This window comes from Theropithecus gelada, chromosome 11, assembly GCF_003255815.1.
Source record: "Theropithecus gelada isolate Dixy chromosome 11, Tgel_1.0, whole genome shotgun sequence".
Taxonomy (NCBI): Eukaryota; Metazoa; Chordata; class Mammalia; order Primates; family Cercopithecidae; genus Theropithecus; species Theropithecus gelada.
This window is the reverse complement of record NC_037679.1, coordinates 13,056,333-13,117,280: the sequence shown is the minus strand read 5'-3', so window position 1 is coordinate 13,117,280 and position 60,948 is coordinate 13,056,333. Positions and strand designations below refer to the sequence as shown.

At 46.8% G+C, this 60,948-nt stretch overlaps 2 protein-coding genes and 1 long non-coding RNA gene across 3 annotated transcripts; 1 reads left to right on the top strand and 2 right to left on the bottom strand.

Moving 5' to 3' along the window:
- Window positions 1-6,951: 6,951 nt before the first annotated feature.
- Window positions 6,952-9,157, bottom strand: HOXC12 (homeobox C12). The gene is made up of 2 exons (XM_025403637.1): window positions 8,493-9,157; window positions 6,952-7,706 (listed from the first exon to the last, which is right to left on the bottom strand). Exons 1-2 carry the CDS (start codon window positions 9,094-9,096, stop codon window positions 7,468-7,470), a joined length of 843 nt encoding a protein of 280 aa, XP_025259422.1. The 5' UTR covers window positions 9,097-9,157; the 3' UTR covers window positions 6,952-7,467.
- Window positions 9,158-17,438: 8,281 nt separating this feature from the next.
- Window positions 17,439-25,267, bottom strand: HOXC13 (homeobox C13). Its single transcript, XM_025402780.1, has 2 exons — window positions 24,386-25,267; window positions 17,439-18,982 (listed from the first exon to the last, which is right to left on the bottom strand). Exons 1-2 carry the CDS (start codon window positions 25,116-25,118, stop codon window positions 18,726-18,728), a joined length of 990 nt encoding a protein of 329 aa, XP_025258565.1. The 5' UTR covers window positions 25,119-25,267; the 3' UTR covers window positions 17,439-18,725.
- On the top strand, window positions 24,385-28,641 carry LOC112634907. Its single transcript, XR_003121845.1, has 3 exons — window positions 24,385-24,557; window positions 26,617-26,809; window positions 27,605-28,641. It is a non-coding gene; the product is annotated as an uncharacterized LOC112634907 (long non-coding RNA).
- The last annotated feature ends 32,307 nt before the right edge of the window (window positions 28,642-60,948 follow it).

The window sequence follows — 60,948 nt, the reverse complement described above, 5'->3', positions numbered from 1 at the left end:
AGCTAGAGAGAGAGCCAGAGGAGGGAAGAGAGCACCAGACCAAGGTGAAAGCGAACCACGCAGAGAAATACAGGCAAGGGAGCAAGGCGGCAGTTCCCGGAACAAACGTGGCAGAGGGCAAGACAGGCACTCACAGACAGAGGTTTATGTATTTTTATTTTTTTAAAATCTGATTTGGCGTTCCATGAGGAAGAGGGAAAATCTGGGGAACAGGAGTACAGAGAGAATTATCCGGGTCCTAGCTCGCCACATGAACGCCCAGAAGGAGAGAACGCTGGAAAAACCTGAGCGGGTGCCCGGGCAGCACCCGGCTCCGGTCAGCCGCTGCCCCACACGGTGCCGGGATGGGCCCACCAACTCCCCCCTCGCGGCCACCCGGGCTTCCTTGCTCTTCTTATCATCTCCATCTTTATGACGAGGCTTGTTAACAAGACCAGCGAGCTGGCCACGCACATCTATCTCAACCGCGCCCGCTCAGCCGAGCAGCGGCCGGCGGGGGGACTGGGAGGCGCTAATTAATTGATTCCTTTGGACTGTAAAATATGGCGGCGTCTACACGGAATCTATGGACTCATAAACAATATCTCTGTTGGGCGTGAGTGCACTGTCTCTCAAAGAATTTTTCCATAGGCATGTGTCAGAGGGTTCTGGATTTTTAGTTGCTAAGGAAAAACCCAAATGGGACTAATTTTAGGAGGCCCAAACAGAGTTCGTTCAGTGCCAGAAAATGCTTCCCCAAAGGGGTTGGGGGTGTTTTGTTGGAAAAATCCTTGGGTTATAGGAAAGCCTTTCCATGCTACTTGTGTAGACCCAGCCCAGTTTAATAATTACAAGGAAGCGAAGGGGTTGTGTAGGCCGGAAGCCTTTCTGTCCCGGCTGGATGCAGGGGACTTGAGCTGCTCCGGGATTTGAGAGGAACATAGAAGCAGAGGTCCAGCCTTTGCTTCATGCTGCCTCCTAAAGATTCAAAAACAAATTTTTAAAAGTGAAACCAGCCCTAGCCTTGGAAGCTCTTGAAGTCTCAGCACCCACCCAGGAATCCACCTGCCTGTTACACGCCTCTCCAAGCCACAGTGGCACCGCTTTTCTAACTGGCAGCACAGAGCAACTCTATAATATGCTTATATTAGGTCTAGAAGAATGCATCTTGAGACACGTGGGTAACCTAATTATATAATGCTTATTCCATACAGGAGTGATTATGCAGTGGGACCCTGTTGCAAACGGGACTTTGCACTTTAAATATAGACCCCAGCTTGGGACAAAAGTTGCAACAGATAAATAGACATAAGGGAACACTTAAATAAGTAATGCATGTAGACATAGAAGGGGTATTTAAAAGACAGACATAATAGAAGCACAGAAGAACAGAAAAAAGACTCAGCAGATGGAGATTACCATTCCTAAAGCCTGAACTTCCTCCTGCTATTAAGATTGCTAGAGAATTGTGTCTCATGAACAGTTCATGAACCCAGAAGAATGCAATTTCAATGTATTTAGTCCACACACAGTATGTATATAAACACAACTCACAGAATATATTTTCCATACATTGGGTAGGTATGCACTTTGTGTATATATAATAATGTATTTTCCATGCAGTTTTAAAATGTAGATATATTAATATCTGGATGCATTTTCTATGCACTGGTTTTATATGCCTTATGGAGTATATACTCACATGTAGCTAAATAGACTCAGGACTGCACATTCCTTGTGTAGGATGTGTGTGTGTGGTGGTTATATGTGTAAATAAAGTTTTACATGTGGTGAATATACTTGCTGTATGTAATCTTTCCCCAGTAGGTTACTTTCACATACAGTAGATAAAAGTGCCTCTGTATGTATATTTTATTTTTCTATGCCAACAATGTACCCATAATAGAGATATCTGTGCATTTTAGACTGTGTTTCAATTTATTGGCAGCACTATGACCAGGTGTGTGTTTATGGAACATCTTTTCCATGCTCTGCATGTGGACGATGCACCTTTTGCAGAGAGCTTCCCAAACAAGGGCTGTTGGTGGGTTCAATCCTCACAGACCTGTCTTTGAAGGAAGTTCTCCACTCTGGGCCAGGTAAACTGACAAAGTGAAGACTTGCCTCCTAAGCGGCTCTGGCTGGAAGAGGAGAAATCACCTGCTGGCAACGGGCTGGTTTAGATTGGCTAAAGGTCCAGCTATGTTTGGTCTTGTCGAGGCCAGTTTCTTGGCTCCTATGCCAGTCTCCAGAGGGCGGCCCGGGTCTTAGGAACCTCCAGGGCAGAGCCTCTAGCGATGAGAAGCCGGGCAGGAGGGCGGGCAGCCGCTGTGGGGACACCGAGTCCCGGCAGAAGGAAGGAGCTTAGGATAAAGGTCTAGTTCCCGCAGCCCGGCCAGCGCCTCAGACTCCGGCCGCTCTTGGAGGTCTCTCATACTCACAGGGCGTCCCCCCTGGCCTAGGGTGCTCAGGGACGAGCGACTGGACAGGTCCGGGTCTCGGCGAGGCAGTCTCCACAGCTCTGGCCAGCAGGGGTCATCTCGTCCTTCGCGGGGGCACAGCAGCCCTCCAGAGGAGACCAGAGCTGCCGGCGCTGTCGGGCGCGGGAGCTGCTCGGGTCCGCCGGGGCTGTGGGCGCGCCGGGTTTCCTCTCCCTGGACCCTGGAGAGGACCGCAGCCGGGACCACGACGGTCGGGGAATTGGATCAAGGTCTCACAGCTTTCTCCACAGGGCCGGGATGCTGAGCACTCCAGGCGCGAGTCAGGGAGTGGCCCAGGCGCCCGCGTCGTCCACCAGTGGCCAGCCCGTCTTTGTTTCGGGGCCTCGGCTAGAGTGGTAACGGCGCGCACCGCGCAAGGCTGCAGCGCGGAGCAGAGAGCGAAGCTGGGGAGTCCAGCAGCAGCTGGCGCGGGCCACGGCCTCTCCGCGGAAAACCGGCAGCGCCTTGTCGACCGAGGCACACGCAGAAGGGCGGCGGTTCGGACCAAAGGCTGGGCATAGGCGCGCTGTGGAATCCGGGCCTGCCTTCCACCTCCAGCTGAATTACACCGGAACCTTCCGCGCCTCCAGGTGCAGTGCAGGGAGGACTGGCGGCTCCAGAGTGCGTTTCTCGCGTGGTCTGGGGCCGAAAAACCGCTACTGCTTTCCTGGATATAGCAGGGAGGGTGGGCAGGGGCTCTGGCCTGGCCGGAACCAAAAGTCCCCGGAGTTTGCCTCGTTCGCGGACCGGAGCCAGCGGTCCCTGCTCAGCTCTGGGTCTCAGCCATCGATCGCGCCGGATTTCCGGCTACATTAGCATCCACAGAACCCAGACTGCCAGACCCATCTCCTGCCGGCTCGATAGCGGCTTAGTGGCCTTAAATACTCAGTTTCGTCTGTGCACGTCAGAGTGGAGCAGAATGACTGCGACAATAACCAGGTCCAAATACAGAACTCACTCGGGCAATATAAGCTTATACGCGCGCAACAGCAGAATTATTATCTACCTAAATTATCTGGATATTTCTTCCCTTTTCTTGCTCCTCAAAACCCGGCGAGAGACACGGAGTGCTTTGTCTTAAAGTTAGTGGAGTAAATTGTAGTTTAGGGGCTTAAACTGGACAAACAGTTGTAACATAGAGCAAATCCTCACCCAGATGGAGAGCTCAGCTGCGCCCTAAGTGTTGGGATCGCGGTTCCAACCATGACCTCCTCTTTGGCCGGGAGACCCAAAGATTTGTTTTTCAGTCATAAGGAGGAGGCAACATCATTCTCTGGCAACATCCCCAGTGTTTGCCTTGAGTCTCTGGACCTGCAGAGATACCACCCAACTAGGTGCCTTCTCTCTCAAATTGGAGCGTCTCTGGGAATAAATTAAAGGCCCGTTATTTGCTGCCTTCCTAAATCCCTCTTTTTCTTTTGCCAGAGATGTCCTTATTGTTGATCCTTCCTGTGTAGACACATCATAAGAGTCAGATATTCTTTTGCCTGGATTTCCTGGGATTCAGACTCCTCCTACCCTCCTCTATCCAGACCCGGGCTCAACCACCAGGCCCCTCCCCCAGCTCATGGCTGCCCAAGCTACCCGTCTTCCGTGGATGCTGCACTCTGTGGGGCATTTTTATGAGCACCCTAAGGCTTTGGGTCTCCTTCCTGTCCATACCCCTCAGCTTTGCAAAACAACTGGGGATTAGGGGTAAAAAGAGAATGGTATTTGATCTACATTCACTAGTTTCTCTAATTATAGGAATAAAGAAAGGGAAGGAAAGAGAGAAAGAGAGATTTCAGGGCAGGAGGTGTGTCTCAGAGGCTGGACTTGGTGGGGGCTCCTAGGATTCCGGTACAGGCTCAGGAGGGTGAACGAGGCATTTGGAGGAGACTCCTTTGATAGGAGCCATACCGTTAGAAAAGGGGTGAGGGGAGGGAAGAGGCAAAAGGGTGAGAAAGAGAGAGGGCATTTCTTACCGAAGGCAGGGGTAGGTGGAGGTGCAGAGGGTTCGTGGGCACATCTGGACTCTACTACTGGCCTGGGCCTCTGGCATGGCCTGGAGAGAGTTGCTGGCTTCAAAAGGTGGAGCCTATTTTGCCAGTTCCAAGGGGTCTTTAGCCCCCTCTCAACATCTTGCAATACACAGTGTCATCTCAGAGTGAAGCCACAGGATTAAGATCATAGGGTTGAAGCTCTAGGCCCACCAACCCCACTCCATCTCAGCCCCTGGATTATGGGTTACTCTCACTGCCGCAGTATCCAGCTCAGATCACCAGTGCCCCTATCCCAGCTTCTATTTGTCAAGTTCCTGCAGCACAGACCTCCTTTTCTGAAGCTGGTTTCAACCTCCTTTAGGCTGTCCACATTATTTTTATGGCCCCATGACTCCTCAAAGCTCCCTCTCCTCCCCCAAGTCTACTACCGCCCAATTTTCTCTCTGCTATAACTGCTTGGGACTGGAGATGGTAGCTCATCAACAGATCTTGGTTGCTTATACATTTTTTGTTGCCCCTGCAACCACTCTTCCTGTATTATTATTATACATTTATTATTTTTATTATTCACCTGAGCTGGAGAAAATAGAGTCGAGAACAGCTAGAAGGCTGGGACTCCCATTATTTTGGGGTAGAACTTTTGTTTTGAAAAAAATCACATAATCATAATTCATGTTTTAATTATTATTATCAATATTAATGTGATGAAGCAACTCTGTACAAGGACTATATAAAGGGAAAACGTGCTAAAGACAGATGTTTGAATAGAAGAGTACACTACAGAGAGCTGGGGAGGCAGCTAGGGGAAGGGCAACTATCCACGAGGACTACACTAGGTACCAGCGACAGACACAGAGAACAAGACACAGATTGACAGAGAAGCTCACAGAAGTCAAGTTTAAAGCACATGGAAAGAGAATATTGCATATCTTTGTCCCCTCACTCCTTTTGGAGTGTTCTGGTCTCTCTTCTCTATTAGGTTGGGAATCAGGTTAGTTTGGAGTGGTAGAGCTCAAATCCAGCACCCTAGAGCCCAGAGGTCACAGGAAGGGCTGCATAAAGGGGGTACAGTGGGTGACCAGGAAAGGTAGGGAATGCTTCATGCCCAGGGGAAGCCCACAGGAGACTGCAGACAGCTGGAGTGGTGGTAATTTGGGGGAACTTGTACATGGGTGAAACAAGTATGTGTGGCTGGGAAATTGTCAGGTGTCAGATATCTAGTGGGGGATGAAGGCATGTGATTGTATCTCCACTCTGCTGGGCCATGTGGGGACTATGAGGCTGCCTGCTTGCAAGTGCACTAGGGAGGGTGGGGTGGGCCCAGTGCTGTGCTGGGCTCAGCTGTGTGTATATGTTTGCCTTTGCCTCTGCCTGTACAGAAGCTCTGTGCTGGTGGGAGAGTAAAAAGCTCGGTGGATTGCCCTTGGAGAGTTTGTTAGAGGAGATTCTCCCCATATGGGAAACCCTCCAAGTCAGCAGGCCAGTTTCACACTGTCCAGGCTGCAGTTAATTCCCATCAGTGCCCTGCTTCTCACCCCTCTTTCTCCTGGAAAGGGCGGGACAGCAGATGGGAGGCTGGGGGACACTTGGAGAGAAGGATAAAAATGAAGTGCAGAAAGGTTGATGGTTCTCTCACTGCTCCTTTCTCTGAAGCCAGCCCAGCATCTACTGGACTGGGGCTGGGGTCTGAAGGAGTCTGGATGAAAGGCCTTCCCACTCAGAGAAGCCATTCTCAGACCTCCAATGGGTTCTAGGGCTGTGCCCCTCCCTCTGCTCTGGTCCATGTGCTAGGCTGTGGAGGTTTGCGGGCCAGGAGGCAGAGGCAGCCAGTCTGAAGACAAAGGGCAATGTTGGGGGGGTGGGCGGGGAAGAGAAGGGAGTTGGGTGGGGGGCTGCAGCGCCCCCCTCCTTCATTGTCACCAGCCTGGGAAACTGGGGCTGAGTGGGGCCTCAATGACTGGTAGCCCCTTTAAGGGCGAATTCTCCTCCCGCCTCATAAATTACTCTGGTCCAGCCTCCAGCGGCCATGACCATGAACGCCAGCCGGAAAGGGAGAATCAGAGGCCTCCGCTGTGGCTGCCAGAAACTCGCCCGGCCAATCAGTGTGGTGCTCTGTAGCCCCATCTACAGCCTCTTGGACTTTCTTTCTGGAGAGCCAGGTGGGGACCTCTGGGGTGGCTACTGAACCTGAGGCTGTGTCCTCTGGGCTCTCAGGTCCCTGCTTGCTGCATCAGGCCCGCAGCTGCCACAGGCAACGAAAGAGTGGATGGCAGCACACCTGTGAACAGATGTTCACCCGGTGCGGGCAGGGGGCTCAGGAGAGGGCTGGGGACCAGGACACTGTTCTGGTCCTAGAGGGAACATGAGGCTGATAGTCCTTGTCCACAGCCCAGCCAGCCAAACGCCCAAGCTTCAGCCCACTGGATGTCCTGGGGAACCCAGACCCAAGCAGGCTCCGGGTCTTGCTGATCATTTTCTCACAAACCACACTTCCTCCAGCCCTGCCAGAGCCACCTGACCCCCTCAGCTCTCTCTGCTGACCCTCCACCCTCCTCTCTACTCCCAGCCTCTTCTAACCCCACCGGCTGTGAGGTCGGGGTGCCTTGGTTTCACTGGCCCTGCTGTCCGCTCCTGCAGGCAAAGAGAATTAAGACCACGGAAGGGAAGTAGAGGAAGGGGACATCTGGGCCGCGGCTTCTCCAGATCCCCAGCGGAGGTGCAGCGCCCCAGTCCCGCCTCAAATAAACCAGCCAGTAGCACCTCAGCCTTCCTGGCCCTGCCAACCGCGGGCAGCTGCGGGCTTCGGCTCTCCCTGGCTAGGTTTCTTCCCTTCTCTCTGGGAAACACCAAAAAAAACACGGTGTGTGTATGGGAGGGAACCACGAACAAAACAGACAAGAGGATGTCCAGGGAGGGCCTGCCAGAGAGCCTGGCGTTCTAAGCGGGGACTGTGTTCTAGGCGGCCCCCTCTTTTGCTCTTTGCCAAGGACAGGCTCAGTCTGGGGCTGGCGCCCGTGTCCTGCCCGCTAAAAGAAGGAGAGAGCTTGCTCCCTCAACAGAAGTCTTTTCTTTTTCATTCTCCGGTTCTGAAACCAGATCTTGACCTGCTGGTCACTAAGATTCAAGCGGTCTGAGAGTTCCCTCCGGCGCTGGCGTGTGATGAACTCGTTGACCAGAAACTCGCCCTCCAGCTCTGCCAGTTGCAACTTCGAATAGGGCTTGCGCTTCTTCCGAGAGCGGCTGTGGATCGGGTACCAGGGCGCGCCTGGGTGGAGATGAATGGCAGGGGTTGGCCAGAGGATCAAAGGGTGACCAGTCCAGTGCCCTCGGCCCTTCCCCAGACCCTTTCACCTTGGCCTCACGCCTGGACTCCAGGCCCTTTCTCTGCCTTCTGTTTGCCGCCAGTCATGTGAATCCCCTCTTCTACCCAGACCCCCATCCCCACCAAGTCCCCCACCTTCTTTACTCTTTTTTTCTTTCATTCCTTGCCCTTACCTCCTCAACCCTACCTCCTGCTGCAGTATTCATGACCCTTCTATGTCCCTGCCCCTTCTTTCTCCCCAAACCTCTCCCCAATTTTCTTCTTCCCTATTTCCTGGTCCATTCCTCTCACATCCTTCAGGATTGGATCCCAGATCAGTTAGAACAGACATGGGCGAGTGGCAGAGTAAATTTGTCCACTGGCATTTCTTTTGAAATGTAAGTAACGGGGGTCTGTGGGAAGGTGGAGGGAGAGGCGCCTGGGAGAACTAGAGCCAGGCTTTCTGTCCCTACCTCCTCACCCCCAGGCCTGGGGAGTCCCCGTCAGGATCCCCTAACTCCAGAATCCCTGCCGCCTCCAGCCGCGGGCGGACGAAAAAGGAACTCTCTCTAGTTATTTTATGGGGGTATTTACATGTTTATAGGCTCCCCCCACCCGCACTTCATTTTAAAAGAAGCTCTTCCTTGCCACACATTCTGTTACCCCAGGCGTCCCTAGCTCAGTCCTGCCCTGCCCGCCCTGGTAAGACGTCGGGTTTGAATCCGCCGAGTGAGTGGCCGGGGTCCTTACCGCTGGCCGAGAGCCCGCCGCCAGGGTTCAACGGCGATACCAAGCTGCCGGGGTCGCCTGCGCCGGCGCCCTTGTTGCCCTCGTTGAGCAGGGACGAACTGGAGTCGGATTCCAGCGACTGGCAGGAGGGCGGGTCGTGCGGGTGTCCTGCGCCGCCGTCGCCACCGCCACCGCCCGCCGCGTAGTCGTACTTGAAGCCGAGCGCAGGCGGCCCCGACGGCTCCAGCGGGAGCAGCGCTGCCCCGGGCCCGGCTCCCGGATCGCGCCCGCGCTCCTCACGCTTCAGGCCCCCGCCGCCACCCTCGGCGCACGGCTCACGGTAGTAACCCTTGCTGTCCTCCACGCGCGCCAGCTCGCACGTGCGGCCGAAGGGAGGGTTGAGAGACACTGGGCTGCCGAGGTAGGGCTGCGGGTAGCCATTGCACGGCTCCGCCGACGGCCAGGGCAGGGAGCATACGTTGTCGCGGCGTGGGTAGGACAGCGAAGGAAGCCCGGGAAGCTGCGCCCCGGACGCGCGGAAGTTGGGAAAGTAGAAGGTGTCTCCCGTGTGGATGTTTACCAGAGGCCCCACAAACCCGGGATTCAGGAGATTATGCTCGCCCATTTCCGCGGGGCCCGACCGGCAGCTTCTACTTTATTGCTATCTGACATTAAACATAGTTAAACCTGCACCGGCCACCCATTGGCCGCCCCGCTCACGTGGGCGCAGCCGCCAGGGGGAGGGGTGGGGACAACGGATCCCCCCCTACCATCCCGCACCAACTCCAACTTCCCCCTTCCCCAATCCTGGGGGTTAGTGGGGGAACAAAGGGCGGAGGCAGGTTTATTTGCTGAATTCTGATTTAAAAAAAAAAATATATATATATATATATAATCTAACGCGGAGAGTAAAGCAATTGCCCAACACGGAGCAAGAGAGAAAAAAAACATACACACACCAAAAAAATGCCCGCATATACACACCCCTATAACCTGCACCCCCTACCCCATGTATTATCTTATCACCAACAGCTGGCCAAGCACAGCCCGTCCCTCTTTAATTAGTTTCTTTATTAACTAAAACCGCTGGAATTTACAATATCTCCCCAATAAATTACTATTAGATATTGTGTCATATAAAGTTTACTGGCTGTTTAAGGAGACGGATGAGCCCTTTGGCTCGGGGTTTATTTACAGTAGAGGCGAAGTGGGGGTAAGGACAGGTTTCCCTGCCGTTATCTCTCCCAGCCCCAGCTGCTGCTGCACGCTTCTTTATCAGCTCTTTATCCCCAGGAATTTGTAGAGACATTTGGAGTCTTCTTCCCCAGTACTCAAGGATAACTGATAATGCCGGGTTTTCCGCTGGAACCGGGAGCCACCCAGCCTCACACCTCCACTCACCGCTAGAGGAAGGATGCGAAAGAGAGGCAGAGAATGCAGCAAAAGGAGGTGCCTAGCTCCGCATGGACCTGCCTGCCTGCTCCTGAAAATCTGGGGGCTAGAACTACTCTTCTGCTGTCATTTCCGGGGGACCGAGGAGCTTCTGGGGGCCTCCTGGAGTCTTTGCAGCGGAAATCTTTGGACCCCCTAATAGAGCTTAAGTGGCCTGACAGGGGCCTAATTCTCACTGCGGAGGAGACATCCGCACCCCAGACCCGGCCCAGCCTTCTCCTGGGACCATCAGATAGCAGTGCAGAGGCCCGCAATAGGTTGCCTCCTGAGGGGGCTGGGATAGAGGGGGAAAAACCTTGAAGAATTATCTTATTGGGGGGTGAAATTATATTTATGGTGAAAACTCAGAAGCTCCCTCCAGAGAAGGCCGAGAAGCAATGCTGGCTATTGGTGAGATAATCAACATCTGCAAAACCACAATCCGATCTCAACTAGGTCCACAGAACACAGCCAAGCGGATTAAAAAGAAAGACAAAATAAAACTCCCCCAAACCAGATGTATCCTTTTGGGGTCTAATAGAGAAAACACTCGAATTTCCATGTGATTTTTCGAGCTCCTAACCAATGCACGGCTTAAGTAATACAGGGTTGGATAAATAGTTCAGTAAACGTCTAAATACGAAAAAATACCAGAAGATTGAAAGAAAATTGGAGACAGAGAGTCGGAGAGAACGCAAAACAAACCCATTTAGGTGAAAGTTAAATATCAGAGAAAGCCTGAGAATAAGCCGAAGCTACAAAAGCAGATCCAAGCAGAGAAGATTCTCCCTTTTTTTTCCTCTCCCTCCCCTCTCTTCTCTGCAGGACGCGGCAGAGAGAAACGCAGATTCTTTGAATTCCACCGCTCCCCGGGCGATTTCATATCCCAAACCGTAGCTGCTCACTCCGACAGAAATGTGTCCCCGCGGGCGCCGCCCTGCCCGGAGCAGTTCGAAGCTCGCAGCTCGGTGCCTGCCCCTCGCCCTGCAGGGCCGGTTCCCCTTCCCCGCCCCTGCTGGCCTAGCTGCCCGGCCTGGCCTGGCCCCTCCCGCCCCCAGAAGCCGCCCCGCGTTAGGCCCACTTGTCGGAACTTAGGGCAAGCTATGGGCTGCAAACCCGAAGCGGTCACCTTCGGTTAGAGCCGGTGGCGCCAAGGAATGAGCAGGAGACTCAGCCTGGATTGGCCTTTTTGTGACTAATTGATAAGGGGCTTCGAGGCTGCGGAGAGGAACATCCCTCAGCTGCAAATTCCAGGTCACAGCATCTGTAACATCTTATTTCCCCTTCTCGAGCCGTATTGATGAGCGCCATTGAAATTTCAGTTTTTAAAAAACATTTTATTTGAGGGTTATTTTGGTCATAAAGGTAAACAGGGTGTGACTTTAATATTGCTGATGATTTCAATCAGAACATCGTGCGGGCAGCTAGGTCTCCGCCCAGGCTCTCCAGGCCTCTGCGCTCAGCCGCTATTGTTGGTGTAAGGGATGCCGAGCTGGACTTTGCCAAATAATCACTACCCTTTGTGGGGTGGAGTATTCTCCTCGTTCTCTTTTCCCTTTCTAGATAATTCCAATCTCCTAGAAAAGGGACCCCGAGAGGAAGATCTCAGCCTCTCCCCATTCCCTCCACCCCAGCAGGCAAATCCCAGGCCGGGAGCTCTGCTCGCTGCCCTCCCGAGCCAGGCCGCAGAGCGCGAGGAGCAGTGGCCACAGGGCGGCGGATGCAACACAGGAGAAATGAAGATTGGGTGAAGGCTTCCTTCTTCCAGACATGCGTTTCTTCTAGCCTGATTTAGCCCCATCAAAGGGGGCTATTTTCCCCAGGTTTTGGACTCTGCGGGCAAAGAAGCACGCACAAACCCCTCTTCCTTCTCTGTAGCTGACCCTGATTCCTCTCAAGGAGAGCTGCCGACAACCACTAGCAAAATTCGCATCCCTAGTGTCCTGCTCCCTGAGACCCACTGGGAACCTAGGGGTTTTCAGGACCCTGGCAAGGACCCAGGTAATCTAAGCGTCCAGCCTTCCGGTGCACCACCGAGGCTCTGTTTGCGGTTAAGGAAACCCGCGACACACGCAGCTCAGGCACCCGTTTTTTAAATCGGGCTCAGACAAAAATGCCGCTCCCAACCTGGGTCCCCGGGACCGGCGGGAGGCTCGGGTGAGATCCTTCAAATCTAAATCCAGCCTCGGCGAGAGCTGCTCGCGGGAAGCAGGCTGGGACTGGGTGAGGAGACTGGGAGGGACTCCAGCCGGGCTTCACCCGCCGACATTTCGCTGACCACGCGCAAAACTATAGATGGTCGGGCCGAGGCACCCGAACCGCGGAGCGACTGGTGCGAACTCTCCCTCACATTTATCAAATCACAAGGCCAGAGCGGTGGCCTGCCTGCTGGCCCCTGGGCCACTGGCTCCCGCCGCAGCTGGCCAGGCTCGACTAAGCCTCGCTCATTAACTCAGGGTTAATTAAAGCTGAAGGCAAGGATGCGGTCCAAGGTTTTCCTTAAAGACCAAAGCAGCCTGCGTCCCTCAGCTCTTCCTCCAGCTGGATGCAACGCCGCCTCACTCACACCTTCTCTGTGCCTCCATCCCTCCTGCATCCTAGCAGCCTCCACTGCGGCTGAGCCCGGCGAAAGGAGTTAATTATAAAATCTACGCTGATTCTGGTGGCAGAGGCAACGCGGCTGCTGGAGGTTTAGGCCGCGGGGAATCGGCTGTGAGCGACTGCGTTCTGGCTCCCCCGCAGACCCATGGTCGGGAGTGATTCCGCGCAGTACTGCCTTACCCATGGTCTGTCCAGAGGCCGCAGGGGCCCAGTTCAAGGTCACTGTCTAGTTTGCAGAAAGCGGTTCTGCCTTGTATGCAAATTAGGCCGGGCCTCAGCCCCAGAAGGGGTGTGAGCAGGGGTTTGGCCCGCGGAGAGAAGGGAAGATGAAAGGGGGGCTGAGTGGGAGGGCCTGCCCCCCCAACCCTGTAGCCCTCTCTGTCTTGCCTCTTTGGGGCAACTTGGGTTTGGGACCTGACTTTTGTCGGGTTCAAACAAGGGTAGGGGGTAGAATAGGGAGCTCAGTTTCCTATTTCGTGGTTTCCAAGCTCCTTCAGGGATTGGAGCCCACCTGGCTCCCAGCCCTCCCTGCGGGTGCCTGGGAAGTAAGGAGCAGATTGGGAAATCCCTTCCCCAGGTGCTGCTTTCTAGGGATTTGCAGCCTGGAGGACAGAGCCCAGTCAGGCTTTTAGGCTCCGGCAAGTAGCCTGGGGCCAAAGGAGCCCCTACCTCCTCCAGTTTTCCCGCGGCTTCTCTAGTCCTATGTCTCCAAAAGATCCCAGCCCGATTGCCTCTCAGAAAATGCGGAGGAGGTGAGAGCCCCCAAGCAAGGACATCTGGGAGGCCATCTCTCCACCCCAATATGAGCATCCCGAAATGGACCACCTTCCCCCGTTTTGTCTTTTCCTTCGGTGGCGCACTAACAGTTAAATAAGGCTGCAGCTCTGACATTTTCCCCCTCCACCAGCAGAGGATCTCCTCCACCTAGTGAATTACTGAGTGTCAGGCAAGGTGTGGGAACCAAGTTAAAAAAAAAAAAATCGCATCAAATGCCACACCCACAGACGCCTGCAATGCAACAGTGAGACGTCTCCACCGACCTCTAAACTGGGTCAAGGGGTGAGGACTACCCGGTGTGCCCTCGCTCCTCGGCGTCCTTTTCTGGCTTTGACCCTGTCCACTGGCCAGGCCCAGCTCTGGGGAGGAGCTGAGATCTGCTTAGGGTCTGCTCAGCACCGCTATACAACTGCTTTCCAAGCCCGGGGCCCCAGTTCCGGGCAGAGGAGGGGGGCTCGGGCAGATTGGGGTGGGAGCAAAGGGCCCTGGAGGCGGTTGGGGGTGGGGAATGGACTACCAACTCGGGGCTCGCTAGGCTGGGAGAGCGCGGACAGGAACGAGGGTCCACTTACCTTTGGAAACAGAAGAGGTTCATAAGGGTGAGGGATAGGAGTTCTCAACCTCTAGAAGCCTTCTGGATTCCCCCTCTCCAAGGCCGTGCGCCGGCCTCGCCAAGGTATCAGAGGAGGGCGGGGCGGGGGGAGGTGGATAAAGCGGCCAGCGGCAGGCGCGCGGGAGCGGAGTTGCCAGAGCATCTCTGGAGAGGCCGCCTTTTATGGGCGTTATTAGCGCCCTTGTCTAGACTGGAAACGACACCTCCTCTGTGTGTAAACAGAGGCGGCGAGCTCCGGCGGGAAGGGGGATGGCGCATCAAGGGGGCAAGCAGCCCTCCCCTTCGCTGGCCACCGGAAGATCAAGGCCTTTTCCACCCTCCCCCCCTTCCGTGTGCTCCCTGTGATGTCAAGGTCAGAAAGACCTAGTCACGGTCAAGGCTAAAAGAGGAAGAGCCTGGTTGGTTGTGAAAAGACTCTGGCCCCCTCCTCCTCCTCCCAGAAGCCCCTGGCTCCCCAGGGCCCCTCAATTCTCCACCAGTGCAGGTCTAGATACACATCTGCCTGAACCACTCTTGGAGTTTTCTTGGGGGTGGGCTCCAGTACCACCCAGGACAGATCCAGGCAGATCCTAGGGTGGGGAGTTCTCTTTTGAACAGATGGAGCCACTGAAGGGGCTGCCTGCCACAAGGACCCCACCTCCAATGGGTGGGCTGTTCGGAGAGATAGCGGCTGCCCCAAGGGCCTGTCCCTGCCTTGCACCCACACTGGCCTGCTGTCCCCACACTGCTGACCCAGCCGCCTGTGGATCAACCCCAGGAGCAGATGGTCTCAGGAGCAGACAGTCATGGAGGCATCTGCGGAAAGAACTGCTGTCCTTGTTCTCTCAGGTGGGTTCGGGCTGTGGGACTGCTAGCTGAAAGGCCCATTCTGCTGGGCCTCTGTCTGGAGACTTAGATGTAAGTGGGGAAGGGTTTTCCCCCCAAGCTCAGCAAAGGATCTCTTGAAGCCCTCTCTGGCAGCCCCAGGGAGTGACCACCAGATGGAGAGTCCTGTGAGGCCCTAGGCTGCCTGAGCCTCCCAGCTCTGGCCTAGGGAGATAGGGGGAGTGGGGAGTGCTATCAGATTACGAGAAAGATAGCAGGAGTCTCAGTCCCTCTGTGTGTCTGTGTTTCCACACAGTGGTTTCACCAGCTCTTCAGATCACCCTGTACCCCCTGGTACCTTCATATTTTCCTTCACACCTAGTTTTACTTTTAACACAAACACTAGGAGACTGCCCTTGGAGAGAAAGACATATTAGAGACGTGACTAAGAGATGAACTATCTCATTGAGTCCTCAAAGACAATGCCAATTCTTGGGAGAAGGAAAGGTGAGAGATCAGCACAATCAGAGTTGTGTTGAAGAAAAAAATCCTTATTCAGGGAAAGAATAGTACATTTCACAACTGTGCCTCCCCAAAACACATACTCACACACACGCACACAATGTTTGCTTACTCTTATGGGAAAGTCATCTCCAAATAAATCCAGGCATGATACTCCTCCAAAATAAATCTGGGTATATTTAATGCACCGCACGAGGGCTCACAGGCACTCAGGAACTGTAGTCCTTGTTAGACTTACCAGTGTCCCAATGCACCAGTAGTGTGCCTGCACAGGCTTTCCTCTTTTTTTATTTCTCCTCCTCCTCTTCCTCCTCTCTTCTTCCTCTTCTCCTCCTCCTCCTCTCTTCTTCCTCCTCTTCTTCCTCCTTCTCCTTCTCCTTCTTCTTCTTCGGAGACAGAGTCTCACTCTGTCACCCAGGCTGGCGTGCAATGGTGAGATCTCAGCTCACTGCAACCTCCACCCTCCCGCCCCCCACCAGGGTTCAAAAGATCCTCCCACCTCAGACTTCACAGACATGCACCACCACGCCAGGCAAAGTTTTTCTGTTTTTGGTAGAGACAGGGTTTCACCATGTTTTCCATGCTAGTCTCAAACTCCTGAGCTCAAGCAATCCACCCGCCTCAGCCTCCCAAAGTGTTGGGATTACAGGCATGAGCCATTGTGCCTGGCTCCTCTTCTTTTTTTACATTATTCCCTTCTAGAGCCTTAGGGTGGTTCCCTCAGTATGGGATGACTACCTCATATGATTATAAATGGGTTTGTGTGGAGAAGCAGAGGGATTCCTCGGAGAACTCTAGACTTCTCTTTAATCAGAATCCCCAATTTCCAGTTTGCCTACAGCTGTGCTTGGGACTACCCAAAGCAGTCAGGAAGGGTGGGGTCATAGTAAGAGAGCCCCAGGCCTCTTGTCTACTCAGTTTCTTTTTCTGACCAAACACACACACTCAGTCTCCAATTCCTTTCATCTCAGGGGAAACCCAGGGATTTTGGGAGAGAGGTTGGGATGGTGGGTGGGGAGATAAAGGAGAGATGGAATTAAGAATGAACCTTATTCCTGGAAATTCTCCCTCAAATCTCCACTGCCCAGCGTGTGGCTCTCTAGTAGTTAACCCAGAGTTGAGACCCAGAAGCACTGGCAGCCACGTCAATAGCAGAACCTCCACAGAGGGCAAATTCTTCAGGTTCTTTGTCTCTCAGCCTCCGTGTGCGTGTGTGTGTGCGCGCGCAAAATGTGCATGTGTTTAACCCCCAGGAATATTTATTTAAATGAAATTGTTAAAGCTTCAGCCCCATCAGACAAAGGGAGAATGGAGAACTCTGATTTCCAACCTGACATCTCCAGTGTTTCTGCGTATCAGGAGAGGAAAAATATTATATATAAATAAAAATTGCTGCAGTAAAGATTTAATCTGAGATAACATTGTTTTAGGCTATATTGCTTTTAAAAAGTCTCTTAACCTGACAACTTAATGATCTCATTAACTCTGCCAGATAGGGAGATAGGCACTGACGCGACCAGGAAAACAAATTAGTGGCAGCATCTACATAGGCTCCTCATTGCCTCGAAGACTGGGGTTCCCAGGAATGTGGAGAGTAAAAGTGGGATTGGTTTGGCAAACTGGGGGCCAAAGGGGTCCTAGCAGCTCAGCCTCTCTGCATAGGTTAAGTGGGGGGAAGAAAATAGTGCAGCCAGGAAAAGCTGAGCTTGAAGGTGCCCTGCCAGGCTGTGCTGACCCCAACCCAGCCCCAACTCCAGTCCTGAACTGGCTGAATGTATCTGGGGCCCTCTGGGGGCCATAGGGCACCAGGAGCCTAAGGTTAGTTCCCTGCTGCCGCCGGCCACCACCATGTTTACCTCACACACTTCCCAGCTGGGATGCCACTACCCAGAAACAGATCTGAGCCCCAATTATTAAAGTGACCATCAATGTATTTTTGTTACTCACCTGCTTCCAGGCCTTTCAGTCACCAATTACATCTTTCCTTCCTCAGCATACACTCAACTAAGTTGGGCATCAGGATGGGAAGTTTTCTCCTATATAGACGGTATAGATAACTCAAAAACTTAAGTGGAGCAAAACAAGGGTTTGGAATCTACCCAGCTGGGAGTGATGTCTATACTCCGCCCCCTGATCATTCTGGCAGAATCAGGGCATAGTAGACTGTCCTGAAGAGGCAGTGAACAGAAGAGACTTCAGAAAGAATCTAAGCAATAAAATCAAGGCAAAAAAAGATATTTTATTTTAAAAACATGTTTGTGGGGTTTTTTTTCCTTTTTGCATTCAGTACATCGTCATTCAGACATCACAATACTATATACAGATACACAACATTAAAAAAAAAAAAAAGCCTATTTCTGATGAACATTTCAAAAGAACACTGTTTTGTAATGCACCAGTGGGAAGGGAAGAGGCAAGGGACCCTCACAGCACCAAGGTGGTCTTTGAGGAGGGAACTGTTAGGCAGCATCTACATTTAGCTCATTTAGCTAATTGAGGGCCAGATCTTCTTGCCTCCTGAACTATATCCTCTAGCTTTCCTCTGGAAATCAGTAAAAGTGAAAGTGTGAGGAGTCCCTCCAGAGCTAGTGCCTTGATGGAAAGGTGACTGGAAAGGGACTTTGTTGAGGAACCCATTCTCCATCCTCTTGGAAGAGATGTTTATCCTTAGAAAAAAAGTTCTGCTTCTCTGTGCCTGGCCTAATCCCCAACCTTACCACCTAGAGAGAGAAAGAGAGAGGAGAGAGAAGCCCTATTTAGCAGCGTGGCTGGAGTCTTTGTCCTCCTTGGATTTCCACATGTTGACTGAGAGAGCAGAACAGGGGAGGCAGTGGGGCAAAGGCAGCCCCCATCTGGCCCCAAGAAATGCAGTTTCTTGGTTGGGATGGAGCGTAGGGGCTGCGTTGATTCCAGGGAACCATCCATACTCCAATCACGCTGCCAGATCCCTAATAATTATCATGAATGTTAACACGACTTTTAAAATATGCACAGAAAATCTTTACTGGGAAATCTTGCCTAAGGAGTGCGAGAGGGACAGCGAAGGAAAGTATGAGCTGGACAGATCCTGCGCTAAAGCTGCGCCCTTAGGGTGGGTCCTCTACTAGCCTGGTGATAGGATGAGGCAAGAATTGGGGCCATTCCGGATTCCCCAACCCTGCTTTGGTTGGAATGACTGGGCTCTGCACTGCCACTGGACTTTCTGGCAAGGTGAGCACAAGGAGGAGTAGAGGTCGACAGCCTTCCTCCCACGGCCCACCCGGGACCCATTTCCAAAGCTGTTGAAGCCGGGTGAGTCCCATCTGGATGGGGGTGGAGGCTGCGGATGGGATAGGGAGTTGGGGATGGCCCACCGCCGCCATGGAGCCTCTCTGCCTCCGGGCGGCGCGGTTCTTCTCTCTCGTTAACATTAAATACTCTTCTGCACCCGCGCAGCATCTTTCTGTGGGTTCGGTTATGGTACAAAGCGGTGACATAAATAGACGGGGCGAGCAGCGGGTGGGTGGTCAGGTGGAGTGGAGATGAGGCGCTTTCGATTTGCTGACCACCTTCTTCTCTTTGACCCGCCGGTTCTGGAACCAGATGGTTACCTGGCGCTCAGAGAGGTTCGTGGTGGCGGAGATGCGCCGGCGCTTCTCTTTGGTGATGAACTTGCTAGCCGCGTATTCCTTCTCTAGCTCCTTCAGCTGCACCTTAGTGTAGGGCACACGTTTCTTGCGCCCACGCCGGTAGCTGCTCACCTCGGGCTGCAGGGGAACCACATCTGCGGGGAGATAAGGCAAGCGAGAAGAAGTGAGGCACGCGGCTGGACTGGCCTAGAGGACCGGAGGCTGCCTACGCACAGAGTTCTGGCAGGGGCTCAACGGGGCCAGAGGATTGCTCCGCATAATGAAATCCCAAATGCTTTTCATTTCTGTTATTTTAGCAAGACCACAACCATGGTGAGGCCACTGGGCTCAAGGTTTAAGGGAGGGGGCGCCAAAAATTCAGTAATCAAGACGATATTTTAATGCAACGTTTACAAAAGCAAAACTAATACAAAAACATCCATGATGAACACAGTATCAATTAAAAAAAAAAACATGGGTTCGGTATTACTGATTTTCTCTTTTGTTTCAGGCCCCAATATGGCTCTGCACAGCACTCGATATTAGGATCCTTGTACGCTTAGAAGGGGCCCTCCAAGTTCCAGCCTGGCCTGCCATGCTTGCAGAATTTCAGATACTCAGAAAAATCCCTCCTTCCTGAGTTAGATCGTTTGGGTGCTTATTAGTTTATATTCTGCCCCGTTGTCAGAGGAAGACATTCTGCTATATGTTTCAGGGAGGGCACGGCAGGCAGGGGGTCAGCTTCAGTGGGCCCAGATCACCAGATGGGTCTTCATGCCTTTGGACAGTGGCCCTATGTTAGGGATGTGAGGCACAGATAGAAGATAAGTGTCCAGGTGAAGCCAGCCTGCTTGGAGGTCCACACTCTAGGAATTGGGGTCCAATGTTGTGAACCACCTAACAACACCCAAGGTGGGGGGTCCTGAACCTGAGATATAGGGAATCAGGTGTCGGGCTGGAAGTAGGGGGTCCACACCACAGTCCCACCAAAACAGGACAAATTCTGTTCCAACCCCCTTCCCTCTCCATTCCTTCATGGCTGAAGGAAACTGTCTACATCCCATGCACCAACCATAATCCTAAACCCTAGATACCTGTCATCCAAACCAATACCACCAGTTCTGTTTCTTTAGGCTCTGAGAATTTTGCAGAAACTAAAACCAATATATATCACTTCTAACTCCATTTTCTACTCCACCCTCATCCCTGTCAATAAAGGTCACAGCAACACTTTCAAGGCGAAGTGGGGAACTAGAGAGATTATCTGGATAGCTCAGTCCTCAATTTTTTCCATGTAATTATTAGACTTTAGGTGAAAGCTAATGAGGAGGGCTGAATATTTGGGGTTTCCCCTTCATTCTTACTGCCTTTTGAAACTATAGACACAGCCCAGAGGGAAGACACAAAGTTCTTTCTGAAATGTTTGTTTCCATCCCACCCTCACAAAACACTTTCCCTGTACCCATCCCCATTGGGTCTGCTTTCTCTCAGGGACTCTTATCTATACACAGTGGGAAGAGTAGTGTCACAGTGATACACAGGAGAAAATAAAATGCTCAGGAAGAAAATGGGAGACAGGGGATCCAATGGCCTTTTTTGACTGTCTTCTGGTGACAATTTCTCAGGAAAACTGTTGGACCTGGCATTTTTCTCTGCCTCTATGTGAATAAACCATGATTTTAAAAAAGAATCTTAAAAACAAAATAACTTTATTTAAACAGTATGGATCCTTTAGGTTAAAAAGGATTTGTTTTTGAACAAGACCTTTTGTCTTTAAATCTCTCAGTTCTCAAATTTGTTTTACTCTTAGAGATGTAACCATGATTTGGGAAATTGATGATTTGTTGACAAGAATAAAATGAAGAGGGTAAGTAGTGATACCAGGAGTTTGTTGCTTTTGTTGTTGTTATTGTTGTTTTTAATCCTCAGAACATTTTTTCAGGCTTATTTTGTTAAACTCATTTTACAAGATCAGGAATCTGAGGCTCAGAGTGGGTAAAATAACCTAAGTGGCAGAACCAGATTTTAAAGGCAGACTTTCTGACTCTTAAAATGATACAGTAAGTTTTAAAATGGAAATAGGCCAGCTGATACAATCCAGCTTTAAAACACCTCCTTTTCCCTGGAGAAGAATAAAGTAGGGTAAAGGTGGGTTTTTGTTTCTGAATTAGCCAAATAATTGTCCCTAATTTTTTACTTTACTTTCTTTAAACTCTTACAATTACCTACCCAATTTTGGTTTCCTAAACTCTAGCTCTAAATTTCCAATGAGATTTAATCAACCCTAAAAAAATCAGTTTAAAAAGTAGACAACTGGTTTAAACTGGTGATTTTTCTCTATAGGATGCCAAGAATTGATTTAGCCAATTTGTCCTGGATTAGACCAACTGCAAGTTGTTTTGGCCTCCTGGGGAAATAACTCCAGTTTTGCCATCTCAAAGAAGCCCCCTTTCTTTGTCTGCTGCCTTATCTGGAAAGGAAGTGGTATGTAGAGATGAAGAAACATCTGGTAGCTTAGACTTGGAGATGTGCATACACTGCCTAAAGTGAGTGGGGGCTTAGTTACTAGTCTTACAATCACCCCTTCCCTAGTATCCATCCAGATCACATACACAAATGACTTCATGCCTGGAAACCTAATAGACACCTTTGAGGAGTAAATAAAAATCATATCAATGCTCAGCCATGGCTTTCTTTTTGGGCTTGGGGGCTCCTGTGTTTAGCTCCCCACAGCCCAGCCACTCTTGACCACCCGCCCCCCACGAGCAAGCTCTGGGCTCTGAAGAGTGCCTTGTCCAGCTAGAAATCCAGCTTGCTACTCTTCCCAACCCAAATCCAAAGGCTTGTCAGTAAGGACTTCTAGTATGGCCCAAAAAGCCCACTGTTTCTTTCTCCCTCTTTCTGTCTCCTGAACCCCATCTCTCTTTTTCTCCCTTTCTGATTCCCTCCTGGAATTTCTGCCTGTCTCTCCTCTCAAAAAAAAACCAAAAAACAAAAAAAACAAAAAACCCAAAAAAACCCAAAAACAAAAAAAAAGTCTACACTCACCATAGGGAGAGAGAGAGAGAAAAAACAAAACAAAACAAAACACAAAAACAGAGCAATAAAGCAAGAATCTGTATAATTGGGAGAAGGAAGAAGCCACGACACATCTTGGCCTAATTATCTGGATCTTGCTGAACAATTGCCTCCATCTCCCAAACCAGCCCAGACTGCCACAGATGAGGTTTCTCAGAGCCAGAGGCACTGTAGAGAGACAGCGGTGTTTATGCCTACATGTTGCCGAACAAACCACAATTGCATAGACAGAGTTATCTTGAAATCTCACTACTTCTAAAAGATCTCTGAGTGGGTAGAAAGATGGAGAGTGTCTGAAGATAATTTCTTATTCATCTGCCTCTTGCCTGTACCTCTGCACTCACTGATACATCAGCCCAATTCTATTTCCACACGGGGATTGTGGGAGCACATAGCTGCTGAGGCATGCTAGGTTTTATATCCATTTCCATGCCATAATTTGCAAGTGTATTAAATCTCAATTGGGCTATACTTTTTTATTTCAAAGTTATTTTTCTCTAGGAGGCTGTGATCAAAAAAGTATTTATTTTTAGTGGAGATTGTTTTTTGTTTGTTTTGTTTTTTCCTGGGAATCTTTGAGATGTTTATTTTGCTCAAAGATATTTCTCAGCTTTTCTCCCATCCTTCACCCCTACTCCACACCACATTCATACATAGAACAGCCCCTTCTCTTCTACCTCTTCACTCTAAACCCATTGCACATTGCTATGGGCCTGTGCCCCCACCCACACAGTGGGTTTGGTGGGCACCTGCTCCCTTACCCCTTAGCCCCTTGGCATAGCCCATTGGCTTCCCTGCCCCAGGAATTCCTGCTGGACCCCAATCTCCTAAGAAGCTTTGTGTTTTGGCGAGACAGAGAATTAAAGGGCCATCTCTCTAAAATACATTGCTGTATTATGAACATGTGAATTGCCTATCTTCTAGAAATGTATTATGGTATATTTCATATTAGGTAGTTAATAAAAGAAATCATATTATATAAAAATATTATAGCCAATACAGGGTAGGTGATGCATAATACCATGTACTAAAATTGTATCATCCTTAATTCTGGCAATCAGAAGTCACGGTGCCTAGTGTAGGTCATACCCTGGTATTGAGTTGTATTATACTAAGTAATTTCGTAATATTCACAAGAATGTTATCTGCTGCACTCTCTAATATCATTCGGGTTTTTTTTTTTTTTTTTTAAACCACCTACCTCTGCTTCCAATTCCGGATGCGGAGGAATTTCAGGCCCACCCTTACCAGGTCTTTGGGTCTATGCTTTCCAAGGAAAACATCCCTGAGCTTGGCATGTGGAACTGGTCGGGGAGCTGGGCACTGTCGGGAGACATCTGTGGCTGCCCTGGGCCCCCAGCCCCCAAAGACCTCTGTAGGTATCAGAAGGGAGAACGCTCTCCCACTGAGCTCTTCTTACAGGGAGAACAGACTCAAATACTGGACTCCCTAAACTGGAATCCTGATTTCTCAGCACAGGGCAGGATCCAAAGCTCTTGGTGTGGTTTTGGGAAACCTGGGACTGGTCTTGGAAGGAGAGCGGTGGGATTTGCAGGATCCTTTCTCTCTTCAACTGGAGACCGAATAAGAGGGGAATGAATTCTCCCTTCCCGTACTTAGCAAGACAAGACCAAGGGGTCCCCAGCCTGGGCCTGGACCCCAGAAGCCCCTGAACAGGTCTTCCTCTCCCATTTCTCATCCCCACGCCCTTCTTTCTGTGTTTGGGGCACCAATAACTAACTCTCTTTCTCGACCACATATGGGGGAGGTGGCAGTGGAAATGTCTATAAATTTGAGCTCAATATACCAGAGAGGCAAGGAAAACTTTACATCGCTGGGGAGGGATTCGAGCCTCCTCTCCACTCCCTCTCCAGAGATTTTGGATCTTCTGTTCCCTCAACAATCAGGAAATTCGTGGCCAGATTTTTAAATATGCCAAGAAAGGAAAAAAAGAAATTCCACATTTCTGTAGACCCCAGCAAATTAGTCCCCTATTTAAAAAATACTGTCTAGTGCCTGAACGATCCTGCAAATTCTGTCAAAGAAAGTGGGGGTTCTTATTCTCCCCCCTCCCCACTTATTCGGTGGGTTGGGGGTTTTGTCTTGGATTCCAAGGCACTATAGGCCCACCCTGCCCCCATCCCTGGCCGGAAGCGGGTTTAGGGGCCAAGAGCCCGGCGGGAGGCTGCGGCCGGCGAGGGGAGGCGGAGGCGAGCCACCGAACGGAGCAGAGCCGGCGGCCCGGCGTTCGGGCGCCTGTGATTGCTTCATTCTCCGCCGGGCAGCTACAGAAAACGTGTCGGAGCAGATTTCTTCCCCGGCGCATTCCTCAGTGCAGCTCGCCCGGCCGGCTTCATAGGCAGCCCAGCCGAGCAGGCGCGCCGGGGCCAGACGGCGGGGGTGGCTGGGGCGCGGAGCCCCGGGGCAGGCAGGGCGGGGAGGGGTCCTCGGCGGCGGCGGCGCTCGGGTCCCTTCCTTACCTGGGAAGGGAGACTTCCAGAGGTGGGCGGACTGCGACTGCTCCTTGGAGCAGTACACCTGACTGTCCCAGCCATTGGAGAGAGCCCAGTGCTGATAGCCTTCGACGGGGATGAGAGCGTCGTGACGCGGCTCCGGGTGCCCGCTGATCCCGGGCACCACCGACACGTCCAGGTAGCCGGGCATCGCCTGGTAGGAGCTGGCAAAGCTGGGGTAGAAGGCGAACTCCTTGGCCCTGGAGGACAGGTCGTCACCCGGCAGGGCGCCCGACGGCTCCGGGTATTTATCGCCCGGGTGGTAGGCGCAAGGCTTCTGCTGCAGGTTCACGTTGTGCGACAGGCGGCAGCCGTAGTAGCTGCCCCCGAAGGGGTAGCCGTAGCCCAGGGTGGCGCTGGACGAGGTGGGGGGCGCGGGCGGCGGGGCACACTGGCGCGCCGCCTCCGGGGCAGGGATGTCCGTATAGACGGCGCCCTGAGGGGCGCCCAGGGGAGCCGGCGGGCGGCCCAGCACCGGGTGCGGAAGCAGGTCGCGGCAGTGGCTGGCCGGGCAGCTGCTGCCCAGACCATCCATGCTCGGGGCTTTGCCGGGGCTCGCTCCGCTGCAGCCGCCCCCCGCTCCGCCCGCGCCGCCGCCTCCTCCGCCGCCGCCGCCGCTGCCGCTCTCCACCGCGCTGTCCTCATAGACGTACATAAGGCTCTCCGGCCAGCGTGGATGCAGGAGCAGCGAAGTCGTCATGACATGATCTGCTGGAGCTTTTTAAAAACTCCACTTGCCAGAGGCAGCGAGCAAGGGAGACACCTCGCTCCTGTTTCCCCTCCCCCATCCCTCCCCTCTTTTCTCTCCACCCCTCCCCTCCTCCTAGTGCTTCCACCTCCCTCCCTCCATTCCCTCTACGCATGCGGAGAGACTTCATTAAGAAATCCGCCGGTTCCCGCCCTCCACCTCTCAGCACCCCTCCCGCGCCCATGTGACACTCTCTGCGCACGTGATGCCCGGGTCAGGTCTCCTGGGGTTCCCGCCCCTCTAGGTGGGGCGGGGCGAAAAGAAAAAGATCTCTGCTGATTGGATCTCAGTTGGGCCAAAGGAGGCGGGAGCTGGGAGATTTAAAGGGACAGGGAGACGCCCCCTGGCCGGCCCCAGGGAGGGTGTGGGGGAGGCTGAATTTGGCCGACGCAAAGAGGGCTGTAACTGGGCGCCTCCGCCTAGGAATAGAATGTGCACGGGGGAGACAGACCCCTATCTCCAAACCGATCACTGTGACTGCCCAAGTCTCTGGATTGGGGCTTGAAGCTAACGGTGGGGAAGAAACCAGATTGCAAAGAATAATAAATGAAGATAATAGAAAACAGGCAGGAGCGCTCCAGCCCTGGCAGCTCCCCTCCGCTCGCGGCTGGAAAGAACCCGATGCCGCGTAGTGAGCCTTTGATGCCGGGATTGTGTTTCCATTTCCTACTTTCAGCCACTTTCCCCAGAACCCCAGATGTCTGAAAAGGACACTCTCCTTTACCTCGCTGGATTTTTCTCAAGCGGAGAGGGGTGTGACAACCCCCAAATACAGAATTCATCACCTGGGGCAGGGGATTGTGAAGCAATGGAATAGACTCAGCAATAAATGGAGAAAGAATAAAACGAGGGAAATAAAAACAATAGAATAGACTGATATTTCAATATGCAACAGAAAAAAAAATCTCAGAGTGAGGTTTTTTAAAGAAATGCGGGTGGTGGGGGCGCAATATTCAGCCTGGTAAAGCTAAAAGCCCTGGATGCGAAGGAGAGAGCGCTCTCTTCTATAGCTATACAAAAGAGAACGTGGAAAATGGGGGAGATTCAGTGCTACCCCTTTCGAGGGACCTCTCTGGCGCCAATCTGGGGACCCTGCAGAACCCACCTCTGCCCTCAGGAGTCTGGTCCCCAGTTTGAATACCCTCACTGGACCTCCCACGGCTTTCTTAGGTCACCCTCTTTTAGTGCGGAATAGTTTCATGATCTAAAACTGCCCCCTATTTCAAAGAAAAAATTAACACCAACTTACTGATTCTTCAAAAGCTCTCCCTTCTTTCCTCCCAATCTCCCAACTTGTCAGGAGCCTCAATAGAGTCACCCCTTTCTGAGGGAGTATCTCCGTGGAATTAAGTTCCCTTTCAGCAGAGGACCTCCCTGAGAAATAGTAATGAGAGAAAAATAAGAGGGGAAAGGGGCTGCAGCGTTTCCTTCTTTCCTGCCTCTGCCACAGGTTTTAAATGCTGAGTGCTCGTGTGTAGCCAGCGCACAGGCCATGGCCACACAGTAGCGCCTCGCTCAGCCAGACCTACTGCACCCCTCAAATGGAAAGCAAATGGACAGGTCTGCAGAGACCCCTTCGGGCCACCTCCCTCCTCTTTGTGGGGAGAAGGTGGTGTTTGACGGTTGAGAGCACCCGGACATCGGTGAATTAGGATAGTAATTCTTATCCGCGTGATCTTGAGCCAGAAGAGTCAGCTCAGAGTTCGGAAAGCAGGCTGCGGGCTGGGCTGGCAGTAGAAGGAAAAATACAACAGAAAGAAGGTTGAGACATAAGGAGACCAGCTCAAGTGTGTATTGAGGGCAATGACGGAGGGGCGAGGAGAGATGAGCCCAGTGGAAGATAGGGTCTTGACGGGAGCCGGCTCTGCTAGGAAACTGCTTATCCTGCTGCTGGAGTCCAAGGTCAAGGTAAAACGAGGAGAGCAAACAGGGCCTGGCCAAGTCTAGACTGGGTCGTGTGACCTTGGCCCCCTTGCCTAAGGCCTGGCTGGTGGGGGTGGGTGGGTAGGGAGGCCTGTCTTTTTCCAGCCGCGGGTAGTAAAGATGGAATCCAGATCCTGGCCTCCCCTTCTGCGAAGTGCTGCGCCCAGGTGGAAGAACTGGGGCGCTGTGGACAGGGTTCTGCGGGACTGCCAGGAGAAACAAAGGGCCTGAAATGCCCATCCCATTCTTGGGGCTCCCTCCCTGGTCAGGCCCAAAGCCGGATCCGTTTTCCGTGGGCCAGAACTCAAAGACACATCTCCAGCCTTTGGGAGGAGGAACCAGAATGGCGGGAGTAGGAACCAGAACGGCGTGAAGGATCTGGGTGCAGGGTGGCCAAGCAATAAATAAAATTAATAGTATGGTCTTTTCCAGGTTTATATAAGGGCATTAACTATTCCTATTGCAATGAGATATAGATTTAATTAACCTAGCAACTTTACAATTCCATTTATTAGGAGCACTATGCGGCCAAAATGTAGTGGCGAGAAGAAAGAAAGGGAACCATAGTCCTCTTCCTCAAGAAGACCAGCCGAAGTTGTAGGCCTCCAAAGCGACTTGGAGGAGTAGCAAGGCTGGAGGGGAAAGTTTGGGCTAAGGGCAGTAAAGGCGACTGGGGAAGTCCGCGTGCTCTGAACAATTCCCTCTTCTTTCGCTTGGTTCCCCAAGACCTTTCGCGCCTGCAAACGCAGTCTCCAAGTCTGGGGCGCCGGGATCGGGGAGGCAGGCGCCGAAGAAAGAGCTTGCAGGAGGGCGGTGGAAAGTAAAGCCTTGTTGGTTAATTAACTTTAAGCCTGAGGTGGTTTCTCTCCCCTCCCCCGAAAAAAAAATGTGGATCTCGCTGAGACACAAATAAAATCAAATTAAACACTCCAGGAGAATATGCACCACTAGAAACGTAGTAATTACATCTCCAAGGCGATCTCGCCCTAGAAAGCCTTTCTAGGGCCTGGCGCTGAAACCCTCGGCTGCAGTGCTCACCCGGGCTCGCCCCGCTGGCCTTCCGGGATTAGGCGGTGAGGTTTGACTGTGGATGAAGTTTAGAGAAAATCCAGCTGCTGGTATGCGGAAAAAGACGGAGCATTTAATTATACGGAAGGAAAATGGAAAACAGCTCCTCAGCCTCGTCGGGAAGCCCCGGCTCTGCTCCCGGCTGCTTTTTCAAAGGGACTTCTACATCGCGGAGCGGCAGGAGCCACTCTGCCCTCAGCTACCGCCCATGCACCGAGCTCTCGGCTAAGTTCGACTCTGAAATGTTTTCTTTTAAATGCTGCAACACATAAAGGAGATATTTAATGTGCCTTTTCGCGGGAAGCGTGTGTGTGTGTGTGCGCGCGCGCGCGTGCGTGCCTGTGGGTTTAGGGATGGGTGCAGGCTGCCTGCACCGTTACAGCACACGGCCTTGTGGACACAGCCCAAAGGTGTTCCTAAAGATAACCAGCTCTCTGCTTAAATCCTCTGTATGCAAATAAAAGTCTCTGCTTGTCTGTCTGTATACACTTTTAATTGACATGGTTTTCCTACTCTACTTACAAAGACATCCCCCAGGAAAATATAGAAAAATGAAGAAGCAGATGTCTGTGTCTTTCTGAAGTTGAGGGGTGGAATTCACGCCCCACTGTATCTAAGACGAAGTCAGAGGTGTAACTTAGCAACATTTGCAAGCGGAGGGTGCAAGCCTGATGCACACATTTGAGGGCTGGGTGTAGCTTCAGTGCTAGACTAGGGAGAAGGATGAAAGAAATGGCGTTGCTGTGTCCCTGATTCAATGCCCAGATTTTCTCCTCTGAAAATTAGGTATCAGACTATTTCTCTCCCTGCAGCCCTTTTCTCTGTTTCCTCCATATGGTGCGGGGCGGGGGGTGGGGGGTGGGGGGGGAGCTTAAAGCGCTGAAGCTCCTGCTTCCCCCACCCGCTTTTTATGGGAGAAATTCCAGTTTTAAAAAAGGAGAGGGTGGGTTGAGGCTGTAGGAGAACAAAGAGCCTCACCACCATGGGGTCTGGATTCTGGCCCAGACTTTGGGCCTTATAGGGCAGGCAAAGGATTTGGGGGCCCTTTCCTGTCCAAGGTTCAGGTTGCTGATGGAGGAGGAGATTTGTGGAGGACAGAGGAGGACAGGGCCTGGGCTAGCCAAGAAAGGGATGTTTGAGAGAGGCCACTTATAGGTAGGGATTGGGGGTTCAGAAAGGGCATATGAGAGGGTATACCCTTGAGGGTGTGTCTGTGTGGAAGACCCTCCCACATGCTTGGAAAAAATTCCGGATGGGCTGCAGAGGGTGATGCTGGTAGAGAAGGAAAGAAAACTGGCTGATCCTGGAGTTCCCTGGACCTGTCCAATCCCCTCCCCTCCTTTTTCCGTTCCTTCCACTTCTCTGGGCTCCTGGAGGTCCCTTCATCCCTCTGGAACCTGCTCTACTTTGATCTCTCCACTCCCACAGCCCAGCCTCTGAGAAGGGCCACTAGGCCTCTTCTACTAGCTTGGGAACTCACCTCCTGGACGGCGGCTGCTATCCTGACATCTTCCATCTTTAGTGTTCTCCCTCCCTAGGCCCCCAGCTTGAGGGAAGATGGGACCAGGGTAGCTGAGGCATCACTTTGTTCCTTGTTTCAGAGTTTTCAGCTCTTAAATCAAAACTTGCCTTCCTCCAGGCCCCACTTAGTTCCCTGTGGTAGATATCAGGGAAATCCATTCCTCTCTGCTGCCTAGTTAGGACTTGCAGTGCAGCCTGAGGTTTGGGGTCACCTCGAAGACCTTTTCCTCTCTGGCTCTGCAGGGATCCATACAGGGGTCCAAGTTTAGGCCATCACAAATCTTCTCCTGGATTCTCCTCTAGCATGCCCCCAGCTGCAGACTCTGCTTCGTGGTGCACTGGGTTTGGTCGGGGGAAATCAAGTGGCCCCTTCCATGGAGAACTGTCAGGAAGCCTCCTCCAGTGGCCTCTGGAGTCCCTAACCCCAGTCCTCTTTCTTTCACAGCTTCCCCGCCCTCCTACCCCTGTCAAGCTGATCACAGAGCCCCTTCTCCAACCCTCCTCATCTCCTCCTTCCTTAGCCCTTTTCTAGCCCTCACCCCACCCACCCCCTTTTCTTTTTGGGCAGTATCTCAGACTGTCACTTGGCCCCCTCCCTACTCTTACCCTTCATTGACAAAAGAAGTTCAGGGAATAAACATAGAGTTAAGAAATTAACAAAGTATCTCTTCCCGCCTTCTGGCTTCACCACAGCTCCTACCCCCACCCTGTCCTCTACTGGGGGAAAAGGCCCCCTGTGCCCTTCCCCTCCCCCTAAACACCCTTCCCCTTTTAGGAAGCCCTTCAGAAACAGACAAATAAAATCTCTCCCGGTTTTAGGGCCTGTCTGAGAGGGAAGTCCAAGTTCATTTTCAAGTTAGACAAGAGAGCTGAGGGGGGATGGGAAAGAGGTGGAAGAGTATTTGCTGGGGGCTGAATTTGGCTTCCTCGTAGAGACCTAACAAAAGCCCCTTTTGGTCAGAAAGCCAACAAACCGAATGCCTGGAAAAGGTATTTATCACTTTCGATCATTTCCTTCATCTTTTTTTTTTTTGAGACGGAGTCTTGCTCTGTCACCCGGGCTGGAGTGCAGTGGCCGGATCTCAGCTCACTGCAAGCTCTGCCTCCCGGGTTCATACCATTCTCCTGCCTCAGCCTCCCGAGTAGCTGGGACTACAGGCGCCCGCCACCTCGCCTGGCTAGTTTTTTGTATTTTTTAGTAGAGACGGGGTTTCACCATGTTAGCCAGGATGGTCTTGATCTCCTGACCTCGTGATCCGCCCGTCTCGGCCTCCCAAAGTGCTGGGATTACAGGCTTGAGCCACCGTGCCCGGCCTTCCTTCATCTTTTAAAGTTTAGATTTGAGGCTCCTAGAAGGGAGGCAGACCAGCCAATCTTTTTTCCCTTCTTTTAAAAGATTTCCAGTTACTTTAAAAGCAGATATGGAAAATAACATTTTTTTAGGGCAGGGAGGGGATGGACCTCAATACAGCATTCTTCTGGGTCAAAGTGCACTGGTTAACCTGTCCCAAAGAATGACCAAATACAAAAGACATAGCTGAAGGGCCGAGCATTTCATCTCTAATGAGGTGAGGGGCCTCCTTAGTCCCACCGTGGTGTGGGAACTGGAATTTGGTGGGATCCTAAAAGGGAGATGACGGAAGGAATATATATACATTTCATCACAGGGAAGAGGAAAAATTATATCCTAAGTGGATCACAGCCTAGTTCTCTCCATGACCAGACACCTCAGCAGTTGCAGCAGAAGTACATTCTAATATGAAAATCACTGAGCAGAACACAAGAAATTAAAGGACTTTCAGAAGATGCCTCATCAAAAGAAAGAAAATTTAACCCCTCCACTTCCAAAAGAGAGCGAAGAGAGACCCAAGGCTCTACTAAAGGGGGAAAGAAACAACTTCTTGCTAAAATGACTAACCTTGACTGGGATCTATGGAACAAAAAGGTAGAAGGGAGCTTGTATATTTGGGTATCTGGGACATGATTCTCACTGGTAGTAATTAATTAAGTCATCCTAAACATATATAATTTGGTACAGTTTTAGTGACTGGAGGGAAACTATCACTCTGATATCCTTGGGGTTGGGGACTGTTAAACTTTACCTCCCTCACTACCCTCCTCCCTCTCATCCAAATTTCCCCCTCTTCGGGGAGTATTTAGAGGCACATTTTAAATCTTAGCTGTGGTGTTGCCTTGTACATGCAGCAAAGCTGATGAAATCTAAGGAACTAGAAAGGAGAATGGGGACATCCATTTTTCCTTTTCCCAAACATTGGATTTATGCATTCACCTGCATAGTCAGAAAAAAATTAACTCGGATCAGAAGAAATATCTTTCAAGGCAAAGAGACCATCCCAGACACCTTGAATTTGATAGTCTTTAGCATTTCTGGGGAACATGATTGTTAAGTCCTGGTTTTTGGACAGTGCACATGCTGGGGAACATGTGTTGCAACAAGTATGCATTGTGCTTGTGTAGTATGGAGACAGACATTTGCGGGTGTTGTAACAGGGGTGCTGGTTGGGGCAGGCTGATGAGGTGGACATGAAAAGGAAGAAAACATGGTGAGACTGTGAGCTTGGGAAAGACCCAACTGCTCTATTCAAAGGCAGTCATCTCTCCTTAGGCTTAGCCACTACAAGCAAATAGATGGGAAAGAAGAACATCCCCAAGTTTGCAGAGATGCATTTCTTAAAGCCCCAAAAGAGAGGACCTTGTGCAACTCTTCTCCTACTCTGAGGCCTTGGGAGAATAGTCTGCTATAGCCTGTATTTGTGATTTAAAGCACTTGTAGCTCTCTTTTCAGTGCTTGGCTTATTAATGAATTTCCCTCCAAAGGAGAAATACAGATTTATTCCTTTCATCTATTATAGACTTATTTCTAGACAAGAAAGTATGTAATATATATTTTGTTTGGTGTTAAGGGAACTTCAGATAAATATTAACATAAGAAATGTGTCCTCAGATACCCATATCCATATAATTAGGATTACCTTATTATCCACATAATAATCTGAAAAATTTTTAAAAATAATGTTTTCTTTCAATATGACAACATAGTTAAGTTTAATTTAAAAGTTTAAAGGCTTTAATTGTTTATATGCCTACGCTGAGATGGTGGGAGGCTTGACCGACTTATAGTTCCATGGGTAAACACGTGTATTAGTATAGAGGCTTTGTTAATGTATTTCCATTCACGTTGTTTTCTAATGCAGTCAGCCATTAAACGGCAATAGTATTTAAGTATATGTAAGTGCAGAGATGCTTTTTAAAGTTATGTTTTTAATAGATAATAAAAACACCATGTCTAAGAGAATTAAAACACCATGTCTTTGCTGTTGCTCGCAGACAATTCTCTGGGAAAATTTTTCCCTTAGGCATCATTTAGCGGTATTGTGCTCCTGAAACCAACCTGCCATCTCGCCAAACTTGGCAGGACGCTGGCGTTGGCTCTGTTCTTTCAGCGCGATTTTCTTCCATGGATTTTGGGATTCGGGTCGCTTCCAGAGCCTGGATGGTGATTCCGCTTAGCCTGAGGAGTCACCGCAGCCTGGCTCCGCCAGGAACTTGGCGTCAGCATCTAACTCTTTCTCTTCCTTTTCCTGTGGCTTTCTCCCAACGCAGAGAGTTCCTTAGTTTATTTTAATATGCTGGTTTAAAAATTTTGCATATAATAATTGTTTAGTATTTTATTTCACTAACCCAGACCAAGCTTCTTGGCGAAAGCTGCTTCCCCACAAGACAATAAATGGCCGACCCGAGCGGCAGGATAAGTGCCCACACTAGGAAGCGCCCGCTCCACTGCCCGGCGCTAGAGCAGGTCCAGTGGGGCAGGCATAGTAACATACGCAATCCTGATTGATGCCCTGTGTGCACGTTATGTGCACCTATTGCCGAGCACACAGGTGGGTACATTTATTAGTGGGGTAGGAGAGAAGTAAGCTCCTGGAGAGCTCTGAGTGTGTGGGTAGACAGTGGACCCACCCTAGGGCCTGGGCATTCATGAGCGTGCTTGTGTGAACAGACGCGGAAGGTCGGGAGCTAGGTCCCTGTGCCTCCAGAGAGACACATCCTGACTGCCAGTTTCTCTTAGCAACATCCCCTGCCAAGACCAAGAATCAGCCTTTCCTCTCTTCTCCCCTCACAGGTCCCTGTGGAAAGGGGTCCTCCCAAATGGGGAAACAAACGAAGAAAAAGACTATTTTCTGTTGTTTATGCCCAGTTTTGGGGTAGGGAAGTGGTTAAAAGATAATCATACACCTATAAAGATTTGCCAAAGAAGGTTGAGTGAATCTCAGGCTCAAAAAGAAATGTGGGGAAGCAGGAGGTGGTGGGCAAGGGCTCGGAACCAAAGAGGGATAAACCATGATAATAGACTTCTGAAAAGCTGGTTAATCTTAGCTGGAATAATGGCAAAGGAAGAAAGCAAATTATTCAGCTATCAGGAATCTTACTATTACTTTTGATGTTGCTGTGTATTTGTTGTCATTTGCTGAATATAATACATGTGAAATGGCATGGTTATGTCTTACACAGAAGCCTACAATGACAATATGCATTTACAGTTGGTCATGTTTCAAATCTGCTTCTAAACTTGGTGCACTGGGGTCTACAAATTTTCTATTTTAAGTCTTATCTTTAAACTGCTTTGTACTTTAAGTAGTAGGGGCAAGATCATAAACAGTGGTGAATTTTTCCTTCCAAATATTACCAGTAAGAAAAGCAGATTCGCTACCTTTCAAAGTTTAGCCTCACCGTCACCCTTGAAAAAAGTTTCCCAAATGTGGTTAATCCTGGGAAGAAGAAAGCCCAACCAACCCTCTCCCCCTCAAACATGACTGCTCCTTGATCCTTGATGACTTGATCCTTCAAGGTGTCTAGCTCTCTGAGTTCAGCCTTTAGGGAAGTGAGTTATTTGCAAGGTCCAGAAACATGCACTGTAGTCTCCTGGCTTCTCCTGGCTCACTCCATAGGCTGTGAAGCCAACAGGGGATCTCAGATGCTCTGCCCAGTACGCCTGGAAGACAAATCTGAATTTGCAGTTTCAAGCCGAGTTTTCACCTGAAGGCTACGTGGGTGATGCCCCAACTATGCTTTGCAAGTGCATATTCAGTTTAAAAACTCTGTGGAGAAGTCTGGTCCTACATAGCTATGATCATCTTGGAAAAAAACAAAAACAAACAAACAAACAAAATGGAGCCCAAATATTCTTTCTGCTAAGAAATAAAATTTTTCATAGACACAAGTAGAAACCCTTGTTTGTTCTCTCTTCCCTCTCTCTCTCTCTCATACACACACACACACACATATATATACACATACACACACGTATATACATTTTGGTGACTTGATCTAACTCTATACATTTTATTACAACAGATACAATATCCTCCAGGAAATAATGCCCAGGAAGGCGACTCTGTCTTTCTATACCAGGAAAAATGCACAGAAGACCCGTTTCACCATCTTAGAGCGCTGTTCTCTATTAGATTTTCCTTGTTTCTCTCTCTTTTTACTGTCCAGGGGTGATGAGTCTCCACAAACAATCAGAATTCGTGTTTTCCTGAACTATTCAAATAATCGAAAGGTGAGTGATGGGAGGAGGACTTATCTGAGTTGTTCGATAATTAAGCTTTCAGGATTTTTATTTTTATTTATTTATTTTTTAAATTTTAGAATGCAAGATTAGCGTTTTTCCCTATTCCAAACCTCAGGGAGAACCTTGAGGCTGTGAACCCCCCAAGCACAGTGGAGCCTGGAGAATGGGGACCATGCTATTTGAACAGGGAACATATTTGTAATAACTTCAAAATCTACCTTGGTTAAAAATACCTACGACCATCCCCACTCCCCGCACCTCCCTCTCCTCCATTTCTTCAACCTTTAATTGGTAACTTCAGCATCAACTATCAAAAGCTATGGGGGAGAGTACTCTTTCTCCAGGTCGAAAAGGCACCTCTCCTTGCACTCCCTGACCTAGCCAGCTGTAACGTGCAGGCTTATTCTCGGGGAGCTTCAGAGGAAAAGCCGGGAATGGGGGTCTTAATCTCGCTCTAGATCTTTACTTGCAGAGAGATGAGTTACATTGTTTAATTTTCTTCTCTACCTGGGCCGTTCAAAGAGCTTAGGAATATTATCTTGTCTATTTCCCCGGAGTCTTCATATTCTGCCCCTGCAAACTGACGACCTCCTCCAGCAGAAATCAGGCGGAGGAATGGCAGGAGCGGCGTGGGTGAGTTCTTGGCGGAGGACTTATCTTCTCCTTCCCACTCCACAGCTGCGTACGCTGGACTGGCGCTTGGGGGCTCCCGACTTGGAGGGGTGTGGGCCGTGGTATTCAGGGCTTTTTCTCCACCCCGCCCTGCAGGGATCTGGAGTCCAGTGCCTCCAGGGAACCTTTCCTAGGCTTCAGGCGGCGGGGAGAGCATGCCAGTCCGGGAGGCAGCCCCAGAGGGTTTGCACAGTCCATAGACGGAAGTCCCCACGCTCCCAGCCTGGGACTGGGCGACCCTTATTTTCTCAACTTGAACCAAACGAAATCTTCAGCAGTCACGAACCTCAGCTCGCAGACCGGGTGGCGCCTGTCTGTCCACGTCTTTGTTTTTTTGAAGGAGATACATTTAAAGGAAAAAAAAAAAAACCAAAATCAATCCGAGAGAAACTTGCATTTTCAAACACTCAGAGCGGAACTTGTAGGTGTTGGCGCCTCACTGGGGCCAGGCATCCGCCCAGCGCTCCCCACCTTCCCCAGGAGTTGGGTCCCGCACCAAAGTCTACTCGAAGCCGCGGCAAGTCACTTTCCGCCAGTCGCCCTCCCGAGAACCTACCACCCCCAAAAGCCATTTTTCAAGAGGAGCAGGCCCCTTCTCCAGGCTTCTCCGGAGGCCGAAGCGGCGGGCGGGCGGGCGGTGGCGAGGGGACGCAGCCCAGCCAACTAAGCCAGCTCGTTTCCCGCCGCTGGTGCGCATCTCGGGTCCCCCATCTTCGAAGCCCTCGGACCTGGCTTTCGCGCAGACTGGAGAGAAGGAACGGCGAGAGTGAATTGAGGGATTACTGACTCCCGCAGCCTCCAAAGACCGCACTTTGCATCGTTGTAACGCTCAGAGCTGCACACGCCAAAGGCGATTATGGGGGTCCTTCTCCATCATGGCATTGGAACGACAGGGCAGAAATTTCAACTTAAGTGTCTACCCTGAAGGGTTATGTCTTCTCCAAGTCCTTTTCATTTACTTAGGAAGCCTTGGTTGTATTCTGCTTTGGAATCTGAGGGACCTTCCCCTCTCTTCTGTTTTGTTTTTCCAGCATGTAGTCCAGCTGGTCTCAAGAAATGGGGCAGGGGAAGGGTGCATAAAATAAAACACCAGTGAAACTAGAAGAACAGAAAAATGCTCACTGCACACAGACATGGATAAAGTAGTGAGTGTGACTGTAGAACGGTACCTCTGGGGGAGAATGGAGATGCCCTTTTATTTTAAATAGCGACCTAGAGGCCGGGAATATAGTTAACAGGGGGAATTGTGTTGCCGGAATCTTTGCTTTCCTTGATGGGTCCTGCAAAGCTCTTCGCTCCCCACCCCAGTGAGAATCCAAGGGTGGCGGGTGTTTTATTATTATTATTATTATAAATAGTCAAACTCTTCTTGTAATGACCTCATCCCTGCCAGATGTGTCTTCTGATCTCATCAGAATGCGGCACTTTAAAAAATTGAATCCAGTTTTGGAATTAATAAGATGTAAAATATGTTTATTTTATTTGGGGTTGAAGGGCCAGGCAATTTTTCTGCCTTCATGGATTTTACTGGCTTCTGTGTCCAGTGGCACATTTTACTGGATTGTTTTCGGTAGTAAGGATCTTTTAGGGTCGTGTTTACTTCCAGGCTCTCTGAGACCTAGGATTTTCAGGTGCATATTCATTACACAAGAGATGAGAAGTTCCACCAGGGGAAGGAACAAATCTGCGAGTAGGTCTCAGTAGTAAAGCTACAGGAGCCTTCCTTATTTTTAAGAGGCAACTGAGCATGGCTACCTTTGCTCTGGTTTTTCACAGAAGTCCTTTTCTCTCCCAGTCCCTTTTATCCCCGCCATCCATCAACCTGCACCATTCGGAGAAAAGTCCCTTTGGGGAATGATGACCTTCCTTTTGGAGAAAGAAGTACTCTCATACGGTTGCTGCCTATGATGGTTGAACCTCTGGTACCCCATGAGGATCTTCTGTGTCCAAATTTGCCACTGGACACAGAAGCCAGTAAAATTTCAACCATTATAAAGATATAGCAACTGCTCCCTCCAAATCCTGGGACCACAGCTGGACTACACCCCCAGCTTTTTTTGCAGTTTCATATGGCTGTGTGACTTAGTTCTAATTAATGGAATGCATGTGCCATTTCCTGACCAAAGCTGTTAACAAGTGGGTGTGTTCCCATCCTCCTCCGTGCTCTCTGTCCTCTTCCTCTGTGAGGGTGCCCACCATGGCGCCCTAGGGAATAGATTAGACACTCGATAGGAAGAACCTGGATCCCTGAAGCACATGGAGAGGGCAGCCACCCACGGGCAAGAATCATCTGCCTAGGACTTTACCTGAGGGAGGAATAAGTTTCTATTGTGTTTAAGTGACTATATGTTTTGTGGTTTATTTACTATCATATCCCAGTCCATCCTTTACTAACACATCCTCTTTAAAAGGCAAAAAGCAATTTCATTTTTGTGTTCTATCACCCTTTATCAATGTCAATGGATGTTAGCTAACACTTCTTGGCTCTTGGACTAAAACTCCAGGGGGCCCTAAGACTGTTCTGCCTGCTCTTTGGTAATAGACAATCCTATAACAACTTCAAGTCATATACACAATTTCAAATCTTAGGGAGAATGTCCAGTGCAATGGAGCTTCAAGATTCTGAGCTCAGTTTAACGTAATATTTTCTTCCTTCCCTCGCTCAGGGTTGCTTTAGCCTAGATGTATGTAGAAGGAAACAGGGGTAATTTTTGCTTTTTTATTTTTTAACCTTGTGTTTCTCTTCTTCCCCACCTCCCCCCCCCCACGCTTATCTGTTGTTTCAGACTCACTAGGGTTTCAAGGGATGAAGAGAGTGAAGGATTGGCTCAAACAGTTTTCTAGTTGTTTGAGTTGTAGAGATAAACCAACTAGATCAGGGCTACTATAGTGGAAACTGCATAGCACCAAATAAAGCAGAGTTTTGGCAACTCACTACCAAAACCATAGATTTCCTGAATTATTCAGTTTGATATATTTCCAGATCTAAGTAAAGAACCATGATTTGTTTCACTAGACTGTATGGTAATAGCTCCAGTTGGTCCCTTGGAAAAACGGCTGACACAAAAGCATTTTTTCCAGAGGTGATGAGAATACATTCTTTTGCATTGGTTCACTCAAATTTGGCCCTCCTAGACCCTGGATATGTAGGCTAGACTCAGTCGCAGGAGATGAGGAAATGAGTTCCTGCTTTTATGACCCCTGCCAACACCAAGAACTGGGCAGCCTCATTCTTGCAGTTTTGTTTTGCATTCTGCTTATTCTCTTATGGAAATCACAGCAGCTGCCTTATAGTTAGGCTACCTGGCAGACTCTCTGGCACTTTTGAGACATTGGCATCTCTCTTTATAATAAGTGCCAAGCCACGCAGGCCAGCGTTGGGTCACCAAGTGGGGAGAAAGCCTGTCAGATATAGCATGTCAAGTGAAAAAAAGAAGTGTTAATGATGCAGTTAACTTTGTCTAGGGACACTGCTTGACTACGATATTTTAGGACTGTCTACATGCTGACAAAGGAAAACTTCAGTCCTTCATTGGATTATTTCCAAATATCCAAATATATGTTAACAAGTGGATGGATTAGCCAGATAACATTTTTCTCTCACTTACAACCAGTTGCTTGGCATTACACAGACCCTTATTATGTGTGGACACCATTGAGTGGCACCAGCACTCTCTCAGCCTGGGCTGGGGGAAGAGCCATAGAGTGGGATGTGGGCAGACAAAAAAACATTTAAATCTCGGGGTAAGACTAATCCAGACTTGGAAACCTACTTACCACTGTGAGCCAGGGAGGATTTTGGATGTTCATGGTTAACAGCTAAGTCAGTCTGGAAATTACTCTGGTCTTTGGAAAGAATGTAGATTGTGTTGAAGATTGAATTATCCATCGTAATGACCACTTGGTCATGGATGACCACTTTCTCTGGATTATTTCTAATCTAATTTTCTTTTTCAAGTATATAGTGGATTATATTAATCATCATCCACTTTCTGGCAACAACAGAAGTGGAAAGCGCCTGGCATTCAAAGGAGAGGTTGCGGGTCCATACAGTGAAACACATTCTGACGGTGGGAACTGCTAGATAATGGAGTGGGATTAAAGAGTGGCAGATCCGTTTCCCTTGTGTAGCACTTTGAAACTAGAGCTCTTCTAATTTACCTGAGCAGAAACTAGACTGGAGACAGGGGCATATCCAAGATGACCTCCCAAGGCCTCTGTTTTTGCCTTTGGCTTCTGTAATTTTCTGACAACAGCTGTACCTGTAAAATGTGTTCGGATTCAGTAGCAGGGTCAGGGGCTGCTGTCACTTGGCAGATTTCAACAACATGACCCTGGCAAAGACTTTGGAATAAAAACATCAGGAAAATAAATACTCAATGCTCCATAGCCAGAGGACCGGCTGGGAGCTGTCAGGTTGAAATACTAGTCTATCTGAGAAAGGAAGGAAAAGGAGCAAGGCCTCCGACACTCCTCTGCTTCCTAGAAAATACCCCTCCAGCAGCAGAGGTGATGCCAAACACATCAAATTAATTAGGAAAAGAGATTGGAGAAGTATTAAGGCTGAGCTTCAACTCCAGCCAGTCTGTCAGTCAACACTCTGTCAGGAACAAGGCATTGCCTGGGCTGGGGGAGGGGAGCACCAGGAAACAAGAGACAAAGCCAATTCCTGCATGTGGGGAGCCACACCCCATCTGTGCAGGGAGATGGAACATATACTCAGGACCCAGGCAGAAAGAAAAGTGAGAAGATTGAGTACCAAGAGAAATGAGGGACATCAATGCAGGCGAGAGGAGGAGCAGGAGGTGCAGCAGACGCGAGATGAATCAGACAAGGCAGTTATCCCCTCAGACGGGAGAAACACTTGGGGAGGAGAGCAGAAATGGGGCCCAAGGGAGAAGTAGGAAGAGACTTGTGTCCCAGGTTGGGCAATGGCTTGTGCAGTTTAGAGCCTGGAGAGGACAAGGTATATGTTGCTGGGGAGAAGGCACTCATCTGGCTGAGCAGAAATTCTATATTAGGGAGTCAGGGAGAAGAGGCTGGGAAGCCAAGGAACTGTAAATCTGGCAGGATAGGATGAACCAAACAGGGATTTCTGGGAAAAGGTGTTTCTGGCAAAAATGCTGATAAGAAGAAGCTTTTGTTCTGGCCACCCTTTAGAAAAGAGGTAAAGTCTAAGCAGATGAGGCTGATGCAGTTATCTGTCGTCAGCTGTACAGCATAAACAGAAAAAGCAGCCTGCTTCACTTGTTCCAGCCTGAAGTGACAATAATGTCTGTCCAGCTATAGCAGGGGTATGCAGGGAAGATCTAGGGAATGTGTGGTAGCATATGTCTATATATGTCTCCTTGTGTGCACATGTGTGTTTGTGTGTAAGGCTGCTTGCACATGTGTTTATAAGTTCTGATCGGGCTGCATCTGAAGCACTTTAGAAAAGTATGGAGATGAAGTAACAGTAAAATAATACATTAAATTAGTAGGCAGACTCATGAGAGGGTCTGAGTAATATACACCCATGGAGGAAAACAATACAAAGCCGTCTATACCATATGCACATACACACATGCAGATGTTGAATAGCATTCATATGAATATTAGAAGTACACATATACAAAGACATATCATTTTACATATGGAAAAGACACAAATTCTATTTAATAACTGCTTTCCATTTCATAGGTACGCTGTAGGAAAGACTTAAGAGGAAAGTAGATTTGAAATGGCATTTAAATCGTCTTATCTATTCTTTTGTCTATAAGAAAGAATGCCAGCTTACCAACTCCTTCAAACAACATAATGCCTCATTTTCTGAAAGTATTGACTGGGAATATTAGTCCCAGCCTCTAGCCCCTACTAGCATGTGTACTGTAGAGGAAAGTGCACTGAACTCTGCTGGAGTCAAAAGATAATGGATTATTAGTCCACATCTGTCTCCTAATAGCAAAATATTCTTCAGTAAGTCATCTGTCTGACTGATTATTCCTTATTAAGTGTGAGAGTTATCTATAAAATCTAAAGTGTCTTCTAGCTATAGTCTTAGGATACACACACACACACACACACATATATACACATATATATGAGATCTCTCTGTCTCTCTCTTTCACACATATTATCCAAGTGCCTAGAAAATTAGAGGATGACCACAATTGTCTACAAAATGTCCAAACAATGTTCCAGTTCTGTTTTCTAATGACAAAACTCCAAATACAATTTTTGACATTGTAAGGACTAAGTTGTTAATGACAGAAAAGTTTGTCTTTCAAAACCTGAGAATGAACAGGTCTGTAGTCACCTGTTTCACACAAATCTTGGAATCAGTGCTTTGATTATGACAGTAGTTACACAATGTCACAACAATGAGATGATTTAGTTAAGTCAGTGAAAAAAAATTAAGTATGTTGGCCGTTTGACATTGGGGAGTCAAAACCATTTTTTTTTTAACATTTTAAGCGGATCCACTTTTTGTCTGTTGTGGGTGTGCCCACTTCCACTATAAGAGATGCTTGGGCCCTTTTCTCTCTGGGTCTCTCTCACCCTCATCCCCAATACCCAGCAAGAGAATTTGCTTAGGTCTCCTGGAGTGGCCACATTCTGAAAGTCTATAGTATATATCAGTATACCTTAATATTCCACATGTATGTGTATATTGAAAAACAGATAGACCGTCAAATAATAGCATTCTTTCTTTTCTTTTTTTATTATTTTATTTTATTTTGCTTTAAGTCTCAGGATACATGTGCAGAACATGCAGGTTTGTTACATAGGTATACACGTGCCATGGTGGTTTGCGGTTTGCTGCACCTATCATCCCATCATCTAGGTTTCAAGCCCCGTATACATTAGGTATTTGTCCTAATGCTCTCCCTCCCCACCCTCCAACAGGCCCACATGCTTTCTTTTCAAGGCCCCGGTAGAGCATTAGCACTTGTCACAATATTCCATCGCAAAAAATAAAAAAAATAAAAAAATAAAAGGTTTGCAGCTGGTAAACTTCATCTTGAATGTCAACAGGGAGCTGATCTCATAACACAGCAGCCTGAGATAACCTGTATCACAAAGTCAAGCCTGGCTGTGATTACTTAGCATTTATATAGCACTTTATCTGGGTCCTGTATGTCAGCATCATTAGTGGGAGATAACTCAGCGGGAGTTACAGCCAAGGACAAAATTCATGACCAAAAAGGAGGAAAGAAGAGAAAGCTGAAAGGATCTGAGTAATCCCATAGGAGTATGTGGTTACTCAGTAATGGGGAGGGGCAGATATGCTATGTAAAGAGGGCAAGGAAAGCTCTTTTGTCCCTCTCCCGTGGACAGAGTGGCTGAAGGTGCAGAAGGAGAGAATAAGTTCAGAATTAAGGAAGAAAAAAAACTCTGCCAGTGAAACTCACTAAGCCCAAGAGCTTGATTTAAAAAATGTATAGTTTGTCTTCTATTGTACCTGAGATCCCAGGGAAATGATCATCTATCAAAGACTGTGAATAATGGCTGGAGGTTGGCTCTGTCTGAAGCAAGCGGATGGCAAGATGCCCCTTTAAAGTGGCTTCCAAGCCCAGAAGTCTATTTAAAAAATATCACAGTGAGAAATTCCTCAAAGTTTCATTGTGGCATTTTGGTGAAGTACAAATTAACTCAAATCTGTTATAATAGATAGGAATGTAATCATTCAATTAGCTGGAAGTATGCAAATGATCACTGTAGTATCAGAAAACTTAAAGCAAGGCTTCCTAGGTGTGGTTCAACGCTAAGAGAATGCGTTTTAGACACAAAAGATCTCAGTTTGAATCTTGGTCCCACAACTTTTTATCTGTGTGAATTTGGAGAAATTATTTAACTTCTATGAGCCTTAATTTTCTCATTTGTTAAATGGAAATGTTATAGTACATAATAATGAGATGGACTTGTGTTTCCAGCATTATAACAAACTAGAATATTTTACTATAAAGCACCTAGAAACAGTGGCCAAAATACAAAATTTTCTTTTAAATGCACAGCTGAGCTTGATAGAAAAAAAAGAAAAATCCTCCAAGGAACCAAAAATAAGAAGAGAACTAAAAACCTGGATGGCAAATGATCCTGGAGCTTCCCTGGAGTGTTTAGAGGTAGTTGCTGATCTTGGTAACCAAAAGGTTTTAATGGTCATGTAGAAATAAGAATCAAAGTTCAGCCCAAATAAAGGGTAGGAAAAATCTGTTCACTGGTAAAGGGAGAGATGATAAATTATAAATTATAAAACCTATGTCTAAAGTCTAAAGTGACTCTTTAGGCTGGGCACAGTGGCTCATGCCTGTAATCCCAGCACTTTGAGAGGCTGACATGGCAGGATTGCTGGAGCCCAGGAATTCAAGGCTACAGTGAGCTGTGATTGTGCCACTACACTCCAGCCGGGGTGGCAGAGCAAAATGCGTCTCCAAATAAAATAAAATAAAATAAAATAAAATAATAAAATAAAATAAAATAACTCTTTCAATAGAGGAAAATTCTAAGTGTCAAGAAAGCAGTTGTCATAGTTTCATTGCAACAGTGGCTTTCTTAGTGTCAGTGAAATAATGGTGCTTCTTACCTTTGAGAGTATCTTAAATTAGGTGAAGTACAATTGTCATTGTATCAGTCAGAGTCCAGATTGAAAAGAAACTTCTCCACATATTTTAAACAGCAGGGAATTAGGTGCTTACACATCATCGAATGGGCTGGAGGAGTGCAAGTCCAGGTCAACTTATTGTCATTATTACACCTGCCTTTCACATTAGCAAAGATAGATGCAGCACTAAAAGTGATGCTTCAGAAAAATGGCCCCCACCTTGTTTCTGCACTCTAAATTTTTCATGAGTACATCTTTTTGGTGGAAACTAATTTGTATCCCAAACCTGGGAAATGTAAGTAGGTATTCGCTGGTTGTGCTTTCTAGATTCTCTTATATGAAATGGTAAATAGAAGAGAATGAGAAGGATGTTGAATGCCCATCGACCATATCTAGGAGAGTCGCTAAGAATAAAAATCAAGTGGATAGAAGTTATCATTTAATTGTCAATTTATGAAATTACTCATTAGAAAAAAGTAAAGCTACATGAGATACTGTTATGCACCCACCACACTGGGTTAAAGTAAAAGATCAGATAAACAATAACACCAAGCACTGATAAGATTGTTGAGGGATGGGGTTGCTCATATACTGTTGACAGGAGTGTAATTTAGTACAACTTTGAAAAACAGTCTGGCGTTATCCAATAAGATTGAAGGCATGCGGCCGGGCGCGGTGGCTCACGCTGGTAATACCAGCACTTTGGGAGGCTGAGGTGGGTGGATCACAAGGTCAGAAGATCGAGACCATCCTGGCTAACACGGTGAAACCCCGTCTCTACTAAAAAAAATACAAAAAATTATCTGGGTGTGGTGGCGGGTGCCTGTATTCCCAACTACTCGGGAGGCTGAGGCAGAAGAATGGCGTAAACCCAGAAGGTAGAGCTTGCAGTGAGCCGAGATCGTGCTACTGCACTCCAGCCGGGGCAACAGAGCGGGACTCCGTCTCAAAAAAAAAAAAAAAAAAAAATTGAAGGCATGCATACCTTGGGACCCAACAATTGTATTTCTAAGTATGTAACCTATAAAAATGCACACCTGTATGCACTAGTATGCAGGTATTGCTATGGTGTGAATGTGTCATCCAAAGTTCATGTTTTGAAATGAACAATGCAACAGTGTTGAGAGGTGGGACCTTTAAGAGATGATTAGGCCATAAGGGCTCTGCCCTCATGAGTGGATTAATGGTGTTATTGTGAGAGTTGGTTGGTTACCTCAGGAGCAGTTTCTGATAAAGGGATGAGTTCAGTACCCCTGCTCTCTTGCCCTTCCATCTTCTGCCATGAGATGACTGAGCAAGAGGGCCCTCACTAGTTGTGGGCCCCTTGACCTTGGACTTCACAGGCTCTACAGTTATAAGAAATAAATCTCTGTTTTTTGTAATTACCCAGTCTCACGGATTCTGTTATAGCAGCACAAAATGGACTAAGCAGATACCATAATGTTCATAGCAGCATTGTTCGTAACAAACAGCTCCAAACTGGAAACAAAAAATGTTTGTAGCAGTAACATAGCTAAATATTTAGTATATGAGACAGTAAAATATTTTATAAACACACAAAAATGAATGAGCATCTGCCAAACACAACAACAGAGGTGAATAATTAATATATAATATTGGTCAAAATATCAGGACACAAAAACTTACATACAGTTTTTATTATTTTTAAAAGTTCAGAAAAGAAGGCTGGGTGCAGTGGTTCATACCTGTAACCCCAGCACTTTGGGAGGCAGAAGCGAGCAGATTGCTTAAGCTCAGGAGTTCAGGACCAGCCTGGGCAACATGGTGAAACTTCATCTCTACAAAAAACACAAAAATTAGCTAGGAGTTGTGGAGTGTGCCTGTAATCCCAGCTACTTGGGAGGCTGAGGTGGGAGGACTGCTTGAGCCCAGGAGGACGAGGCTGCAGTGAGTCATGATTGCACCACTGCACTCCAGCCTGAGCAACAGAGCGAGACCCTGTCTCAAAAAACTAGAAAAGTTCAGAAAAGAAGAAGATAAACTATATTGTTTAAGAATGCATATTAATTGTCGGGAATGTGGTAGAACTTTTTTTTTTAAAGGAAAGACATGATTCCCATAAATGTCAGGATTATGGTTACCTTTAGTGGAAAGGAAGAGAGCTGTGGTCAGTAAGTGGTGCAGAGAGGGCACTCAGAGTCTGGCAACATTTTATTTCTTGATCTGTAACTCAGCTACAGTAATTATTTCAATAATACATTTATGTTTTATGTGCTTTTATATATGTGTGTTATACTTCAAATTTTTTTAAGTTTAAAAAGAAACTAAATGGAGTCCAAGCCAGTCAAATCACTTGAGGCCAGGAGTTCAAGACCAGTCTGGCCAACATGGCAAAACCCCCGTCTCCACTAAAAATATAAAAAATTAGCCAGGCATGGTGGTGCACGCCTATAGCCCCAGCTACTGGGGAGGCTGAGGCACAAGAATCACTTAAACAGAGGAGGCAGTGGTTGCAGTGAGCTGAGATCACGCCACTGTACTCCGAACTGGTAACAGAGTGAGACTCTGTCTCAAAAAAAAAAAAAAAAAGAAAAGAAAAGAAAAGAAAAAAAACATAAATGGATGACTAAAAAGAGATCTAGGAATAGTTAACAAGAGAATTATGATTGCAAGAGAGTTATGATGAAATTTTCTAGTAGATTGCACAAGCAGATAAAAAGGTAGGAAATATTAGAGGCTAAAAAAAAAAAAAACCCTGGAGAGTAAGAAGGTACAATGTAGACATATTACAAGTTCTTGGGGGAGAGAACAAGGAAAACTGGGGGAGACAACATTCAAAGAGATTATGGGTGAAAATTTACCAGAATTAATAGAAGACATGAATCCTCAGATTTAGATAATACAAGTCCTCAGCAGGATCAATTAAACTAAATTTATACCCATATATATTGCCACGAATGAAATAATTCTAAGGTCAGAGAGAAAAAGACATTCAATATAAAAGCAATTATATTCACAATAGACTTTACAAAATCAACAATACAGAACAGGTGACAATGAATAATTTATTCAAAGTGCAGAGTGAAAAACCCATCAAGCATTCTTCGTTCAGCTATACTATCATTCAAGAATAGAAATAAAATAAATAAATTTCCAGACAAACAAGACAGATTTCTTATCACAAATAAACTTTCACTGAAAAAATTTTCTTCAGGAAATTTGCTGATGAAAATTTCCACCCACAAGAAAGAAATGAGATAAAAATTGGAGCTTGGAAAACACTTAGGGTGAATAAAGACATTGGAAAACATGTGAGTATGTCTAAACAAGCATTGACTGTACAAATAATAATAACAGTGGTTAATTTGGGAACACGAAAATAAGATGACATTATTATACTCAACAACAACAACATATGTAATGAGAGATATGTAATTAAGGTATTCCAAGATTCTTGAATTATTTATAAGGATAGTAGAAGCATTGATTAAGCCATTATGATTATTTTTAATTTAAAATTAAGGCAAATCATGAAATAAATAGAAATATAATATATATAACTTGCAATAAAGGAGAAAATGAATTTTTAAAACTTTCATTTCAGTAGAAAGCAGGAAGAGAGACACATGGAAAATATTAGCACAAAATAAGATGGTATAATAAAACAAAATTTGTCAGTAAACTCAACAAGTGTAAATGAACTAAACTCTCCAGTTAAAAGATCAGAATTGTCAGACAGGATAAAAACTTTTAGTTATGTGCTGTTATAAGTCATAATAACACAGAACGGCTGAGAGTAAAAAAAATGGAAAAAGATAACAAATCAGATAGTATTGCTATATTAATATGAGACGAAATTTACTTTAAGATATATAGAGGGCCAAGTGTGGTGGCTCACACCAGTAATCCCAGCATTTTGTGAGGCCAAGACAGGAGGATCCCAGCACTTGAGGCCAGGAATTTCTTTTTTTTTTTTTTCTTTTGAGACGGAGTCTCGCTCTGTCGCCCAGGCTGGAGTGCAGTGGCCGGATCTCAGCTCACTGCAAGCTCCGCCTCCCGGGTTCACGCCATTCTCCTGCCTCAGCCTCCGGAGTAGCTGGGGCTACAGGCGCCCGCCACCACACCCGGCTAGTTTTTGTATTTTTTTTTAGTAGAGACGGGGTTTCACCGTGTTAGCCAGGATGGTCTCGATCTCCTGACCTCGTGATCCGCCCGTCTCGGCCTCCCAAAGTGCTGGGATTACAGGCTTGAGCCACCGCGCCCGGCCAAGGCCAGGAATTTCAGGACAGCCTGGGGAACAGAGTGAGACTCTATCTTTATCCAAAAAAAATTATATTAAGATATATAGAATAGTGAATACTAGGGCTGGGAGGAGAGTATAATGGGGAGTTCGTGTTTAGTGCACACAGAGTTTTAGTTTGAGATGAGAAAACATTCTGCAAGTGGATAGTGTGACAGCTGCACAACAATATGCCTGTGTGTAGTAATGTCACTGAACTGCACACTTAAACATGGTAAAGTGGCAAATTATATTTTATGTATATTGTGCCACAATAAAAAAATAAGACTTTAAGATTTTAAAAATGTAGTTACTATATAACCATAAAAGTAACAGTTCACCAGGAAGATATAGCAATTCTTTACCTTGATGTAACCACTTCAGGTATATGAAACAAAACTATAAGAAGCAATTGCAGGCTGGGCGCAGTGGCTCATACCTGTAGTCCCAGCACTTTGGGAGGCCAAAGCGGGCGGACCACCTGAGGTCAGGAGTTCGAGACCAGCCTGATTAACATGGAGAAACCCCATCTCTACTAAAATAGAAAATTAGCTGGGCATGGTGGCGCACATCTGTAATCCCAGCTACTCAGGAGGCTGAGGCAGGAGAATCGCTTGAACCTGGGAGGCGGAGGTTGCAGTGAGCTGAGATCGCACGCACCATTGCACTCCAGCTTGGGCAAAGAGAGCGAAACTCCATCAAAAAAAAAATTTTTTTTTTTTAAAAGGAGCAATTGCAAAATTCACCATGATAGTTGAAGATTTTAAAAGTCATAGCTCTCTAGTATATTGATAGATTGGCAGCCAAAAATTAGTAGAGACATGGGAGATTTGAATAACACAATTAATAAGCATGTTCTGATAGATGTACATCGAATCCCTTATGCAGCAGTTAGAGAATAAATATTTGTTTAAAGAACATAGAGAACATTTCTAAAATTGGCCATGCACTGGACCACAAAACAAATCTCAACAAATAAAAAAAATCAGTATTATACAGGCCACATGTCTCCAAACACAAACAATTAATTTAGATATCAATAACAGAAAGGTAAAATTCCCAATGCTTGGAAATTTAAGAACAGATTTCAAAACATAATTAATAATGGAAATTAGATAAAATGTAGACTGAACAATAAAGAAAATACGCAATCAAAATGTGTGGAAATAGCACCAAGAGCAAACCCTAATGCAAACTATGGACTTTGGGTGATTATGATGTGTTGATATAAGTTTACCAATTATAGCAAATCCACCACTCTGGTGAGGGATTTTCATAAGGGGGGAGCCTATGCATGTATGGGGCAGGGGTTATATGGGGAATCTCTCTACCTTCCTCTCAATTTTGCTGTGAACCTAAAACTGTTTTAAAAAAACTATCTTTAAAAAATGTGGAATCCAGCTAAAGTAGCAGTTAAAGTAGATTTATAGCCATAATACATTAGAAAAGAAGACAGAAAAAACAGAGCTAAGATCCCAACTCAAGAAATTACAAAAATAATGTCACGGCAACCTCCCCTTGCCACCAAAAAAGATGGAAAGAAATAATTAATGTAAGAGTGAAAATGAGGAAACAAAAATACACGAGGGAGATTCAACAAAACTACAAATTGGTGAATATTCACTCACCAAAGGGCACTGACAGGTCTTGGTAATTGCGTGGACGAGATGACCTGGTTCTGCAAATGTCAGCCAGCCTCTTTATCAAGCCACCCAGTGATTGCTAAAAGGACTCATTAGCACAGTAGCTGTGATGGCAAGTTGGAAATTATGCCTGGGCTCAACAAAACAGATATTCTCTCACCAAGGCAGATCTTGCTATTATGTCTCCTAAGAGATAATCTGCCAATAGCAGAGACCAATAACGAGCCATATGGTGTTCTAACCAAGGGGACCAGCCAAGGCGAGTTGATTATAGTGGTCCCCCTCCATCATGCAGAAGGCAGTGTTTTTGCCCTCACTGGAATAAATCTTTTTTTTTTTTTTTTTTTTTTTTGAGATGGAAACTCACTCTGTTGCCCAGGCTGGAGTGCAATGGTGCTCATCTCAGCTCACTGCAACCTCCACCTCCCGAGTTCAAGCCGATTCTGCCACCTCAGCCTCCCGAGTAGCTGAGATCACAGGCATGTGCCACCACAGTCGGCTAATTTTTTTGTATTTTTAGTAGAGAAGGTTTCACTATATGGGCCAGGCTGATCTTGAACTCCTGACCTCAGGTGATCCGCCCGCCTCAGCCTCCCAAAGTGCAGGGATTACAGCCCTGAGCCACTGCGCCTGGCCAGAATAGATGCTATAATGTGAGATAAAATTGACTTTAAGATACCTAGAGGGCCAAGTGCGGTGGCTCATGCCTGTAATCCCAGCTGACGCTATGGAATGGTAGAATGGTCTAATGAAGAGGGTTACACAGCCAGCTGGGAGACAACACCTTGTGAGGCTGGGGTGCCCTCTTACAAGACTGAATGGGTGAGCCATATGTGACCCCTGCTCTTTTTGGCCTTTCTAACAACTCTGTACGCATCAATTTCCCTCTAGTAAATTCCTTTCTGCTTGAAATATCTAGAGTTGTTCCTGTTCTTGCACTAAGCCCTGACCGAATCATATAATGATTAAGACACTGTAGTATTTGCACAGACCCTCTTCTAAGTTATCACTTCTCATTTAGACTATAGCAATAAACTCTTAACCAGTCTTCTTGCTTCCATTTTTCCCTGCTGGATATTATGATAACAGTGATAATGAACATTTGATAGTAAATTGACTAACTTAAAAGAATAGAGAACCCAGAAAACAGATCTGTGCTGTTTAAATCTGATATTTGACATTTCAAACCAGTGGGGGAAAGGCTACTCATGGGCACAGGGAGGGGAGAGTTAAATCTTTTTCTCTTACTATATAAAAAAATTAATTCCAACTGGATTAAAGACCTAAACATGAAAAAGCAAAAGCAGGCCAGGCATGTTGGCTCACGCCTGTAATCCCAACACTTTGGGAGGCCCAGGCAGGTGGATCACCTGAGGTTAGGAGTTCAAGACCACCCTGATCAACATGGTGAAATCCCATCTCTACTAAAAATACAAAAATTAGCTGGTCATGGTGGCGGGCACCTGTAATCCCAGCTATTAGGGAGGCTGAGGCAGGAGAATCGCTTGTGCCCAAGAGGTGGATGTTGCAGTTAGCCGAGATCATATCATTGCACTCCAGCTTTGGCAACAAGAGTGAAACTCCATAAAAAAAAAAAAAAAAGAAATAAGGAAGGAGAGAGGGAAGGAAGAAAGGAAGGAAGGAAGGAGAAGAAAGAAAGAGAGAGAGAAAGAAAAAAAGAAAGGAAGGAAGGAAGGAAGGAAGAAAGAAAGAGAAAGAAAGAAAGAAAGAAAGAAAGAAAGAAAGAAAGAAAGAAAGAAAGAAAGAAAGAAAGAGAAAGAAAGAAAGAAAGAAAGCCCAGAACTTTTAAAGGAAAATATATGAGAATTTAAGGCAAGAACATTATGCCAGTGACTCTCAAATTTACATCTATATTCCCTAAACTCCACACTCAAATATTCAACATTCAGTTCAAAATTTCAGTTTGGCTGGCTGGACAAGGTGGCTCACACCTGTAATCCCAGCACTTTGGGAGGCCAAGGCAGGGGGATTGCTTGAGCGCAGGAGTTCAAAAAAAAAAAAAAAAAAAAAAAATTAAAAACGTAGCCAGGCACAGTGGCATGCATCTGTATAGTCCCAGCTACTTGGGAAACTAAGGCGGGAAGGTCACTTAGCCCAGGAGTTCGAGGTTGCAGTGAGCTATGATTGTGCCTCTGCACTCCAGCCTGGATGACAGAGCAAGATCCTGTCTCAAAAAAAAGAAAAAAAAAAAGTTTCAACTTAGACCTGTAATAGGCATCTCGAAATTAGCATGTTCAAAAACGAAGTATTCATTTTTCCACTAACACTTCTCCTCCTGCAATGTTCCCATTTAAGAAAATAGTGCTATCATCCTCATTAAATCCATTGGAAAATCTTACTAGGTCTAACTTCAAAATATATTGTGCATTTTTTCATATATCTATGGCCATTTATATGTCTTCTTTTGAGAAATGTCTATTCACATCCTTTGCTTTTTTTTAAATAGAGTTTTTTATTTTCTTATTGTTGAGTAGTTCGAGTAGTTTGTTTTCTTATTATTGAGTTCCTTATGTATTTTGGATATAAGCCCCCTATCTGATATATGATTGGCAAATATTTTCTCCCAATCTATGAGTTGTCTCTTCACTGTGTTAATTGGTTCCCTTATTGTACAGAAACTTTTAAGTTTGATGCAATCCCATTTGTCCATTTTTGTTTTTGTTGCCTGTGCTTTTGGGGTCATGTTGTATAGTGTGAATCTGACCACTTCTCACAATTTTCTCTGCTACTGCCCTGGTCTAAGTCACCATCGCCTTTCATTTAGACTATAACGATAAACTCTTAACCCGTCTACATGCTTCTGCTTTTGCCTCCTGGATGTTATGATAGTAGTCATAATGAACATTTGTAAAGTAAATCAGTTCCGTGCTCAACATCCTCCAGTGGCTTCTCATCATAGAATAAAATCCCTGGTTACTTCTCTAAGTAAGCACTTACCACTCTTCCCCTTATGTATGCCAGTTAGCCATACTAGCAATTTTCTCAACTCTTCTATAACCCATCAAGCATGCCAACATCTTAGGGCCTTTGCACTTGCTGTTTCCCCTGCCTGGAACGTTCTTCTCTTTAGATATTCCCATTTCTTGCTCCCTCATCATATTCTGTTTTCTGCTGAATGTTGCCTTCTCAGGGAAGCCTTTCCTGACCACTCTAACATAGCAGCCCATTGGTTTCTCTTTATCTCTGCATCTTACTCTCTCTTCATGTTTTATTTTCTATTTATCTATTGTTTATTGTCTCTCCCCCACATTAGCATCTAAGTCATTAAGGTCGGGCCTTTTGTCTTTCTCACTCACAGTTGTTTCTGCCAAGCCTAGAACAGTACCTGGCACACAGTAGGCATTCAGTATATTTGTCAAATAAATAAGTGAATGAATGAGAAACCTGTATGACCTTGGACTAGGAAATAATTGCCTAAACGTGACACAGAAAACAAAATCATAAGGAAAAGTTTGAAAAAATTTTATAAAATTAAGATTAAATACTCTTCATTCCTTTAAAAACATCATTAAATATCACTGATATATAAGTCGCAGACTGAGAGAAGGTATTTACAGTGTAGATATTAGACAAAGTATTAATATTCGAGATATGTGAAGGACTCTAAAAATCAATAAGAAAAAGAAAATTCAATTTAAAAAAATAATGAGCAGGCCAGGTGCGGTGGCTCATGTCTGTAATCCCAGCACTTTGGGAGGTCAAGGTGGGAGGATTGCTTGCGCCCAGGAGTTCAAGATAAGCCTAGGCAACATGGTGAAATCCCTTCTCTACAAAAAGTGCAAAAATTAGCTGGGTGTGGCAGCACATGTCTGTGATCCCAGCTACTGGGGAGGCTGAGGCAGAAAGATCACTTGAGCCTGGGAGTTTGAGGCTGCAGTGAACTGAGATCACACCACTGCACTCCGGCAACAGAGAGAGATCCTGTCTCAAAAAACAAACAAACAAACAAACAAAAAGCAAAGGATATGAACAGGGAAGTCACAGAGGAGAGGAAACCTAAAAGGTCACTAAAATATGAAAAGATGTTCAACTCTCAGAAAAATCAGAAAAACACATGTTAAAAATGGGAATAATGCCGAGGTGGGCAGATGACCTGAGGTTGAGAGTTCGAGACCAGCCTGACCAACATGGAGAAACCCCATCTCTACTAAAAATACAAAATTAACTGGGTGTGGTGGCACATGCCTGTAATCCCAGCTACTCAGTAGGCTGAGGTGGGAGAATCACTTGAACCTGGGAGGCGGAGGTTGCAGTGAGCTGAGATCAAGCCATTGCACTCCAGCCTGGGCAACAAGAGTGAAACTCCATCTCAAAAAAAAAATAATAATAAAAACAAAATAAATAAAAATAAAAATAAAAAGTTGGGTGGTTCCAAGATGGCTGAAGGCTACAGCTACAGCACCCAGCGTGAGCGACATAGAAGACAGGTATTTCTGCATTTCTAACTGAGGTACCAGGTTCATCTCACTGGGGTGTGTCAGACAGTGGGTGCAGGACAGTGGGTGCAGCCCACCGAGCGAGAGCCGAAGCAGGGCAAGGCATCATCTCACCTGGGAAGCACAAGGGGTAAGGGAATTCCCTTTCCTAACCTAGGGAAACCGTGACACACAGCACCTGGAAAATCAGGTCACTCCCACCTTAATACTGTGCTTTTCCAAGGGTCTTAGCAAACAGCACACCAGGAGATTATATCCTGTGCCTGGCTCAGAGAGTTCCACGCCCACAGAGCCTCCCTCATTGCTAGCACAGCAGTCTGAGATCTAACTGCAAGGCTGCAGCGAGGCTGTGGGAGGGGCGCCCGCCATTGCTGAGGCTTGAGTAGGTCAACAAAACAGCCAGGAAGCTCGAATTGGGTGGAGCCCACTGCAGCTCAAGGAGGCCTGCCTGCCTCTGTAGACTCCACCTCTGGGGACAGGGCATATCCAAACAAAAGGCAGCAGAAACCTCTGCAGATTTAAATGTCCCTGTCTGACGCTTTGAAGAGAGTAGTGGTTCTCCCAGTATGGAGTTTGAGATCTGAGAACGGACAGACTGCCTCTTCAAGTGGGTCCCTGACCCCCAAGTAGCCTGACTGGGAGGCATCCCACAGTAGGGGCAGACTGACACCTCACACGGCCGGGTACCCCTCTGAGATGAAGCTTCCAGAGGAATGATCAGGCAGCAACATTTGCTATTCAGCAATATTCACTCTTCTGCAGCCTCCGCTGCTGATACCCAGGCAAACAGGGTCTGGAGTGGATCTCCAGCAAACTCCAACAGACCTGCAGCTGAGGGTCCTGACTGTTAGAAGGAAAACTAACAAATAGAAGGGACATCCACACCAAAACCCCATCTGTACATCACCATCATCAAAGACCAAAGGTAGATAAAACCACAAAGACGGGGAAAAAACAGAGCAGAAAAGCTGAAAATTCTAAAAATCAGAGCGCCTCTCCCCCTCGAAAGGAATGCAGCCCCTCGCCAGCAATGGAAAAAAGCTGGACAGAGAATGACTTTGACGACTTGAGAGAAGGCAGCTTCAGATGATCAAACTTCTCCGAGCTAAAGAAGGAAGTTCAAACCCATCGCAAAGAAGCTAAAAACCTTGAAAAAAGATTAGACAAGTGGCTAACTAGAATAACCAATGTAGAGAAGTCCTTAAACGACCTGAAAGAACTGAAAACCATGGCATGAGAACTACGTGACAAATGCACAAGCTTCAGTAACCAATTCGATGAACTGGAAGAAGGGGTATCAGTGATTGAAGATCAAATGAATGAAATGAAGCGAGAGGAGAAGTTTAGAGAAAAAAGAGTAAAAAGAAACAAACAAAGCCTCCAAGAAATATGGGACTATGTGAAAAGACCAAATCTACGTCTGATTGGTGTACCTGAAAGTGACAGGGAGAATGGAACCAAGTTGGAAAACACTCTGCAGGATATTATCCAGGAGAACTACCCCACCCTAGCAAGGCAGGCCAACATTCAAATTCAGGAAATACAGAGAATGCCACAAAGATACTCCTCAAGAAGAGCAACTCCAAGACACATAATTATCAGATTTACCAAAGTTGAAATGAAGGAAAAAATGTTAAGGGCAGCCAGAGAGAAAGGTCGGGTTACCCACAAAGGGAAGCCCATCAGACTAACAGCAGATCTCTCTGCAGAAACTCTACAAGCCAGAAGAGAGTGGGGGCCAATATTCAACATTCTTAAAGAAAAGAATTTTCAACCCAGAATTTCATATCCAGCCAAACTAAGTTTCATAAGTGAAGGAGAAATAAAATCCTTTACAGACAAGCAAATGCTGAGAGATTTTGTCACCACCAGGCCTCCCCTACAAGAACTCCTGAAGGAAGCACTAAACATGGAAAAGAACAACAGGTACCAGCCATTGCAAAAACATGCCAAAATGTAAAGACCGTTGATGCTAGGAAGAAACTGCATCAATTAACAAGCAAAATAACCAGCTAACATCATAATGACAGGATCAAGTTCACACATAACAATCTTAACCTTAAATGTAAGTAGGCTAAATGCTCCAATTAAAAGACACAGACTGGCAAATAGGATAAAGTCAAGACCCATCAGTGTACTGTATTCAGGAGACCCATCTCACGTGCAGAGACACACATAGGCTCAAAGTAAACGGATGGAGGAAGATCTACCAAGCAAATGAAAAACAAGAAAAGGCAGGGGTTGCAATCCTAGTCTCTGATAAAACAGACTTTAAGCCAACAAAGATCAAAAGAGACAAAGAAGGCCATTACATAATGGTAAAGGGATCAATTCCACAAGAAGAGCTGACTATCCTAAATATATATGCACCCAATACAGGAGCACCCAGATTCATAAAGCAAGTCCTTAGAGACTTACAAAGAGACTTAGGCTCCCACAAAATAAGATTGGGAGACTTTAACACTCCACTGTCAACATTAGACAGATCAACGAGACAGAAAATTCATAAGGATATCCAGGAATTGAACTCAGCTCTGCACCAAGCGGACCTAATAGACAGCTATAGAACTCTTCACCCCAAATCAACAGAATATACATTCTTCTCAGCACCACATAGCACCTATTCCAAAATTGACAACATAGTTGGAAGTAAAGCACTCCTCAGCAAATGTAAGAGAACAGAAATTATAACAAACTGTCTCTCAGACCACAGTGCAATCAAACTAGAACTCAGGATTAAACTAGAAATAGATCTAACTAGAACTAGAACTCAAGAAACTCAATCAAAACCGCTCAACTACATGGAAACTGAACAACCGGCTCCTGAATGACTACTGGGTACATAACGAAATGAAGGCAGAAATAAAAATGTTCTTTGAAACCAATGAGAACAAAGATACAACATACCAGAATCTCTGGGACACATTTAAAGTACTGTGTAGAGGGAAATTTATAGCACTAAATGCCCACAAAAGAAAGTAGGAAGATCTAAAATTGACATCCTAACATCACAATTAAAAGAACTAGAGAAGCAAGAGCAAACACATTCAAAAGCTAGCAGAAGGCAAGAAATAACTAAGATCAGAGCAGAACTGAAGGAAATAGAGACACAAAAAAACCCTTCAAAAAATCAATGAATCCAGGAGTTGGTTTTTTGAAAAGATCAACAAAATTGATAGACCACTAACAAGACTAACAAAGAAGAAAAGAGAGAACAATCAAATAGACACAACAAAAAATGATAAAGGGGATATCACCACCGACCCCACAGAAATACAAACTACCATCAGAGAATACTATAAACACTTCTACACAAATAAACTAGAAAACCTAGAAGAAATGGATAAATTCCTGGACACATACACTCTCCCAAGACTAAACCAGGAAGAAGTTGAATCCCTGAATAGACCAATAACAGGCTCTGAAATTGAGACAATAATTAATAGCCTACCAACCAAAAAAAGTCCAGGACCAGACGGATTCATAGCCAAATTCTACCAGAGGTACAAGGAGGAGCTGGTACCACTCCTTCTGTAACTATTCCAATCAATAGAAAAAGACAGAATCCTCCTTAACTCATTTTATGAGGCCAACATCATCCTGATACCAAAGCCTGGCAGAGACACAACAATAAAAGAGAATTTTAGACCAATATCCCTGATGAACATCGATGCAAAAATCCTCAATAAAATACTGGCAAACCGAATCCAGCAGCACATCAAAAAGCTTATCCACCATGATCAAGTGGGCTTCATCCCTGGGATGCAAGGCCAGTTCAACATACACAAATCAATAAACGTAATCCAGCATATAAACAGAACCAAAGACAAAAACCACATGATTATCTCAATAGATGCAGAAAAGTCCTTTGACAAAATTCAACAGCGCTTCATGCTAAAACTCTCAATAAATTCAGTATTAATGGTATTAATGGAACATATCTCAAAATAATAAGAGCTATTTATGACAAACCCACAGCCAATACCATACTGAATAAGCAAAAACTGGAAGCATTCCCTTTGAAAACTGGCACAAGACAGGGATGCCCTCTCTCACCACTCCTATTCAACATAGTGTTGGAAGTTCTGGCTGGGGCAATCAGGCAAGAGAAAGAAATAAAGGGTATTCAATTAGGAAAAGAGGAAGTCAAATTGTCCCTGGGTTCGCAGATGACATGATTGTATATTTAGAAAACCCTATTGTCTCAGCCCAAAATCTCCTTAAGCTGACAAGCAACTTCAGCAAAGTCTCAGGATACAAAATCAATGTGCAAAAATCACAAGCATTCTTATACACCAATAACAGACAAACAGAGAGCCAAATCATGAGTGAACTCCCATTCACAATTGCTTCAAATAGAATAAAATACCTAGGAATCCAGCTTACAAGGGATGGAAAGGACCTCTTCAAGGAGAACTACTAACTACTGCTCAGTGAAATAAAAGAGGACACAAACAAATGGAAAAACATTCCATGCTCATGGATAGGAAGAATCAATATCGCAAAAATGGCCATTCTGCCCAAGGTAATTTATAGATTCAATGCCATCCCCATTAAGCTACCAATGACTTTCTTCACGGAATTGGAAAAAACTACTTTAAAGTTCATATGGAACCAAAAAAGAGCCCGCATTGCCAAGACAATCCTAAGCCAAAAGAACAAAGCTGGAGGCATCACACTACCTGACTTCAAACTATACTACAAGGCTACAGTAACCAAAACAGCATGGTACTGGTACCAAAACAAAGATATAGACCAATGGAACAGAACAGAGCCCTCAGAAATAATACCACTCATCTACAACCATCTGATCTTTGACAAACCTGACAAAAACAAGAAATGGGGAAAGGATTCCCTATTTAATAAATGGTGCTGGGAAAATTGGCTAGCCATATGTAGAAAGCTGAAAGTGGATCCCTTCCTTACACCTTATACAAAAATTAATTCAAGATAGATTAGAGACTTAAATGTTAGACCTAAAACCATAAAAACCCTAAAAGAAAACCTAGGCAATACCATTCAGGACATAGACATGGGCAAAGACTTCATGACTAAAACACCAAAATCAATGGCAACAAAAGCCAAAATTGACAAATGGGATCTAATTAAACTAAAGTGCTTCTGCACAGCAAAAGAAACTACCATCAGAGTGAACAGGCAACCTACAGAGTGGGAGAAAATTTTTGCAACCTACTCATCTGGCAAAGGGCTAATATCCAGAATCTACAAAGAACTCAAACAAATTTACAAGAAAAAAACAAACAACCCCATCAAAAGGTGGGTGAAGGATATGAACAGACACTTCTCAAAAGAAGACATTTATGCAGCCAACAGACACATGAAAAAATGCTCATCATCACTAGCCATCAGAGAAAAGCAAATCAAAACCACAATGAGATACCATCTCATACCAGTTAGAATGGTGATCATTAAAAAGTCAGGAAACAACAGGTGCTGGAGAGGATGTGGAGAAATAGGAGCACTTTTACACTGTTGGTGGGACTGTAAACTAGTTCAACCATTGTGGAAGACAGTGTGGCAATTCCTCAAGGATCTAGAACTAAAAATACCATTTGACCCAGCCATCCCATTATTGGGTATATATCCAAAGAATTATAAATCATGATGCTATGAAGACCCATGCACACATATGTTTATTGTGGCACTATTGACAATAGCAAAGGCTTGGAACCAACCCAAATGTCCATCAATGACAGACTGGATTAAGAAAATGTGGCACATATATACCATGGAATACTATGCAGCCATAAAAAAGGATGAATTCATGTCCTTTGTAGGGACATGGATGCAGCTGGAAACCATCATTCTCAGCAAACTATCGCAAGAACAGAAAACCAAACACCACATGTTCTTACTCATAGGTGGGAATTGAACAACGAGAATGTGTGGACACAGGAAGGGGAGCATCACACACCAGGGCCTGTTGTGGGGTTGGGGGATGGGGGAGGGATAGCATTAGGAGATATACCTAATGTAAATGACAAGTTAATGGGTGCAGCACACCAACATGGCACATGTATACATATGTAACAAACCTGCACATTGTGCGCAGGTACC

Excerpts from the sequence above, each read along its gene's own strand:
- HOXC12 (XM_025403637.1), bottom strand. The coding sequence starts at position 9,096 with ATGGGCGAGCATAATCTCCTGAATCCCGGGTTTGTGGGGCCTCTGGTA. Across the intron at positions 7,707-8,492 it reads CGGCGGGCTCTCGGCCAGCG|GCGCGCCCTGGTACCCGATC; the intron begins GTAAGGACCCCG and ends ATCTCCACCCAG.
- HOXC13 (XM_025402780.1), bottom strand. The coding sequence starts at position 25,118 with ATGACGACTTCGCTGCTCCTGCATCCACGCTGGCCGGAGAGCCTTATG. Across the intron at positions 18,983-24,385 it reads CTGGAAGTCTCCCTTCCCAG|ATGTGGTTCCCCTGCAGCCC; the intron begins GTAAGGAAGGGA and ends ATCTCCCCGCAG.